The 60,673-nt window shown below is 46.9% G+C and overlaps 1 protein-coding gene across 1 annotated transcript; it reads right to left on the bottom strand.

Annotated features, from left to right (window-relative positions):
• Positions 1-243: 243 nt before the first annotated feature.
• LOC125127077 (cytochrome P450 3A29-like) lies at positions 244-40,451 on the bottom strand. The gene is made up of 13 exons (XM_047779605.1): positions 37,927-40,451; positions 33,873-33,966; positions 31,111-31,163; positions 28,013-28,112; positions 23,505-23,618; positions 23,170-23,258; positions 19,613-19,761; positions 13,180-13,307; positions 12,071-12,137; positions 6,998-7,158; positions 4,151-4,377; positions 870-1,032; positions 244-458 (listed from the first exon to the last, which is right to left on the bottom strand). Exons 1-13 carry the CDS (start codon positions 37,995-37,997, stop codon positions 363-365), a joined length of 1,512 nt encoding a protein of 503 aa, XP_047635561.1. The 5' UTR covers positions 37,998-40,451; the 3' UTR covers positions 244-362.
• Positions 40,452-60,673: the final 20,222 nt, after the last annotated feature.

The following is a 60,673-nucleotide window of genomic DNA, read 5'->3' as shown; positions in this document are numbered from 1 at the left end:
CACTACAATAATTCTTGCTTCCATTAATCTGTTGATAAAACTGTTAAGAAATTTTCATTCTGATCAGTGCTCAGGAGGAGGAGATGGTACTAAGTGGGGAGGCATGGAGACGGGCCTGTGAGAACCAGATAAGCTGAGTCTGCATATCTGGCCCTTACGAGTCCTCCTTCATATGACCCAGTATATAACACTCCACGTAGACATCAAGAAGCTAAATAAATGTGCAGAATCCACAGTCCTCCATCAAATGCACTAGATCAAGCTTATCTTTATTTCGAGTTCTTATCACAAAGGAAATCAAGGTCTCTGAAGCTCTGGGGTGCAGCTTCCTTGAGGAACCAAGCCCGAGTCATCAGGCAAAGTCAGGCTCCACTTACGGTCCCATCTCTGGGCACAGCCTTCAGAAGAATGGGTTTTTCTGGTTGTGTAAGTCCTTGAGGGCTTAGTTTCAGGGGCATCTGCAATAGTTAAACAAGCACAAGAGACTAATGAAACAGCCCACAAGGGAAGCAAAGAAGACAAGACAGACTATAGACGTTAATACTTTGTAACCAAAGAAATGCTACCTGTAGCATCATATATCTTTGGTTTTTCGTTTTAAAACATTGCTCAACTTCAATGGATTGCATACAACCATGTGGCACTAACTGCACTGACTCCAGACGACCATTATATGTGAGCCTTTATAAAGCCCCAGATTCACTCCTCTAGAGCTGATTGATCCTTAAAGACCCCAGATGGCTCCATAGAACAAATTATTTACCGAACAGATCCCATTCTTAACTACAGAGAGCGAGAGCCCTCGGTTTGAAAAAAAAAATTTAAATGCCCCATAAAACAATTGTAATGCAGAAAATGAACTGTCTGACCTGTGTTTCTTTACAAGGTTTGAAGGAGAAGTTCTGCAGGACTCTGACGAGAGCGAGTTTCATGTTCATGAGGGCAAACCTCATGCCAATGCAGTTGCGGGGTCCAATCCCAAAGGGCAGGTAAGTGTAAGGATTTATGGTGTCCTTGTTCTTCTTACTGAACCTGGTTGCGTAACAATACATGAAAACTAATTAATGCAACACAGAAACCTCAAGAGCTCCGAGTGTGAGGTGTTCACTCTTCAACCAGGTGCATGAGGGGTACGTCTGGGGGCTGGTCATTCATCCTGCGGTGGGTACGTTGCTGTGAGGAAGGGATGCTCCGGATCCTGCCCACCCCCCTCCCCCCGTGGGCGCTTTCAGCCGCACTGAGGGGATGCGATGCCTGCTGTTTAAAAGAAACGTTATCCTTAAACACTAAACGTACATTCGGGGTGGTGAGGTATTCATGCTCCGAAAGGCAGTTAGGAAACGAGGCTGACGGAAGGACAAGCAGGTCCCCGGCTCCGTGGGCACTTAGGTGGGTCACGGGCTCACGGAGGATGGAAGCAGGAAGGAAGCGTGCCAGGACTCAATGGTCATTTTTCCCTTGTCCTCCCTCTCCAACCCCTCCTCTGGTGTCCCTGCCTCTCATTCTCTCTTCTTTGCTCTCACTCCCACACACATAGGATACTTAGGTCAGAAGAATTACACGGGCACAGGACCCTGTGCTCCTCCAGCACCACTCCTGAACTCCGTATCCATCTGCTCCACGAGGCCATACATTCCCTGATGGTGAGGCCTGTGTTTTATTCAAACAGGGCTCCTCAATATTACAATAAGGAAAAAATGTGGATTGGGGGAAAATAATAATGGCACTGTGGTTTTGTATATTCAGAAGCGTCCCTGTTTTGGAGAACAGTCTGGATTATAAACAGAGGATGTGTCTTCACATACAAGGGGAATTAGTCTGAAAGGGTAGCATGGCATGGGGCAGCCACAGGTTGATGGCTGGTGGACAGGGAATAGGCATGTAAAGTTACATTAAACATGGTTCATACACGTGTGCCTAGAGAATACGCTTGTGTAGACATCAAAAACTCTCCATCGTGGGCTTTCTTTAGCATTGGGATTTCTCACCGCCTGGGCCAGGCCCTGACACAGGGAGACACGAACTCTCTGCTTGACGATGGAACAAATCAAAGACAAGTGCAGAGTGGTCTCTGGTTTTAGGTTCCTGAAGCTCCAGGAGGGGAAGCTGCTGAGCTTGAAGGTTCCCTGGCCCAGAAAGAGGACTTGGTTGACTCTTGACTTTGTCTTACATTTTTTAGGGGAGGGGGAGTGTTGGGGGTGGTGCTCGCCTGCGCACATGGAAGTTCCAAGCTAGGGGTCAAATCAGAGCTGTAGCTGCTGGCCTACACCACAGCCACAGCAACACCAGGTCCTTGACCCACTGAGTTAGGCCAGGGATCAAACCTGCACCCTCATGGATGCTAGTTGGTTGGTAACCTGCTGAGCCACAGTGGGAACTCCCTGACTTCCTCTTTCAATAAGCGCTACGTGTAGAGGTTATGTCAGCACCGGGGGCAGCATGGCCAACACGACAAAGTCCCCGCCATCAGGGAGCTTAGGGTCGGGGGCTGTAAAAGTCTAGGTCTCAGTTAGTACCCTAAAAAGCTGCCTCCAAATTTGCTCATGACACACAAAGGGGAAGCATCGACTGCTTCCAGAGTCCAAGCTGTGCCCAGGCCAGACCTCGGCTCTGAATTCCCCTGAATTCCATTGTGGTTCAGTGGTAACGAGCCCACTAGCCTCCATGAGGATATGGGTTCAATCCCTGGACTTGCTCAGTAGGTTAAGGATCTGGCATTGCTGTGGCTATGGCGTAGGCCAGCAGCTGCAGCTCTGATTCGACCCCTAGCCTGGGAACTTCCATATGCTGCAGGCGCAGCCTAAAAAGCAAAAATAATAATAATAATAATTAAAAATTAAAAAATAAATAGGGAGTTCCTGTCGTGGCTCAATGGTTAACAAAATCCAACTAGGAACCATGAGGTTGCTGGTTTAATACCTGGCCTCGCTCAGCAGCTTAAGGATCCAGCATTGACTCATGAGCTGTGGTGTAGGTTGCAGATGCAGCTCGGATCCCACGTTGCTGTGGCTCTGGTGTAGGCTGGCGGCTGCAGCTCCAATTAGACCCCTAGCCTGGGAACCTCCACGTGCCGCGGGTGCGGCCCTATAAAGACAAAAGACAAAAAATAAAATAAATAAATAAATAAATTCCTAGAAGCAGATGCTCGGCCCCTCCAAGGAGGACGTCTCAGACATCTGAGAGCAAGAGGACTTCTCTGCGGAAGGTCAGCAGAAGGAGCTGGCCCAGGGCTGCAGTCACAGAGAGTGCTGGGGCCTGGGTGCACCTCCGCCCTCAGTGAGGCTGCTTGAACCACAGGGATGAGGCCTCTCAATCCCCAACCTGCATCTCACAACAATGCTGGAGGAAATGGAAGCCAGGGATTAAAGAAATGGCATGTGGGATCACTGATGCGAATTCAAAGAACTAAAGAGAACAGACCAAAAAACTTAAAGGAAATAAAAGGCCTAAACACCTAACATGAGATAGTTGGTAAGTAAATTATATATGCAGAAATTATACATATATATATTTAAAAACACAGAATGTTGTTTATAGTTATAGTTGACTATTAAATACAGTAAGCGGTTTAAAAGCGAATTATATATAATGCCATTCTAAGTTTAAAAATCCATATATGCATAGAAAAACGTCCCTAAGGACATACACAGCATTATTAATGAGGGTCATCTTAAGGCACTGGGAATGAATGTGTCGAAAATTTGCTTTTTTCTAGTCTCCAGTTTGTAAAATTTTGTTCCATGATCATTCTTGGAATAAGAAAAGACTGCTAACAATAAAAAGATGGAAAACAAATAACAGTACATTCACACATAATAAGAGTCTCAAAGGCATTCCCGTCATGGCTCAGTGGTTAACAAACCCAATGAGCATCCACGAGGACACGGGTTCGATCCCTGCCCTCGCTCAGTGGGTTAAGGACCCAGCCTTGCCTTGAGCTGTGGTGCAGGTCACAGATGCGGCTCAGATCCGGCGTTGCTGTGGCTGTGCTGTGGGCCGGCAGCTACAGCTCCGATTCGACCCCTAGCCTGGGAACCTCCATAGGCGGCAGGGGTGGCCCTCGAAAGACAAACAAGCAAACAACAGAGTCCTCAGAATATGCTCTGAACAGCCCGGGTCACCGAGAGCCCCCTTCCCTGGGGTCTCGTACCTTTCAGGGCGGAACTCCTCAGGCTCCGGCCAGAGCTCTGGGTCTCTGTGAATCGAGAAAACCGGTACCATCATCACGGTCCCCTTGGGAACGAACACGCCACAGATTTCCACATCCCTCTTACAGACCCTCTCAAGCCGACTGGCAAGTGGAAATAATCTGAGAATTTCATTCACCACCATGTCAAGGTACTCCATCTGTGCCAGGGCATCGTAGCTGGGAAGGGCCTGGGAAGAAAGAAATCAGTGGCGATGAATGAACTTTCAACTCAGTGTCCGTAGTCCTACTGAAATGGTAGGTACTCCAGAGATAAACTGGTAAAGGGCCTGAGCATTTATAGACATTTAAATCTCTGTCCTTTGACCTCTCAATGTCCACTTGACATGCATGGAGTAGGTAAGACCGTGGGAGCCCCCTGGGACAGTCCCCTGAAAAGGATGTGAAACCCCTCACTATCATGTAATGTTTTTTCTTTCTCACGAGAAAAATGCGCAGTAGACTGTGACCTTTACTCTTCAGTGAAATAGGCCAAAGTCATTGCTTCCTTTCAAAGAGGGACAACAGGGGTTCCCCCGTGGCTCAGCGGCAATGAACCTGACTAGCATCCCTAAGGAGGTGAGTTCAATCCCTGGCCTCGCTCAGGGGGTTAAGTATCCAGGACTGCCATGAGCTGTGGTGTAGGTCGCAGACGCAGCTCGGATCAGCATTGCTGTGGCTCTGGTGTACCAGATGCTGCGGCTGCTATTTGACCCCTAGGCTGGGAACCTCCATATGCCACACATGCGGCCCTAAAAAGGAAAAGAAAAAAGAAAAAGGAGGTACAACTCATCTGTACCAAGGAAAGAGAGTGTAGAAAAGGGCACGTCTGCTATACAGTATCAAAGTTTTTGGTGAAGAAATCCCGTTTGCTAATTCTTTTGATTACACCTATAAAATTTAGGGAGAATCACTATGTTATATAAAAACTCTATAAATAATTTGGGGAGAAACTAGTTCCCTTCTAAATCAAATATGCACATGAAGGATAAGATGGGTGTAATCAGGAATGGGATTAAGTTCCCTGGAAAGTTCAAAGAGGATCAGAGCCCCTGCCACAGCCCCACCCTCTATGGCAGGAATGGACCCCTGTTGTTTCTTCAGGTTTGACTCTAAGGTCTGAAGGTCTAAACAGGCCACTCCAGGCCCAGAGGCCAGGTCTCCTCACCCCACCGAGAATTCCAGATTGGGCAGAGATCGGAGATGGTAAGGGTGATATGGAGCTGTCACATGGGGTTATAGTTCAGGGGTAATACTGTAGAGGGTGACAAGGCTCAGGAGCCAACACCCTGGCTCCCAGCTTGGCATCTCTTCACCACTAGGCACAGGCTGGTGCATGCAAGTGCTTCATCTCTCTGTAGCTCAGTTTTCTGAAATGCTGCATGGACATAATCAGAGTTGACCCTTCCGAGGGTTGTGTGGCAGAGACATTCACTGCTCCCCAATATCCATGTGGTCCCCTTACTTCCTACCCCACGTGAAGGTATGGGAAGCCAGCTTTGCCAGTGGGTTGTGAACTGAGGCAGTTATGTCAGTTCAGGGAACAAACACTTGAAAAGCCAGTGCTCGAGTTTCCTATTCCCCAGACAACAGGAAGACCTCATGTCCAGATAACGCAGCTCCAGGATGCTGGGCCCTCCTAGTCCGTTTCCCTGAGTAAATGTGTGGGGCAGAGCTTCCCACTCCCACCCTCCACTGACCATCTGTGCTGCACTTGGAGATGTGGGTTAGAAGTAAACCTTTGCTATGAGAGCTCTGAGATTTGGGGGGGTCATCTGTTCCTGAGGCATAACCTAACCCTCTTGCTGACTCTTGCTGACTAATGCAGAATCACTTGAAGATTAGACACATTCATAAATAGAAAGTATTTAGAACAGACATATAAAGTAAGGGGCAAATGTTAGCCATGAGTGTTGTTTGTCCTTTACATATTCTTATAAAATGGGGAAAACACAGTGATTTAGCTACTGGCTGTCTCTTAATGACTTTCCGCCCTGTTGCATCAAAAGGATCCCAGGACGGCATTTACCAGAGAGACAGATGGCCTCTGATTTTGGTAGGCCCTCTGCTGTAGCCTTACCTTGTATCTGGAGGACCCAGGACTCTGAAAGGTTACAGACTTGTCAACACCAGTCAGATCTTCTACTCATGTGCCCTCTTTCCTACCCTACACCCTTCCCTAGTCCAGTGTGCCCAGGGTGGTAGACGGAATGAAAGGCCCCGAATCCCCACCCCTTCCTACACCCTTTGTCATCTAACTTTGTGGTGCCTCCCATATGGACTGTGGGCTTGGCCAGGTGGCTTGCTTTGAACCAGTGGTATGCTGGCTCCGTGCAACCCTAGCAGAGTTTTGAAGGCACCTGTGTGATTGGGCTCCTTGCCCTTGTCATCTGCCGTTGCCCTGGGGAGCAGACATGTGGGGACCAAGAAACATGGGGACCAAGAAACCAGCTCAGCCAAGGCCAACACCCAGACCGAATCAAGTTCAGCCTTCTCGACAGGTTAATACGCAGACAATGGAGCCATAAATGCTTATTGTTAGATGCCACTGAGGATTTGTGCATTTTTCTTGGCATTATCCTAATAACTGATACAGCAAGACCAGCACTTTTTTCAAAGTGCTTCTGTTGCTGTGAGTAGCACACATGACCTCTGTTTTCCCCTTTGTTTTGTGCTCTTTAGATCCTCCTACATAGTGGAGGTAAAAGATTTGATGCTTACGCTTTTCACAAAACTCTCCTAAGAAGTGGGAAGGAGACGTTTGCGCATAGGATTTGCCATCCCCTCCCCTCTCCAGGTATCACCACTCACCTTGCTGGGGAAGGTCGCATCAATCTCCTCCTGCAGCTTTTGCTGGACGTCAGCGTGAGTGGCCAGCATATACGCCAGGAAGGAGAGAGAACTGCTAGTGGTCTCATAGCCGGCAAAAATGAAGATAATACTTTGGGCCACAAGTTCTTGATCAGACAGAGCTAGAAAGTAAAGACATTTGAGATAAAGCATGTTAATGTAAAAATCATGGTATAGAATGACGAGACAGTCAAATGCAACTCCCAAAGCCCTAGGGGGAAAACTGTAAACATAATTCGGAGTCAAAGTGGGAGTGTTTTTCAGTATCGCGTCTGCCTCGTAGAGCCAGATAGGATGGCGAATCCTGTGTAGAAATGTCTCCTTCACTCTTCCAGATCAAGAATTGTCTTAATCCAGTGTTTCTAAAATCTGTCCTATTAATGGCCCTCTGTTCCTGGTGATGCCACCTCCCCGACAACACAGCAGGGTAATTTCAAGACAAGTCAACAAATAACAAGTTCTGGGGAGGGTGTGGAGGAAAAGGTACCCTCCTCCACTGTTGGTGGGAATGTAAATTGGGACAACCATTGTTTCAGTATGGAAAACAGTATGGAGGTACCTCAGGAAACTAAATACAGAGTTACCATATGATCTAGCCGTTCCATTGTTGGACATAGATCCAGACAAGTCTTTCATCGAAAAAGATACATGCGCCCCTGTGTTCATAGCAGCACTATTGAAACAACCTAAATGTCCATCGACAGATGAATGGATTAAGAAGATGTGGTATATATACACAATGGAATACTACCCAGCCATAAAAAAGACAAACTAATGCCATGTGCAGCAACATGGTTGGATTCTCATACTAAGTGAAGTAAGCCAGAAAGAAAAAGACAAATACCATGTGAAACCACTTATTTGTGGAATCTAAAATAGGGAACAGACGATCTTATCTAAAAGTAACAAGCAAACAAAAACCAGAAACAGATCATGGCCAAGAAGAGCAAACTTGGGATTCCCGGGGTGGGGGGGGAGTGGAGGCAGTGGGATGGATGGGCATTTGGGGGGTTTGGGGGATGCAAACTGTTATTGTTGGAGACCATTGAAACTGCTGAACGATGCAGTAAACAAATTTGGCACACATGCAGAACAACCACTAAAAGATACCTTTATCGTTACCTGCACCTGATTTTGCTCATTAACCCATGTCACCATCCCTAATGAAAGGCATGTGGGCTACAACCTAGGTGCCTTTGTTCTGCAGAACAGAGTGCCTCCTGGTCCCCCACTTTCTAGATGTAAGAGTCTTGTGTGTTTTATTGTGCCGCGCCATCCCTCTTCCAGGATCTCCCGTTGCCCTGCAGCGCTGGACTCGGCATGTCATATTGGGAAGGGATGGGCAATGGGACCCTGCTGTTCAGCACAGGGAAATGTGTGTGAATGGGTCATTCTGTTGTACAACAGAACTTGACAAAACATTGTAAATCAACTAGACTTTACTAATGATAAAAAAAAAAAGACATAGCATTTCTAACATACATAGTGTTATCGTATGTCCCTTGGAAAACTGTAAAGGTACTTTAGCTACAGGTAAAATGGAGTAGCATTCCCTTCCAGAATCATTTAAACTGTTCCAGTTAAAGTATAGCTTGATGGTTTTTTTTGAGAGAGAGATTTGACAACACTAAGGCTATATTGTAGGGAAAATTGATCTTTTATCTAAACTTGTTTGCAGGAACAGAAAAGAACAGTATTGGGCAACAGAACATGGAAACGCTACATATCACAGGCTTCCAAGTACATGTCATTCAGGAAAAGGCAAAACTATGCAGACAGGGAAAAGTGGATGGTTGCAGGTGCGATAGGAAAGGGAAGAATGTGGAGCACAGAGAATTCTGAGGGCAGTGAAACTCTGCTGTGTGATATCATGGTGCTGACACATTTGCCAATATCCGGAGACTCCCAGAATGTACACCACCAAGAGTACACGCTAATGTGAACTATGGGCTTGCAGAGGTAATGATACGTCAAGAATAATAACGGCAAAGTTCGTTTAACTGTGAGTCCACTCCAGAGCATTTTGTTGATAGTGGGGGAGGCTGTGCTTATAGATGGCAGAGGGTAGGTGGGAACTCTATACTCTGTTCCATTTTGCTATGAACCTAAAACTGCTCCTAGATATGAAATCTAGAATGGATAAAGAAGTTTTAATATATACATATGCAAGTACATAGCTATATAATGGAATACTACTAAGCCATTAAAAAGAATGAAATGATGTCATTTGCAGCAAGATGGACGGACCTAGAGATTACCATACTAAGCAAAGCCAGAAAGACAAATGTCACTTACACATGGAATCTAAAATATGACACAAATGAACATATCGACAAGACAGAAACAGACTCACTGACATAGAGAACAGACTTGTAAGGGGGTTGAAGAGGGAAGGATGGGGAGTTTGGGATTAGCAATGCAAACCAGTATATAAAGGATGGATAAGCAACCAGGTCCTACTGTATAGCACAGGGAACTGTGAGCAATATCCTGTGATAAACCATAACAGAAAATATGAGTCACTCTGAGTCACTCTGCTGTACAGCACAAATTAACAGAACATTGTAAACCAACTATACTTCAATAAAAATTTTTACGATAAAATAAATAAAATCTATTTAAAATAAAAAAAATAATATTGGGATACAGATAAATTCTAGCTACTCAAAGTGTGGTCCATGGACCAGCAGCATCAGCGGCATCTGGGAGCTTGTTAGAAATGCAGAGTCTCACACCCCGACCTTGAACTAGGAACGTTCATGAGATGTGGTGATTTGTGTGCACAGCGTAGCCCGAGAAGCAAGGGCTATACTTTGAGAGGCATCAGGTAAAAGAAGACCTGGAGATCTAGTCTCCACATGGAGGCTCTCCATTCTGCCCAGAAGCTGCAGAGATTAACAAGCTAGAAGAGCCGTGATTGACCCTAGTATCATCAATCGTGTGAAAATAGCAAAAGTAAAAAGGTGTCCTTGGAAAGGCACTGGCCAGCATGTAATACAGCAAACTAGGGTCCAGGGAAGAGAATGAGCAATGCTTATTCGATCGTGGCCCGAATGTCATCTTCTCAATACCTGCCCTCTCTCTTGGCTCAGCAAAGAGCCCTGTGATTATAAACTCGTCTCTCTCTTTGTCTTCTCCCGAGAGACACCAAGCACGGGCAGGCTCTAATCTATGTGTTGGGACTGAATTAGGATCTTTGGAGACCTAGAGCACTCACTTGCCCCAGCTATGTAACTTGCAACGAAAACAATATAAAATGAGTGTAAGGAAGATCAACCGAGGTCTGATTTCCCAGTGAGGATCTCTGCGATGCCCTTGTGGGTAAATTCGACTATGAGGTTCTTTCCCCAGTGAGGGGAAACCCCCTAGACTCAAAGTTCAGAGCTATACTGTCTAATATGTGGCTATTTAAGTCGTAATTATTACTGATTACAATTAAACACAATGTAGCATTCCGTTTCCAGGGGCACTAGCCACATGTCAAGTGCTCGATGGCCACTTATACTGAGTGGTTATGGTATTGAACAGTACAGATATAGAATATTTCTTTATCATAGAAAGTTGTATTATATGATGTACTTAGAAAAATGATAGATAGATAGATAGATAAGATAGATAGATATAGATGGAAGTAGATGTACAAACGGTTAAAGATTTATTTCTAGTCTTCTGGAGTCAGCTTATCCCTGCTATCAAAAACCAATTTTTTAAGTAATAATTTTTACTTTTTCCATTAGAGCTGGTTTACAGTGTTCTGTCAATTTCTCCTGTACAGCAAAGTGACTCAGTCACATACACATACACATTCTTTTTCTCACATTATCCTCCATCATGTTCCATCAAAAGTGAGTAGATGTAGTTCCCTGTGCTACACAGCAGGATCTCATTGCTTATCCGCTCCAAATACAACAGTTTGACTCTATTAACCCCGGACTCCCAGTCCCTCCCACTCCTTCCCCCTGCCCTTTGGCAACCGCAAGTCTGTTCTCCAAGCCCATGAGTTTCTTTTCTGTGGAAAGGTTCATTTGTGCTGTATATTGGATTCCAGATATGAGTGGTATCATATGGTATTTGTCTTTCTCTCTCTGACTTACTTCACCTAGTATGAGAGTCTCTAGTTCCATCCATGTTGCTGCATTATTTTGTTCTTTTTTATGGATGAGTAGTATTCAATGGGTATACATGCCACATCTTCTTATTCCATTCATCTGTCAATGGACATGTGGGTTGTTTCTATGTCTTGGATACTGTGAATAGTGCTGCAATGAACATACTAGGTGCATGTATCTTTTTCAAAATGAAGACTGACATAAGAAAGTAAATTAGTTACCCTTGAGATCAAAGTGACATAAATAAATGAACATATAAATAAATGCGGGAGAGTGGAGAGCTCTCCTTACAAAAGAACAGCAACTCATAAGTGAATGATGGGATTAAAAAGTCATCATGTTGCAACCATCACAGTAACAATGGTTTTAGTCAAAAACCGTCCATGATGATAAAACTACTAGGTGGCAATTTGAAGAGCAACTGATTATCCACAGTCAAAAAAAGCTTCTTCCACAAGATACTTATTAATGACAGGAAAAAGTTAAACTTGACAATGATTGAGCTGGTGAACACAACTTCACTAAATGTTTCAAGTTAAGGTCACCAACCCTGGGACTTGTGCCTCATGACATGATGAAGCCTTGATGCAAATTTCCAGGCAGAGGCTCTGACTCAGTGGGTCTGGAGGAGCCTGAGCGTCCACACTGGAAACAAGGGCCCCAGAGGCTCCGCTGTAGGGGATGCACAGACCAGGACTGGCTTCTGGGTCTGACCTCCTTGCTGCACTTGCCCTTCAAGCTCTGAACAAAGTTGCACCTGCCCACTTCTAGGAAGCACCTCAGGCTGCTGTTTCTCTCTGAACGTGTGACCTTCTTCAATGGGGCAGAAATGCTCATCTGCCTGGTAAAACTTCCTGCACATTTTCGGAACCACCCCTTCCTCTGGGCCTCCCCACAGGGGCCCCTCTGACCCCTCCGTGCTTACCTTTATGGGCGTCCGTTTCTTTGGAATTCTGGGAGTTAATCATCAGCTGAAGAAGGTCCACTCGGCGCTGGGAAACACACATTTCAATGACAGAAAGTTACTTGGAAGTCACAGATAAATCGGAAAGTTGGTATTTCTCCTCTTTCCTGAGAATATGGCCCTTTAAAGACTAGAAGTCTACGTGTACCGCTGAGTCCTCAGTGAACGCTGACACCACCTACAAATCCTGGAGAGCATGATGTGTTCCTGAGAGAAACCCAGCCATCACAGCCAACTGCTTTTCTGTCCTGGTTCTCTCGGAGCTTTGGCGTCTCTGGCTTTTGAAACTGTTTCTTTGTCTGATCCCTCTCCTGTTACACGCGTTTGCTCAGGAGGAAGTCCATGACTTCAATCCTTTTTTTCCCTCCAACTTTAATTCCTAAGGAAGGGCCTGCATAAATGATCCCCTGACCTTTGCAGAGTTCATCGGCAGCTTCTGTAGCAGCATCTTCAAGCTCCTGATCCTTCCAGATCTCTGCACAACCTCCAGGACCACCCTGGGTACCCAGCCCTGTACCCGCTGACCTGCAGGCATCCCTGTGCTGGTCTCCAGACCTCGCAAAGGCAAAGCTGGTTAACCAGCTTGCAGCCTCATCACCCAGAGATGACCCCTGCCACCCAGACTATGAGAGGCTCAAATGTACCATAGGCTACACCCCACAGGTGCCTCATGGGGCTTCCATTGGACCATCTGTGAGGTAGGAGGCTTGAAGTTGAAGTGGTTCTTTGCCAGTCTAATATGTGAGGAAATTATAATACCAGTAAAATCATTTTTAAACAGTAATTTTTATCTAACAATTTACTGAAAGGAAGTGGCAAGGTTTTGATCTCGACAACACTAATGGGCAGGCCTGCTGTTAAATTTAAACACTGCTCTCTGGCTCATTTTCTTTTCTTCCTCAGCCTCCACCTTCTTCATTTTTCCAAAATGTTATAACCATCCCTGCCTTAAACCCTTAGTTCTCTACCTATCCTGAAAAAAATGCAGAGCAGTGCACAAACCATATGTATACAGGCCAGTAAATTCTCAAAAAGCGAATGCTCTCACATAACCACCACCAGATTTTTACCATTTGTTGATCTTTGAGGCGACTTTCTTTCATCCTTTTTACAGACTGTGTGAAAAATTTCACACAACTTCTTGGAAACAAAGTGATGTCTAATACTTCAAAGAATGGGATGAGGAATGGAAATAATACTGTAGGGAAAGAGAGAAAAGGAAACCACAGTGAAAATGCAGAATTTACCTGGAGCAATTATTTTTTTTTTGTCTTTTTTTTTTTTTTTTGTCTTTTCTAGGGCCGCTCCCGTGGCATATGGAGGTTCCCAGGCTAGGGGTCGAATCGGAGCTGTAGCCACCGGCCTACGCCAGAGCCACAGCAACGCGGGATCCGAGCCGCGTCTGCAACCTACACCACAGCTCACGGCAACGCCGGATCGTTAACCCACTGAGCAAGGGCAGGGACCGAACCCGCAACCTCATGGTTCCTAGTCGGATTCGTTAACCACTGCGCCACGACGGGAACTCCTGGAGCAATTACATTTTGCTCTTCCAATCAAGAGGAAGTAAAACCACAAGGACACTCAGCCCGGAGCCATTGTTTCTGTGACCTTTTCTCGGACTTCCAAGCCAATGACTGAGCCAGACCAAGTCCATGTATAGGGGGCATCACTGTAGGAGTGAGATCAGTGGCCGCTTGAGCATCTTCAGAGTGACCAAAGGACAGGATGACAGTCTGGGACCTCGTAGCCCTCCGTCCATTGGACTAGAGTCTCTCTGATAAACCACACTATAGTCTGCTACTTAATTAATCATTCTGTTCCCAAAACACAACTGTCAGGAGAGAAATAATGTAGTGTATGTCTTTCCATCACAATGGATTAACTTCAAAATCAACGTAAAAAAAAAAAGTGGGAAACAGGAGTTCCCACTGTGGTACAATGGGATCGGCAGTATCTCTCCAGTATCTGGCTGGGACACATGTTCAACCCTTGGCCTGGCACGGTGGGTTAAGGATCTGATGTTGCCACAGCTGTGGTGGAGGTCACAAGTCCAGCTCAGATGCGATCTCTGGCCTAGGAACTCCATATGCCACGAGGCAGCCAAAAAACAAAGTGGGACACACACAAATATGTAGAAATTAAACAACACACTCCTAAGTGACCAATGAGTTGTACAGTGTATCAAAAATGCAACCAGGAATTACTTTGAGATAAAAAAGATGAAGATATACTTACCAAGACTAATGGAATATAGCAAAAGCAGTGCTCATAGAGAAATTTAAGGCTATAAATGTCTATCTTTAAAAAGAACAGGAGTTCCTGTCATGGCGCGGTGGAAACGAATCCAACTAGGAACCATGAGGTTGCGGGTTCGATCCCTGGCCTTGCTTAGTGGGTTAAGGATCCAGTGTTGCCGTGAGCTGTGGTGTAGGTCGCAGATGTGGCTCAGATCCCGAGTTGCTGTGGCTGTGGTGCAGGCCGGCAGCAACAGCTCTGATTAGACCCCTAGCCTGGGAACCTCATATGCCCCTAAAAAGACCAAAAAAAAAAAAAAAAAAGAACAAAGATTTCAAGATCTCAGATCATGACCCTAAACCATCCACCCTAACACACTGAAAAAAGAAGGGCAAACTAATCCTAAAGCTAGAAGACGGAAGAGAGCAATAAAGACAAGAACAGAAACCAATGTAATAAAGAAGAAAAACAGCAGAGGAAAATCGATGACACCAAAAGCTGACTCTTCAAAAAGAACTTTTTAGCTAGAATGATCAAGAAAAAGGAAAAAAGATTCAAGGGAGCTCCTGTTGTGGCTCAGCAAGTTAAGAACCAACTAGTATCCATGAAGATGCAGGTTTGATCCCTTACCTTGCTCAGTGAGTTAAGGATCTGGCATTGAGGCAGCGTAGGTTGCAGATGCAGCTCAGATCTGGCATTGCTGTGGCTGTGGTGTAGGCCAGAAGCTGCAGCTCCAACTGGATCTCTAGCCTCAGAACTTCCATATGCTGCAAATGCAGCCTGAAAAAAAAAGAAAGAAAGAAAAGATTCAAAATACAGCATCCGAAATTAAAGAGGGGGAGTTCCCATCATGGCTCAGTGGTTAATGAACCTTACTCGCAACCATGAGGTTGCAGGTTTGATCCCTGGCCTCGCTCAGTGGGTTAAGGATCCGGCGTTGCTGTGAGCTGTGGCAGCTCGGATCCCGTGTTGCTGTGGCTGTGATGTAGGCTGGCAGCTACAGCTCCGATTTGACCCCTAGCCTGGGAACCTCTATATGCCTCAGGTGTGGCCCTCAAAAGACAAAAGACAAAAATAAAATAAAATAAAAAGAAATTAAAGAGGGGAGATTACTGCCAACATTAAATATAAGAAGGACCATAAAGGGATATTATGAACAACATACACCAGTAAACTAGGTAACTTAGAGGGCATGGACAGAGTCCTGGAGATGAAGTACAGAAACTGACTTAAAAAGAAAGAAGCAATCTGAATAGACTTGTAAGAAGTACAAATGTGAGTTGGTAATCAAGAAACTGCCCACAATTTGACAAAGAAAAGTTCAGGCCCAGATGGTTTCAATGGTGAATACTACCAAATAACTGAAGAATAATGAATACCAATTTTTCACAAACGCATCCAAAAAATAAGAGATGACAGAACACTTTGAAAGTTGCTCTGTAAGGCCAGCGTTAATCTGATATGAAAACCAGACTAAGCTCAGACAGGAAAGGAAACCTAGAGACCAATGTATCTTATGACCATGGATGCACAAATCCTCATCAAAATACGAGTAAACTGAATCTGGTAACACATAAAAAGAGGTACACGCCAGATCCAAGTGGGGTTGATCCAGGGAATGCAAGGTTTTCAATACACCATGTCAATAGAGTAAGAAACAAAAAACACGTGGTCATATAAAAAGATGCGTAAAAAGCATCTGACAAAATCCAACACCCTCCAGTAATAAAAAGACTCAACACACAGGAACAGAAGGAAATTTGGTCAACCTGATACAGGGAACCTATGAAAAAAAGGATCAATGTACTTAATACTGAAAAACTGGATACTTATCTCTAAGATTAAGACAAGGAGGTCTCTCACCACTTCTCCTCAAAGCTGTATTAGATATTCCAAACCGAAGAATGAAGAAGATAAAATGTATCCGTATAGAAGATGAAGACATAAAACTATCTCCATCATCCAATAACGTGATCTTGTGTTTACAAAGTCCTAAGGAATCTGCTAAAAACCTACTTGAACTAACAAATTCAGCAGGTTTTCAGGATACAAGATTAATATACAAAATCAGTTGTAATTCTACACCCTGCAATAAATAATCCAAAAATGAATTTACGAATAACTCCACTGACAATTACATCGAAAAGAACACTTTAGAATAAAATTAACAAAGACACGCAAAACTGATACTCTGAAGTCTACAAAACTGTTAAGGATCTAAGCATACGAAACACATGCCATGCTCATCATTCAGAACACTTACGTTGTCACAAAGGCAAATCTACAGACATAATACATTCCCTGTCAGCATTCTGCCTGGCTTCTTTGTAGAAAATGACAATCTGAGTTTAAATTCATACGAAATTGCAAGGAGCCCAAAACAGACAAAATGTTCTTGAAAAAAAAAATAATAAAGTTATAGGACTCATACTTCCTGATTTCAAAATTCACCACAAAGCTACATGAATCAAGTCAATGTGATAGTGGCATAGGGATGGACATATATATCTATGGAATAGAATTTAGAATCCAGTGAGTTCCCTGGTGGCTCAGCAGCTTAAGGATCTAGCATTGTCACTGCTGTGACTCTGCTGACAGCTGTGGTGAGGGTTCAATCCCTGGCCCTTGGGCATAGCCAAAAAAAAATGGAGTCCATAAATAAAGACACATATCTACGGTTAACTGAATATTGAGAAGGTTTCCAAGACCTTTCAAGGGAGAAAAAACAGCCTTTTCAATGAACAGTGCTGGGGCAACTGGATAGCTACATGCAAAAAATGAAGTAGACTCTCACCTCACACCATATCAAAAAACAAACTCAAAACTGACCAAAGACCTGAACATAGGAGCTAAAACTATATAACTTAAGAGAAAGCCAAGGGATAAATCTTCACGACCTCAGATTTGGCAGTGGATTCTTAGATATGACACTAAAACGCAGGAATAAAAGGAAAAAAATGTAGAAATTGTACATAATCAAAATTTAAAATTTTGCACTCCAAAGCACACTATCAAGAAAGTGGAAAAAAATACCTACAGAAAGGGAAAAGACTTCAAATCGTTTATCAGGGAACTTTTTATCCAGAATATGTAAAGAATTCTGACCACTCAACATCCACAAAAACAGACAAACCAGCCAATTATAAATGAACAATGGATTGGAATAGACATTCACCAAAAGAAGATATTGAAATGGCCAACAAACATATAAAAGGTTTCTCAACATCACTAGCCACTTGGGAAATGCAGATCAAAATCACATACTATTCACAACCATTGCAATGGCCATAAGCAAAAAGATTTAAAAAAAAACAAACAAACTGTTGACCACATGTCTGCAAGAACTCGGAGAAATTGAAAACTTCAGACATTACTCCTGGGAATGTGAAACAGCGTAGCTACTGTGGGAAACAGACTGTCAGGTCCTTAGTGAGCTGAACACAGTTACTATATAACTCAGCGATTCCATCTCTGAGTATTTTTCCAAAGTACTCAGCAATTCCACCGAAAGAATTAAAAACAGGTCTTCCAACAAAAACTGGTATGTGAATGTTGATAACAGCATATTCATGATATGCAAACAGTGGAAAGAATGCAAATGTTTAACTTATCAATGGATAAACAAAATGCAGACTGTCCATATGATGGAGAATTATGTGGCCATACAAAGAAACGCATTACTGACATATGCTACAAATGAATGAATCTTGAAAATATCATGATAAATGAAAGAAGCCAGCCACAAAAGACCACATATTCTATGACTCCTTTTTTTTTTTTTTTTTGGTCTTTTTGCCTTTTCTAGGGCCACTCCCACGGCATATGGAGTTCCCAGGCTAGGGGTCTAATTGGAGCTGTAGCCACCGGCCTATGCCAAAGCCACAGCAATTCGGGATCTGAGCCAAGTCTGCAACCTACACCACAGCTCACAGCAACACCGGATCCTTAACCCACTGAGCAAGGCCAGGGATTGAACCCGCAACCTCATGGTTCCTAGTTGGATTCATTAACCACTGCACCACAACAGGAACTCCATCTATGACTCCATTTATAGAAAGTTTCCAGAATAGGCAAATCCATACTCAGAAAGTTGCTTGGGGCTAAGGGAGGGGGAGATATCAGTTAAAAGGTACAGGGTGTCTGAGGTGACAAAAATATTCTACAGTTAAATATGATGATAACAGCAAATATCATTGAGTGTACTAAAAACTTTCTTTGGTTTGATTAGTTATAATTGAGATTCCGTCCTGTAATAGTTAAGGTGTACAGCGCAAAGAGTTCACACACACATATACTGTGAAATGATTAAATCATAAGTTTAGTTAATATCTCTCATCTCGTACAGTCACCCAAAAAAAATTTTTCCTTCGGATGAGAACTTTTGGCATCTACTGTTAGCCACGTACAAATACATCACACAGCTGTGTTAACTCTAGTTGCACAGTATATCCCATCATGAGGACTTATTGAGGGAATAAGGGAAAGTCTGTACCTTTTGACCACTTTATCCAATTCCCCTACTGCCCAAGCCCTGCCTCTGGTAAACAAAGATCTGATCTCGTTTTTCCATGAGTTTGGGTTTCTTCTTCTTTTTTTTTTTTTTTAATGGCTGCACCTGCGGCATGTAGAAATTCCCAGGCTAGGAGTCAAATCGAAGCTGCAGCTACAGGCCTGCATCACAGCCACGGCAACATCAGATCTGAGCCACATCTGTTAAGCTACATGGCAGCTTGTGGCAACACGGGATCCTTAACCCACTGAGTGAGGCCAGGGATCAAAATCGCCTCCTCATGGACATTATGTTGGGTTCTTAACCCACTGAGCCACAACGGAAACTCCCCGGATTTCTTCTCTTGATTCAACATACAAGTAGTTCCTTTCTCTACCTGACTTATTTCACTTAGCCTAATACCCTCAACTAAGATCCAGCCACATTTTTGCAAATGGCAGGATTTCCTTCCTTTTCATGGCTGAATAATATTCCTGTGTCTGTTTGCGTACCACATTATCCCTATCCATTTATCCATCCAGAATACTTAGGTTTAAAAAACACTGAATTACACATTTTAAATGGGTGAATTGATGGTATGTGAATATAAGAAAAAAAGAAAGCTGGGAAAGAATAAATGCTGTGAAAGAGAAGGAAGGAAGGGAAGGAAGGAGGGAGAAGGAAAAGAAAGGAGAGAAAGAACAGGGGAGAGAAAGAAAGAGGGAGAGAAGGAAGGGAGGAGGGAGGAATAGTGAAAAAGATAGTAGGACACATACTTATTGAGAGAAGAAATGGATCGAGGAAATCAAATCTTAGGAGCTTCCTGGTATATTGTACAAAGGGGTCTCGTGGGTTGTTGAGGGAATCGATGTTCACTCCAAATGCTGTGCTAGTGATCACGTCCATGCTGTAGGCCCCAAAGATGCTGAGCAGAGAGAGAAAGACACGGGCAGTTAAAACCAGGACCACTTTACCATCCTTACCCAACAGTCATAACGAGAAGCTCATGTTAAATCAGATGCCCCGGCGAGACAGATACAGAGCTACACTCTGTTAGAACCATTGCTGGGTCATGGAAGAGTCTAAGTTCCTATCACACACACTCATGAGGTGTGTGCGAGGTGCCAGTGAGGCAGCTGGCCCTTTGCTGGGGTGGCATGGACACTAAAGCAAGTTAGACACACACCCCCGCCAGCTCACGGAGCTCAGTCGTAGAAGGATCAACACCGGTGGGCAATAATAGGTGTTTAAGCACCATGTCTGAGCAGGACAAAGGGTGTAAGAATTAACTTTTCCAGGGGTGGGGAGGCTCTTGCCACAGTTCCTGAGCTCAGAGCCGACTCCTCTTCTGCACATCACAGAAGAGCAGCTCTCTGCTCTGAGCTGCCGGGATCATCGTCCCTCCTTGTCTTACATCCCTGCGAAGGCTCCTGAAAGATCACCCTGCCCCACCTCCAGTGGTCTGTGCTTGCCCTGAGGGCACAGTCCTTTCTGTAAAACATAAGAGCTAAAAATGTTTCTAGTTGTTTAATAATAATAATAATAATAAATCACTCTAAATTTGACTTTGGGGATCCCATGGCTAAGGCACCATATGCCCCAAGTTTTCCCAGAACAGTCCCAGCTTACACCTGTTGCCTAATATTTTAAAAATCCCAGTATAGACAATAAATGCTACGGTCATCCTGCCCACAGCCTGTACAAGGTTTTTCCCTTTGGAGACCCACGGAAAGAGAAGTGATGGCAGGGTTGATAGTCCGCATCTGCACATACCCTCAGCAAGATTGTGAAGAGGTTTAAGTTGTTCCAAGTTCAATAGTACAACAGTCCTAGGCCACCAGTGAGCTCCAAGTGCCTTCCCCTGTCACATTTCATACGCTCAACAGTTTGGAACAGTCACATTTCTTCTTTCTAAGCTATGCATTTTTTATGGAAGTATAGCCGGTTTACAATATTACATTTGTTTCAGGTATATTACACGGTGATTTTAAATTTCTATAGATTATACTCCATGTGAAGTTATTATTAAATATTCACTATACTCCCTGTCCTATACAATCTATCCTTGTAGCATAATTATTTCATATGTTGTGGTTTGTACCTTTGAATCCCCTACCCCTGTCTTGCCCCCGCCTCCTTCTCTCTCCCCACTGTTAGTTCTCGACATCTGTGCGTCTGTTTCTATTTTGTCATATTCATTTCATTTCACTTTTAGGTTTCATTTATAAGCAATAACCTACAGCATTTGTCTTTCTCTGGCTCCTTTATTTCACTAAGCATAACACTCTCTAGGTCTAGCCACGTTGCTTCCATATCTTTCCTATTATGAATAATGCTGCTATAAATATTGGGGTGAATATATTTTTTCAAATTAGTGTTTTCTTTTTCATCAAATATATACTCAGTAGCAGAATTGCTGGATCATATGATAGTTCTCTGAGGAACCTCCATACTGGTTTCCACAGTGGCTGCACCAATTTACATTCCCACCAACCTTGTATGAGGGCTTCCTTTTTCCCCACGTCCTCGCCCAAGTTTATTATTTCTAAATGTTTGATGATAGTCGTTCTGACAGGTGTGAGGTGTTATCTCATTGTGGTTTTTATCTGCATGTCTCTGATGATTAGCAATGTTGCCCATTGGTATATCTTTCCTGGAAAAATGTCTGTTCAGGTCTTCTACCCATTTTAATGGGTTGATTTTTAGAGATTAATTGGATGAGATATGTATATATTTTGGATATTAACCCCTCATTTGTCATATGTTTGCAAATATTTTCTCCTATTCAGTAGGTTATCTTTTTATCTTGTCAATGGTTTCCTTTGCTATGCAAATTTTTTGTTGAATTAGGGCCTATTTGTTTATTTTTGCTCTTGTTTCCTTTACCTTGAAAGTCAAATCCAAAAACACACTGCTGTAATTTATGTCAAAGAGTGTTCTGCCTATTGTTTCTTCTCGGTCAGGTCTTTGATCTACTTTGAGTTTGTTTTTGTACATGGTGTGAGAAAATGTTTTAATTTCACTCTTTTACATGTAGCTGTCCAGCTTTCCCAGGACCACTTATTGGAGAGACCATCTTTTCTCCATTGTATATTCTTGCTTCCTTCATCATAGATTAACTGACTAAATGTGTGCATTTGTTTTCAGCCTCTCTATTCTATTCCATTGATTTGTGGGACTGTTTGGGGGCCAGTACTGTCTAAAATCAGGAACAAGACAAGGATACCCACTCTCACTTCTATTGAACATGGTACTGGAAGTCCTAAGGCCCAGGAATCAGATAGGAAAATAAAGAACAGATATCCAAATTGGAAGGGAATATGTAAAACTGTCTCTATTTGCAGATGATAGAAAACCCCAAAGACTCCACCAAAAAACTAATAGAATGAAATAAGTGAATTCAGTAAAGTGGCAGGTACATGATTAATATACAGAAATCTGTTGCTTTTCTATGTAATAGTGAGCTGTCATAAAAACAGAAAACAATCCCTTTTAAAATCACATCAAAAAAAGAATTAAATACCTAGGAATAAACTTAACCAAGGAAGTGAAAGACCTGTGAAAACTGTAAAACACTGATGAAGGAAACTAATGATGATTCCTAGAAATGGAAAGATATCCCATGTTCATGGATTGGAAGAATTAGTATTGTTAAAGCGTCCATATGACCCAAAGCAATCTATCAATTTACAGCAATCCCTATCAAAATACCCTCGACTATTTTCATAGAACTGGAACAAATAATCCTCAAATTTATATGGAACCATAAAAGATCATCATAGCCAAAGCAATCCAGAGAAAAAAGAACAAAGCTGGAGGTATCATGCTCCCTGAATTCAGACTGAACTATGTATTTCTGTCCTCCAGACCATCTAAGGTGACAATTAAGCAAGTAAGTTATTCCTGGCTTATGTACCCAGGAGAAAATGCTTTTTTTTATGAGAGTATAGTTGATTTACAGTATTGTGCCAATTTCTGCTATATAGCATAGTGACATAGTGACATTCTTATATATAAATGTGTGTGTGTGTTCTTACACTATCTTCCATCATGTTCTATCCCAAGAGATTGGATATAGTTCCCTGTGCTATATAATGGCATTTCCAGCAACTAGAGATTCTCATACTAAGTGAAGCAGAAGACACTTCCTGATTTTTTTTTTTTTTTCGTGAACCACCACTCAACCTGGGGTGGCCAGTTGGAGTTACAGCACCACACACCTACTTCTGTCTGGTCACCAGAGTAACTGGGAAGTGGGAAAATCTGGCTCCATGGCACGCAGCTGGAGGGTCTCAACAGAGCTCAGAACATCAGCAGCTTCACCTCTACTTACTCTTTCGTGTTGATGGACTTGCCTTTCTCTGCTTCCTTCCTCAGGTTCCTCACTAGCATATCTCCATACTGGGCAATGATGGGGAACATCTAGGCAAAAAAACAAACACCACCCAGAGTCAGATGCAGAGACTCAAGTCCTAGAAGGACCTGGCTTTCTAAGCATGGAGCGTTACATCAGTAAGTAACATAATGAACTTTATAATGTCACTTCTAGGAGGTAAAAATAAAAGGCCATTTTAGGAACACAAGCTCAGCAGACTCCTCCTTGGAAAGGGACTATGATTTTATTTTCTACCTTTATGTTTCTAATTGAAGGCCCTCTGCTTTGCTCACCTCCTTGAGCTTTCCACTGGTGAAGGTTGGAGACAGCAATGTTCGTACTCGCTTCCATTGCTCATCCTCAGCCACAGAGATGGCATTTTTCATAACTCCCACTGGACCCAAATTCTAGAGTCAAAGCAAAACACATTTTACCCTATGTAAGTTGTGGAGGTCTCAACAGCTGTGGAAAATTTATTAGGTGGGAACAAATTATTCAACAAATATTTAGTGACGGCCTACTTAGTAGCAGGCTCTATGCTACATGCTCAGTAAGTGTTTGTCCCAAATGCCTAGGTTCCTGTGAAGGTGGAAGGGACATCCAGCCACTTGATGTGGCTTCCAGTCTTCATATTCTGATATCCTTTTAAATAAAAATGTCTCATGTGGTAGAGAAACTGTTTTTCCAGGGGAATAGAAGGGAATAAGACCTAGTTCATCCTCCTGGACTGTGCACAGAAGAAAGGGATTGGTGACAGGTAGCCAGGTAGCCTTAGCAAATTGTATTTTGCCTCAGACTAATTCTGTCTTTATGTGTAGTTACAATCTGAGCAACTGGAAAAAGGAAAATGCTGACTGGGGCGGGGGGGAGCAATTAAAGCAGTAGTTAATACACAAAAAATTAGGAATCTATTTACTATTATGAAAAAATATTATGCAATGACATGGGAAACATGTTCCTGTATATTTTTCCCTCCGGGATAGAAGAAAAAGGGATAATTCTATCTCCCAGCTTGGGGCGGGCTTATCAAGCCAAGCTGTTTGAAAGTTTCCTCAATCTTTCAAAATTCCGTTTTGTGTTCAAATGGATTCATGATTAAACTCCCAAACTAGGAAAAGAAAAAAACTTCCTCAAGTTGATAAAGAGCATCTACAAAGAGACCTATAGCTAGGAGCTCCCACTGAGGCTCAGTGGAAATGAACCTGACTAGTATCCATAAGGATGCAAGTTGCATCCCTAGCCTTGATCAGTGGGTTAAGGATTCAGCATTGCTGTGAGCTGCAGTGTAGGTCGCAAACATGGCTGGGATCTGGTGTTGCTGTGGGGACACACACACAAAAGACCTACAGCTAATACCACCGTAATGATGAAAGACTAGTCGATGTCACCAAGATGGTGGAGTAGGAGACGCCAGGCTCTGCTGTCCTACAAAGAACAGCAACAAGACAGCTCACAACAAACGGAAATAGGTCTAGGAGACCTCATGAGACCACTTAAGAAGCTTCAGCACTGCAATGGAGCACACCTGAGAAGAACTCACACAGAGTTTAGGGAGAACAGTGTCATTTTATCCACATCACCCCATCCCCCAGGCCAGCACCCCTCAAGGCCAGGAGGGAACGCCACAGCCTGAGGCAGTTCCCCTTGCTGGAAATAAAGAATAAAAAAAGACAACAGGTTGAGTGACCAGTTTTCTCAGCCTTTTAGAACACTGCACAAATGACCCGCTTTGGCCTCGTTGCACTCAGAGACCAGCAGAACTGAGACATCTTGAGACAACTAGGACTAAAGGAGAAGGACGAGGCCCACCGGAGCCAACAATATGGCAGGACTGACCATGGAGAGAAGACCCCAGAGCCTTTGCTATTGGGGAGCCAAGTGCCAACATAGCTGTTGTGGACGCCCTGCAGATTTTGCTACTGAGAACCCCAGGATATTTTCCATGGCCCGAGTCCTACCCTGTGCCCTCCAATCCCACTGGAGCTGCCCAGCCAGGGCCACCCATGATGCCCAGGATCCACACCAGCAGCCAGTCCCAGGCTTTTTGGCTGGGCACGGGCAAAACACCATCCCAGGCCCCTACAGCTGCTCAGGCGCCCAAAGCCAGTCCTGACTCCGTCACTAGACTGCCATGCCACCTCTACCCATGGACATCTGCAGCCGCACACCTGAACACAGCCAGCCTCAATTCCATCACCAGCCCCCACTGCCAGGCATGTGCCCTCGGTGAGCCCCTGCAGCCACATGAAACACACCCACAGCCCAGGACTCGAAGCTACTTGTATGCCCACAGTTGGCGCAGACCCAGCCACTGGCCACACATCTCATGCTGGGAACATGCCTGCAGTCAGCAACCATGCATCAACCCATGCCTACCAACAACTCTGGCCACCACTTCTGCCTGTCATGGTCCCTCGACACAGGGCCTGGAAGTGCTGTTGAAGACCTCAACAGCCCTTGCAGCCGCCCTAGAACCTACAGTTGGTGGTGGTGGCCTGAGCCAACCATGCTCTCCTGGACCGGGAACCATCACACACCAACACGCTTGGCACCCTGCACCGCTAGACTCAGTGCTACAGCACACCTCCTGGTGCCCTAACCTGCAGTGAAGGTCTTCCTCACCAAAGTGAGTCCACGAAGCCTAGAAGGGGTGACAGCTTCTTCGGACACACAGACACTGCAAAGGATCAGGGGAACGTGGCCCTTTCAAAGGACCGCGGTAAAGGTCCAACATCTCACCCAAAGAAGTGGAGAGCCACAAACTGCCCGACAAAGTCGTGGAAAGCGTGGTTCTAAACATGCTCAGAGAACCCATCAACAATCTATCAAATGTTTTTTAAATTACGAAAACAAAATGAGAAGTCGGGATGGATAGATACACACGACTACGTATGGAATGGCTGAGGAACAAGGACCTAATGCAGAGCACGGGGACATCTACTCAATACTCCGTTGCGACCTACGTGAGAAAAGAATTTGAAAAGGAGCAGGTGTGTAACTGATTCCCATTGCTGTGGACTGGAAACTAACAAAATATTGTAAATTAACTATACGCCAAGGAAAATTAATTTTAAAAAAGATATTAAATATAAAAATTTGAAATTTTTTCAGACAAAATGGATTTTATTTTATTTTTGCATTATGTCCTTCACAGTTGGCCTTTTTTTTTTTTTGGTCTTTTTTTAGGGCAGCACCTGCAGCACGTGGAGGTTCCCAGCTAGAGGTCCAATCAGAGCTGCAATGGCGGGCCTACGCCAGAGCCACAGCCACTCAGGATCCGAGCTGCTGTCTGTGACCTACACTACAGCTCACGGCAATGCTGGATCCTTAACCCACTGAGCAAGGCCAGGGATCGAACCTGCTTCCTCATGAATATTAGTCGGGTTCGTTACTGCTGAGCCACACAATGGGAACTCCTTCTGTTGCAGGCATTGTATTCCTCATTTTGAAAAAGCAACAGAAGAAGTTCCCTTAAGGCCCAGTGGGTTAAGGATGTGGTAAGCTACAGCTCTGGCACAGATCACAGCTGTGGCGTGGGTTCAGTCCCTGGCCTGGGAACTTCCACATGCCCCAGGTGCAGCTAAAACAACAACAACAACAACAACAACAACAACAACAACAACAACAGAGTGCTATGATAACAGACTCAATCAGGTCAAAAAAGAATCTGTGACCTCAAAGACAAATTATTTGAAATTATCTAGTCAGAGGAGAAGGACAAAAAAATGAATGAAATGAGATGAAAAAAGCCAACAGGACTTATAGGATACCATCAAGTGAAGCAAGAGAAGAAAAGTCAAACTAGAGTTCCCTTGTGGTGCCTCTGGCACTGTCACTGCAGTGGCTTGGGTCACTGCTGTGATGCAGGTTTGATCCCTGGCCCAGGAACATCCACATGCAGCCAAAAAAAGAAAAGAAAAAGTCAAACTGATAGTAACAGAGACGGAGTAGAATTAGAACGGTGGCCATCAGAGGCTAGGGCAGGCGAGGGGAAGCGTTTTCAGACTTGACAACAAAGTCAAGCCCCATAAAAAGAAAAATTGATTAACTGGCTGATCCAAACTTTGAAAACAATGTTTGCTCTGCTAAACGCCCTGATAAGAGGGAAAAAAACACAAGCTACACATGGTGAGTGTAAAAGAACAGTAAGAAAGAGTCTTAAGAGAGATGGAATGGTTCTGTATTTCGATTGTGGCAACAGTGACACACATATACACAGACAATAAATTTTCATAGAGCAACATACACACACACCCCAATGAGCGCACATAAAACTGATGAAATCCAAATAAGCTCTGTGGGGAGTTCCTGTCGTGGCTCAGGAGTAACGAGCCTGACTAGTATCCATGAGGACACGGGTTTGATCCCTGGCCTCACTCAGTGGGTTAAAGATCCGGCATTGCTGTGAGCTGTGGTGTAGGTGACAGATGCGGCTCAGATCCCACTACGCTACGGCTGTGGGGCGGGCCAGCGGCTGCAGCTCTGATTCAACCCCTAGGACCTCCATATGCCATAGGTGCGACCCCAAAAAGAAAAAGACCACTGCTCTCATTCTTCAGGAGGGAGCTTGCTCTTCAGACAAATAACAAAATAAACAAATAAGCTCTGTGGATACTATCAACGTCAATTTTCTGCATTGGCACTGGACTCTATGCCAGCTATTACCATGGGGGATTGAGGGTACAGGACAGGGCACCTCCCTGTGTTCTCCTCTTTGAACAACACCCTGGAAATTTATACTAATCTCAAAATGGACATTTGATGAACAGATAAATTTTAAATCTCGAAAATGGAAACTCACCCGCCGATTTGTGAAAGCCGAGTAACATTCTTTCACAAGCACTGCTCTGATCATTTCTGGGTCTGCCATAGCCAGCACAGGCTGTCTACCGTCATAAAACCTGTTTGGTGGAAAAGAGCTGATGACATTTGATGATCCAGTTTCTGCAGCTGGAGCCACACCTGGACGTCCAGACCTTCCTCCTAACAGTTCATACTCCACTCTCCTACCATCAGCGTTAGAAATGCCATGAGAACATTGTTCCATCCAGGGGGTGTCATGTGGGTGTTTCCTATGCCATTCTCCGCTACTTTCAGAAACTTAATATATTTCATGATCAAAAAGGATGTTGGCTTAGTAAATAACGGAAGGAGGTAAATTACCTGAAAGTTACAAAATAATTGAAGAGAGGCCATCTACTCCGTCATTTGTGAAGATATAGCAAAAGCAGGACAAATGCATGTGGAAAATGTGGAATACGCCCCAAGTGAGAGCGGGAGTAGAAAAGATTGTTTTGCCCTGTTTTCTAAAAAATTGCTAACTAGTTTAAAATTGTTTAGGAAATATTTTAAGAAATAAGAAGATATCCTTGGCGGCATTAAGGTTAGAATAATTTGAAACAAAAGGAAAAGAGAATAAAATAAATCAGAGGAGTATGTATAATTCATTTTTAAAATATTTTCTCAGGAGTTCCCTTCGTGGCTCAGCGGTTAATGAACCTAACTAGGATCCATGAGGATACGGGTACAATCCCTGGCCTTGCTCAGTGGGTAAGGATCCGGCGTTGACATGAGCTGTGGTGTAGGTCGCAGACACAGCTCGGATCCCAAGTTGCTGTGGCTGTGGTGTCGGCTGGCAGCTGTAGCTCCGATGCGACCCCTAGCCTGGGAACTTCCATGTGCCTCGGGTGCAGCCCTAAAAAGCAATAAAATAAAATATTTTTTCTTTATTACTTACACGTATTCTTTTGCATGAGTTCCATGTGGGCCTCGGGCTCCATATAGGTGGCCTCCTGCAGCAGCAGGGAGGGCCCACATCTGACACTCGTACCACTCAAAGCTGACCCTTCATATGTGCTACGTCCCAACTGGCCTGATCTCCTGACTGTCAGGATGCCCCTTCATGGCAATGGGCCGCGGGCACAAGGTTGACTCTAAGTTAATTACACTGTCTTCTGCCGTTTTGTATCCCACCGTCCCTCATTCACAATCGCTAGAACACAGTGGAAGATTTCCTACAAGTCAACTGTTCTTTCTGTGACTTCACAGAGGAAGTCGCGATGGTTTCGTGATCACATATAAAAATGGATGAGAACCGCATATAAAAATGGCATTTATTGCTGCCAATCTCCAAAAACTATTCTAAAACTCAAAGCCTTTTTTTTTTTTTTTGGCTGCACCTATGGCATGCATACGTTCCCAGGGCAAGGATCAAACCCACTGGACTGCAGTGACCCAAATCACAGCAGTGACAATGCCAGATCGTTAACTGCTGGGCCACCAGAGAACTCCTACCAAACTCAGAGGCGTTAAATGACAGAAGCAGGGACAGAAGCGACTGAGGAGGCAGTTAATCTGCTCTCCATTTGATGGACCATATTTTTGAATGATTCCCTTCTTCCTCTCATGGTTTCTTTTTTTTTTTGTTTTTGTTTTTTTCAAAAACACCTGGGTGGAGAAGGGATCGTGGTCGGGGGTGGGGGGGGGGTATCACTTTACAGTCAAGATTAGATTTCAGCCACAGTTAAAATCCAGATCCCTGGGCCTCACCCCGGCTCCTCTAGATTCAGGGTGGCTGGGGCCAGGGCCCAAGTCTGCCTTGTTAACTAGCCCTCCCAGGTGGCTCTTATTTACATCCCAGAACAAGAACCGTTTTCTAAAGAGAGAACGGAATCCACCACGGAAAAAGTGACTCCACCCAGAGCTCACAAGAACTGAACGTTGAAGGGGCAGTTGGAGCTGGGCCAGTGGCGATCCAGTGCTGTGTGTCTTTCTACCCAATCACGTTACCCTTTGGGGACACTTGATTTCTCAAGACTTGATGCGAGAAAATAGAGAGGTAGGGCCTTCTTCCAAGTTGCCTTAAGCAAAGAAGGACTACGTTACACCTACTCCCTGTTATCCCCAAACCTCCAACAGCTCTGAAAGGGAAGAGTCAATCCCGGCCACCCTACAAGATCCTCAGGTCCATCGGCCCACCAGGAAACACTCTGTGCTAAAACTATCTCACATCCCTTCAAAGTCAAAGGGATAGATCAGATAAAGCAATAATTCTACACACGTCCACTGAATTCTTAACTAAAATGTAAAGTAAGCCAAACTCCGTGTTTGCAGAGAAAGTTTAAAAAAAAAAAAAAAGTTAAGCAGAAATGGTTTCTCCTTTGGTTTACCTGTATATACCCTGAGACTTTTCAAAAGGACATAATAAATCCAATAGTTAAATAAAGGTTTTGTGTTTGTTCATTTGTTGCTTTTTAGGGTCACACCTGCAGCATGTGGAACTTCCTAGCCTAGGGGTCAAATCAGAGCTGCAGTTGCCGGCCTGCACCACAGCCACACCAACACGAGATCCGAGCCACGTCTGCAACCTACACCACGGCTCGATGGCAAGGCCGGATCCTTAACCCACTGAGCGAGGCCAGGGACCAAATCCAGATCCTCATGGATCCCAGTTGGGTTTGCTTCTGCTGAGCCACAACAGGAACTCCTAAAGTTTTTTACTTTCAATTAAATGTGAATCTTGTGGGAAAGAGGGAATGACATGAATTTGTGAGCAAATATTAGAAGGGTCTAGAATTATGCATTTAATGAAATTACAGGTGCCCCAAGGAAGGAGAAATGGAGACAGGGGAACTAGGGAAACACTGGGCATGAAGTGATACAAGGAGTCTCTGGGCCTCCAAGTCTGGAGCAGAGTGCCAACCTGCAGCTCTGCAGGCCTGACTCAGACTGTGGACCTGGGCACCTGGTGACATCTGGGGTCCCTGGTGGAACAAGCCTCCCAAGCTTTACAATAGACAGTTTCATCCCCAGGAGCTCTGAGCTGAGAGTATCCTCCACCCAACAAAGGGGCGCTTCACCATAGCAAGTCCAAGCAATGGAGGGTTCCAGAATACTCACCCCCACATTTTCCCATACTTTTTAAAACATTTATTGTCAAAATTCCTCATGCCCTGCAAGGAGAAACAAAATGAGATTATTAATCCAAAGGCATTGAACTCTATCCCTAATTCACAAAACAGTGAATACCGGCAATTGGAGGGAAGCTCTTATTCACAGACGTCTTAGGGAAAAGGAGAGAAAACAGAGGAGATATTTGAAACGGATAGTTTAAAATCGCTCTTGCACAAATGAACCTTTCTACAGAAAAGATATAAACTCAAGGACCTGGAGAACAGACTTGTGGTTGTGAGAGGAAGGGGGAGGGAGTGGGATGGACTGGGAGTTTGGAGTTAGTAGATGCAAACTATTGCATTTGGAGTGGATAAGCAATGAGGTCCTGCTTTATAGCACGGGGAACGGTATTTAGTCACTTGGGATGGAACATGATGGAAAATAATGTGAGAAAAATTATATATATATATATATACATGCACACACATAGGAGTTCCCTCGTGGCTCAATGGTTAATGAATCTGACTAGGAACCATGAGGTTGTGGGTTTGATCCCTGGCCTTGCTCAGTGGGTTAAGGATTCAGTGTTGCCGTGAGCTGTGATGTAGGCTGCAGACGCGGCTCGGATCTCAAGTTGCTGTGGCTCTGGCCTAGGCCGGTGGCTACAGCTCCAATTAGACCCCTAGCCTGGGAACCTCCATATGCCACAGGAGCGGCCCTAGCAAAGATTAAAAAAAAAAAAAAAGTATATATATCTGAGTCACTTTGCTGTACAGCAGAAATTGACAATGATATAAATCAACTATAATAGAAAAAAATTAAAACCTAAAAAAAATTTTTTTTTCTTTTTGCCTTTTCTAGGGCTGCTTCCGGCAGCATATGGAGGTTCCCAGGCTAGGGGTCTAATCGGCATTGTAGCCACTGGCCTAAGCCAGAGCCACAGCAATGTGGGATCCAAGCCACGTCTGCTACCTACACCATAAGCTCACAGCAACGCTGAATCCTTAACCCACTGAGCAAGGCCAGGGATCGAACCCGCAACCTCATGGTTCCTAGCCAGATTCCTTAACCACTGAGCCAGGATGGGAACTCCTAAAAATACCTTTAATAAAATCACTCTTGAATTTTCTCGGAGTATGGTGGATACTAAAGACTTACCCTTGTCAGTGAATATTAAGTAAGTCCTTATCTTATCACATGCTTTTGCTGAGCATGTGTTGTCTCTAAAATCCCACAGTGCTCTGATCCTCCATGGACATGTAAGAAAACCGAAGCTGGGGAAAAGCAGGATTAGCCCCAACACTCTTTGAACTACTAATTAAGCAACCTTTTCATCATTGGCCATCTCTAGAGTTCTAGCAGAATTACGAATTAACTTTTAGTCTAGCAGATTTTAAAAGTCTAAGGCACATATACTGAGTGAGAAACTGAGTGATGAATGGGTGACAAAGTGGACTTGATTTCTAGTTTTCCAGCTCAACACAGAAAAGATGGGGAGACGCCACAGCTCCACCAAGGACAGTGTGGATTAAAACACTTGCCCTGAATTGTCACTCCTGTAACTTAAAAAAAAAAAATCTTCCCATTGCTAAGTTTCTGCTGCGATATTTGATGGTTTAACTATACACATGAAGGTCCCAGAAATGTGGGGTCTTGGGGTGCATCTACTAAGATGTTCATCTGGGAAAGGGGACAAGTAGTACTTTTCAGTGGGAAAAAAAGTTCAGGGAGTTCTCAGGCAGTAATGACACAAGGAGGACCTCAGAGGGAGAATCAGGATCTGAGAAACAAGCCTCAAGACTGTAGGAAAGGAAATCCGAGCCAGAGAGCAGCCTGCACGCAAGGCTCTGCCCCTGGACATCTGGACATAGCTCATGACCTTCAGTTCGGGGGCCAGGCCCTGGGCGAGGCATCGGAGCTGGATTAACCACAAAGGCTCTGCCAAAATTCACAGTCCATGTGTCACCTAGTACATTCTGTTGAGTTAAATTTCTATCAATTTTGTCAAATTATTTCTTCCTAGTGATTCAGTATGATTCTGCCTTGTTAAAAAAAAAAAAAACTCATTTAGCGGCTAAATACATGAAGTAAGTAGACAACCCCCATTTTCGTTACACTCTCACACTCCTGCTCAAACTTACCCACGGGTCTCTCTTTTGAAGGCACAGCAGTAACGCAGAAAGCCCTTGTTCCATATCTCAAATCCCCAAAGATGTGATGGGTAGCAAGAGGCGGAGTAGAAGGTGGGAAAAACTGCAGGGGTCAGCAGGTCTTGAGCATGTGCAAGGTATGTGCAAATTACCCAAGAGTGAATATTTGGGCTGCCCTAGAAACTGAATCCTTCAAGCAATACAGGAGGAAGAAAAAAATAAGCACACCCGGAGCTCATGCTGTGACCCAGAAAGTCTGACTCTTGGGAACCACTGGATGAGCCGTGACCAGGCCCTCCCTTCATGCTTCTCTCCTAATAACAAGTCAGGTGGTGCCTTCCTGCGAATCTGCGTCTGGCAGAAAGAAGATCTTCCTCAGTGCTTACAAATTGGAACTTCAGGTCTTGGGCTGAGTTGGCCAGAGAGCTGGGCTGTCTGCCTGGGGCCCCTGACAGCTGACAATGGAGCCATGGGGTAAACGTGGCCATGTGCTAAGTGGGGCCTGTGATGCCCTTTCTAGAAACGGTGAAACCTCAGATCTTCCTCCTGGGATGGGGCAGTATTACCGTGGAACTCAGCTGGGACTGGCAACCATGAGACGCGAAAGACAACACACACCTTACGGTATTCTAGAACATTTCCAAAATAAGGCAGAGGTTTCGGCCCGGGAATCCCCAGGTTCTTAAAAAGTCCGTGGGAATAGGTCCCATATCTATAAAGCAAAAAAAGAAAACCGGGTCACAGGACTGTGGAATAGGGGCTGGGGTGACTCAGAACTTGCCACCGTCAAACTGGGGAGACGTGCGTAGGGGATAAATAATGACAGCAACTCCAAAAGCAATAACTACATTCACTCGTCATCTCCTTTCTCACCACCACTGCGAGACCCAAAAAGAATGATGATTAGCTAAAAGCAGCTGAAGTCTTCGTGACCCCAGTCCTAGAGTGAGTACTTGATACATGTTCCCAGTGTGAGTGCTCCTGAGAGGTTCAGGCTGTAATTCTTCCAAAAACGTCACTCTTATTTTTTAGGTTGACTTTTCCAATGAGATTGGGAAATTCTCATTCTAGGTACACAGGGGAAACTTTTTTTTTTTTCCTGTCCAGAACATAAGATTTTGGTTAACTGCATCCACTCAATAACTGAGAGTCTCCCGTGACATTGTTCTTACAGTTTGTTTGGAGACTTTTCTGCTTTTCCTTCCCTCTATGACCTGCCCTCCTTTTAGGATCTGATTCTTTCTAACTCTATCTTCTTAAGCAGGCCTTGGAGCAACCACAGGGTTCTTATCTGCAGAATGAAAACTGTGTTTAAGGCTTCTGCTGTCGCTGCAGAAATGTGAGCACCTTTCAGCTCCACCCGAGTCTCTGTCCTCAGGCAATTCGGTTGACGTGAGCTGCAGGGAAGGGTGAGTGCCCCTATGTTCCCTGAATGAAACTGTACAAAGGAACCCATGATTAAAGGAGCCATTTCTAGACGATTCCCCCTGCATGGCGTCTGGCCCTCTAACCCATGATATTCACCTGCTACGCACAGACCAGGCGCACTCATTTTTTTTTTCAACTTTATCAGTCATAAAGCAATTAGTGTACTGCCTCTGTTGTCACCTATCTCAAAAATCCATTAGGGCTGCTGCTTCCCACGACTCGAGGGCTTGCAGGTCATCCTGCATGTATTGTGGGTGCCATATCGCACAATTCGAGGTTCTGGATCTTTGCAAGCCTGCTCCCTCTGATGTTACTCAGAGATGAGAGTGGAGAAGAGAGGCTGAAGAAACCATTTCAGCCATGAAGCTGCTAATCCTCCAAGGCCAACTCTGTGGATGCCAATTAGGGCGGCACGGCTGAAAAGGATGCTCTGTATAAAGGCTCAATATCCCTACAGGTGATTTCAGCTAAAAGATATGCCCCCCCCCCCAAACTTCAGGTACTAGCCTGTGGATTCCGAAAGAAGCAGTGTTATGACGTAAAATGTTCCAGAATGCTGGATTAGGACCCTGGCTCTTCTTCTTTGGAGGTTAGTCTTTAAGGTAGTACAGGTTCAAATTTTCCATACGAAAAATACAGCAATCTTAAATGATAAAAGAAACCCCCAACATCACATGGAAGGACGGGTGTTGGAAGGGCCCACAGAAGAACCTTGGCCAACCGCAGCTGGGTGTCTCTGCCTTTCCTCCAGAACAGCTGGTGGAGGTGTGGGCATCAACTGACCAAAAAAGGGGGGAGGGAGGGGCTGGGCAATTTGCCAAGCAACTGAGCAAATGTAACAGAAAACCGGCCCCAAGGAAGGATCTGGTCTGATGTCTAAAGTCACATGGTTCCTTTCAAGGCCGAGGGTGGGCTGGGTGAATTCTTGGGTTCCTTTTCCAGCTTCCTATTTTTTGGTAGAGTAAAGCTGCTTTGAGTACAAAGAAAGGGCCCAACCATAAAGCCAATCATTCTTATTGTGTTTACACCGTGTCAACATCAGGAGAGCTTTGCCTGCAGCCACCGACTCTTGGCTGCACCAGTGGCTAAGGTGGTGTTTGCCTGCTGACACCATCTCGTTCCAGCCTCAGGGCCAGACCACACACAGTGTGACTTCGAGGACGTTGCCATCGTCAGGCTTCAAGCAGGTGAGATGCCAACCCTGCTGACCTGTGGGACCAGGTGAGATGAGCATCTCTGGGAGGTCTGCTCTGAGGAATGAGGAATATTCTCGCCTCCATCCTGACCCTCCCTGGACGCCTCCCCATCATCACTGGCCCCCAGGCACGCTTACTCACCTGCACTGAAGCCTAAAATAAACTGCTGGCAGGTATATTTTAATATATATATCATAGAAGTTTATACCTGTACAATAGATTCATATTCCAGACATTATCCTAAATGGTGAATTTATTTTTACATACCTTTGCATCTTCTGAACACACCCCTCTTTCATCATTCAGGGGAAAAAAAATGCTGGAGTTCCCGTCTGGCACAGCAGAAACGAATCTGACTAGGAACTACAAGGTTATGGGTTTGATCCCTGGCCTCGCTCAGTGGGCTAAGGGTCTGGCATTGCCGTGAGCTGTGGTGTAGGTCACAGACACAGCTCAGATCCTGTGTTGCTGTGGCTGTGGTGTAGGCTGGCAGCTGTAGCTCTGATTGGACCCCTAGCCTGGGAGCATCCATGTGCCATGGGTGCAGCCCTAAAAAGCAAAAAAAAAAAAAAAAAGGAGTTCCCGTCATGGCACAGTGGTTAACGAATTCGACTAGGAACCATGAGGTTGCAGGTTCGGTCCCTGCCCTTGCTCAGTGGGTTAACGATCCGGCGTTGCCATGAGCTGTGGTGTAGGTTGCAGATGCGGCTCGGATCCCGTGTTGCTGTGGCTCTGGCGTAGGCCGGTGGCTACAGCTCCGATTCAACCCCTAGCCTGGGAACCTCCATATGCCGCGGGAGCGGCCCAAGAAATAGCAACAACAACAACAACAACAAAAAGACAAAAGACAAAAAAAAAAAGATCTGGAAATACTGCTATCAACTTTTTAAATCTGGTACTAAATAGAATGAAATTAAACCATTAATTTTACACTGTCATCAAGGTTGCTGCAATGCCTTGAATTCTTAATATTTTTTTTCAAGGAAATACACGGTTGATATTAACCATGTCCATATCATCATGATTTCCTGTACTTGGTGACAGTGAAATTGAGGTCAAATGTGATTTGGAGGGGGTATGTCTACCCACTGGAACGTAAGTCCTCTCCTGACCAGCGCCATGGTACCAGGAATCCCACCATGGAAAGAGATTCTCCCGCTGGATGGTTTAGATTCATCCTGCCGCGCTGTACTTAAAGAGAAAAAACACTTTGAACCCACATTGGACTGGGGGGCTTGTGCTTTGCAGACTTAGCAGAGTTCATAGTACAGGGGAAATAAGTGTGTACACTGACGCTAACCCTTCCGGAGACGGAGGAAAAGGTGAGAGAAATGAATAGGACATCAAGGTTTCTGCCACGTCTCCCCAGAGCTAAAGCTTCCTCGTTCTGGAGCAGACATTCTGCACAGTGCAGGGCAGAGGGATTGAGTCTTAGAAAGAGAGTGCCATGGGAGGGCTGAGTGTGACGAGAGGGGCGAGTCGCCAGCCTTCCGCAAAGTCTGGGTGACCAGGCGCCTTATGTAAGCGACCCCCGGGAAAGGAGGGGAGGGAGCAGGAACCCACGAGTGACTTAGGGGCCAATCTTTCTACAGGTCTCTTGCAGCAGATACAGAAACCAGAGGCTGAAGGGAAACAAAACCCCAAGTTACTTCTTCCTGCTCAGGATCCCCAGGCGTGGGAAAGGCGGGGGGGGGGGTACCCCACGGCGCAGGGGCCAATTGTTTTCAATCTGCTTTACTGGATTCTGGTTGGTTAGTCTAGGTCCATGCAAACTGGAAGTCAATCAGAAGACCATCCCCAAGAGCAAATAACATCGCCAAACACTTCTAACTGCAGTAGCAGGAAGGGAGTGGAGGTGGCAGTGGTGTTACCCCTTCGACAGACCTGGCTGAGATCAGTGGGGACCCCTTTGTCTTTGTAGCACCCAAAGCTTCAGCAGCTACCCCTCCACTTGCCTAGATCTTCAAATGGCGAAGGGAAAGGGGAGCAGATTTGCTCTGTAACCAAGTCCAAGGTTACAGAGGAGATAAGCCTGGACAGCTACTCACAGATAGAGGAGCACCAGGCTGGTAGCCAGGAGAAGCCAGGTTTCCACAGAAAAGCTTGGGATCAGGTCCATGGCCACCGTCCTCTGGGGTTCCCTCCTCTGAGCGTCCCTTCAGCCGTGTGTGCTGCTCTTTGCCTCTGAGAGTGCGGAGGTCCCCTTGCTGCCCACTGGAGAGTCACTGGGGCTGGAGGTTTAAGCGCTGGGAAAGGAGGTGGGGCTGGAGCTGCAGCCAATGGAAGAGCCCCCTGTGCTCCACCTGCCAGAGGCCTCTCTGCCTCGAGAGTTGGCAAAACATCATGAACACGCCAGTTAGTCCTCCCCAGAGTTCATATTCTGTAGGAATTCAATAAACAACCAAATCAATATCATCAACGAGGTTACCGAAACTTAAATAAAGCCATTGACCTTAAATTTCCTCTAAACAGCCCTGTCTCCATGACTGACAGAAATAAAGTCCAAAATACCTGAAATCTTTCAGACGAGCTAGGTCTACAAATCTTTACCCCTGTGGTTCCCTCTGCCCAGCAATGCCCTTGTTACCCCCATAAGGTTCCTACTTATCCTTCAAATCCCAGCTCTGACAGAACCTTCTGAGTTGAGAGTCCTTCCTAACCAACCTCCTTGACCAGACAGAACCATTTCCTGCACTGGGTCTTCTGTCCCCTGCACACAAGTCCATTGCCTCCAGCACCACTGCTGGTTTCCTCACCTCCATCCCCTCACCAGATGGAGAGCTTGGGCACAGCCTGGGTATTAGTCACAGTTATTGCCCTGGTGCCCAGCACAGGGCTTTCTACAGAGTGGGCATCCAGAAAGGTTGGTGGACTTGTGTTGATGGGGTAAGTCCGCGGGGCCCCCTGCACATCCTTTTCTTACGGCTCTTTAGTGACCACGCCATCTTCCTGGGTTGTTCATACAACAAGAGGTCCTGGCTTGGCCTCGGCCACTTTCTCTACACAGTCAGGACGACCCATCAGGATTCTGTAGACAGGAGGCCCCTGAGGGAGAGGCAGGACGTGGGGGAGATGGTGGTGGCTGCACCAAGGGTAGCAATTCAGGCTGACCCCTCAGAGGGTCCTGCAATAGTTAGCAAGTTAGATTCTAGACCAAAAAATGGTCCCCTCTCCCTGGAAAAGTCGCAGTCCAAGATCAGTGAGTATAAGGAGACTGAAAAGAGGAAGGCAGCCCAGTGGCCAAGTGGACACCTCTCTCCTTATCCACTAGTGACATGGTTCATACAGCACACAGGACTCCAAAAGGAACACAGAAGGTTTTTCTACGGAGCAAAGGGGGGGCAGGGTCAGAGCAGATGGCCTCCTGCTTTTTGGCAAGTGAGGAATTTTTTATTGGGTAACGAGGTGCTGATAAGGCAGAGGCCTATAGTAGCAGTTGGTGTCACCTGTGAGCCCCACCCCCACGCCGCTGAATTCCTGATGGGAGAGATATGAGGGTTAAACATTGAGAAATTACATCGGCTCATTATCAGCACCCTGAACCATGCCCTGTATCTTCCTGGCTGAGAAACCACGGATTATGTGGAAAACAAAACCTCAAAGGTTCTTAAAACTCACCAGAAATATAACACATTTAAGCTGTTTGTGTACCTTCTTCTCTCTTCACCTTTCTCACTTTCAGTCCTTCTGCAGAAAGCGATACTACTCTCCTGCTAACTCTTTCCCTCCCTCTGGCCTGAAAGTCCCCAGGGCTGCCCATCACTGGCTTGTGTGGGTGGATGGCTCATTGGTACCATGCAGTGAGTCCCGACTCTGTCACTTGCCCTCTTTGATTTTCTTGGGAGTGTGTCGTGCAGCATGAAATTTCTACCATCATCATTTGTCATCTCTTGGTTCAGACTTTCTCCAGGAGCTAAAAGCCATCGCTGTCCCTGATAAGGGAAAGGCATGAATACATCTGTTCATCTGTGCAGTGATTCAAGGCCAAGTGGGTGACCTGCAGGTGCAGGTCCTGTGCTGGCTGTAAGCCCTACAGTCCCCTCCCTTGGGAGCAGCCTCCCGTGGAGGGAGTGAGACACAGAGCCAAGCCCAGTGTGGGACACACCCCTGGAATCTCTGGGAAACGGAGCCCTACAGAGAAGTAATGAGGAGAGAAGGGGCTGCAAGGTTGAAAAACCCACAAAGACAGGGATAGGAAGCTAAAGATGATCCCCAGAAAAAGTAGGATACGAAGTCCTGGAATTTTGATGTTTCTGCCCCCTTTGGGTGCCTCCTCTGGGTACCTATAAACAGGGTTATGCTACTACCCCCAGTTTACAGAGGAGAAACTGAGGCTCAGTAAAGTGTAAGTGGCTTCCCAACAGCTGCTGATCAAAACGTGTTGTAAAGATGCTATTAGGGAGCATTGGTAAGTCTGCTGCTGTTCTGATACGCCAGCATTCAACATGTGCCATTTCACGAGAAAGGGTCACTTTGGGAAACAAGGCTGCACTAGCGAATGGGTTAAAATTCTGGTTTCTGGAGTTTCCTCAGCGGCCCAGCAGGTGAAGGAGCCTGCATTGTCACCACTGTGGCTCAGGTTGCAGCTGTGACACAGGCTTGATCCCTGGCCCTGGAATTTCTGCATGCCAGGGGTGCAGCGGAAAAAAAAAAAAAATCTGGTTTCTATCTCCATGGCTCCCCCTGCCCGGGACCTCCCGCCTGGATCTCCAGAACTACAGAGCCCATCTCATCTCAGCAAGAGCAAAGTCAGGTGCAGGTCATGAGGCTCCGGGTCTCGATGTGTAGAATCGACTTCACTACATTCCTGAGACGAACACAAAATACATCCAACACGCAAAGATTAGGGTGTCATCTGATAACTACTGACACCTTAATTCACTCAACGAAACCCACAGCCTTTCTTCTTCTTCTTCTTCTTGGAAACAAAACCCTCGTGGAAAGTATATGCTTTCATCATCCTTCAAAGCACGCGCTCGGCATCGATGACTTTCCCACGGAGCCTTATCAGCCTGCTCGCCACAGGGCAGGTCTAGTGAGTTGGAATCGAACCCAATGGCAACAGGGTGGGTGTCGCTTGGAACCAAAACGTAGCCAGGACCGTGTTCTAAGCAGCGTAAATGGCCCTGCTCTGCAAGGGGAAATAACAGAAGGCACGGGCTTTGCGCCCCTTCATTCCGCAGCTGGGAACATGGACCATGGAAAGTCTGGCATATCAGGACTGTGAAGGGGGCCGTGTGGGCCTGAGGGCACCCCCAGACCCCGTGTCTCTCATCTACTCTTTGGGGCGCTAATGGACGCATCATGTACCCAAGCTCTGCTCTAGATGCTTAGGCTGCAGGTACGACTACGGCCCAGGCATTAGTAGGGATAAAGATAGAGACAGACAAACAGGCAACTGTAGCACAGCCAAGGCAAACTAATTACACGGGTCTGAGAACACAGTGGAAAAGGTTCATCTTTCTCAGATAACACCTAGGGTGGCATTAGGCTCAGATATCCCTGTAGGGCAACAGGCTGCCAGGGACTCAGTCATGCAAGAGCCACCAGCAGGCTGCTATTCCTGTCTTTTTTTTTTAGGGCCGCACCTGCAGCCTATGGAAGTTCCCAGGCTAGGGGTCGAGTTGGAGCTACAGGTGCCGGCCTACACCACAGCCACGGTAATGCCAGATCTGAGCCGCATCTGTGACCTACACCACAGCTCACAGCAACACCGGATCCTTAACCCACTGAGCGAGGCCAAGGATCGAACCCTCATCCTCATGGATCCTAGTCGGGTTCGTTACCACTGAGCCATGATGGGAACTCCCTGTTCCTGTCTTTTTAGAGGTAGCTCCTCTTCTGGAAAGCCTGCTCTGACTTCCACTGACCAAGGGAACTGCTTAGGGTACAGGGAGGCAGTGTTGACCAGGAATGAGTTGTTAGATTCAAATTCCACGGGTCACTCTCAGGAGTGGGCAATGAAAGCAAGATTGTGTGTCTGGAAGTTCCTGTCGTGGCTCAGTGATTAGCAAATTCGACTAGGAACCATGAGGTTGCGGGTTCAATCCCTGGTCTTGCTCAGTGGGTTAAGGATCCCGCGTTGCCGTGAGCTGTGGTGTAGGTCACAGACGCGGCTCGGGTCTGGCGTTGCGGTGGCTCTGGCACCTGGCAGTTGGCAGCTGTAGCTCTGATTAGCCCCCTAGCCTGGGAACCTCCATATGCCATGGGTACGGCCCTCAAAATACAAAAGACCAAAAAAAAAAATTGTGTGTCTGGACCTCAGCTCTCAAGCCCCTATTCTCAGTAGGGCAAAATTTGATCCTTCCTTTTTAGGGTAACGAGGTAGTATCAAAATTTGGGTGGCCAGGCGCTGAGGTTGGAGGGGGGCGTCGTGAGGCAAGTGGCAGGTCTGTGGACATTGCCTCCTGGCCTTGGAGGAGGTGGCCTCTCGCCCCAGTGTCATTGTGTGTTGGCTGGGATCTATGCCCACTGCGTTCAGGCCATGTGCCAACCATGAATACACAAGAGTCAGATCCTGGCCCTTACAAGGCAAACGGGAGAGAGGCACTAAACGAATCGCCATACGAATAACTCCAGAGTTATGACTGGGGTGTGTGCTAGGAGATGAAAGACCCCTCCCTCCTTCCTGAGCTCCCATAGCACGGGTGCAGCTGACCTCCCTTTCTTTCCTTAAACTCTGTTCTCCTTGAAAGACATGAAGACAAGAGAATCAGCAGGATGGATGCGGTGGAATGTGTGACCCTGGGCATCCTGGGGTCTGTTTCCTCATCTGCCTGAGAGGGAAACTGACAAGAATTGACCTAAGACGACCATATCCCAACCACAGTCCCCTTCACTGCCTGTCTCTCTCCGCCCCTGCGTCCCTCCCTCCCTCCTTTATTCTCCTTCCCTTACAGGGCATTCAAGATCCCCAAGTCAGACTTCCCATCGTGGCTCAGCAGAAACAAATCTGACTAGCATCCATGAGGACTCGGGTTCGATCCCGGACCTCGCCCAGTGGGTTGGGGATCCGGCATAACCATGAGCTGTGGTGTAGGTCGCAGATGCGGCTAGGATCCATTGGCGGCTGCAGCTCCAATTAGACCCCTAGCCTGGGAACCTCCATATGCCGCAGGTGCAGCCCTAAAAAGACAAAAAAAAAAAAAATCCCCAAGTCCCCCAGCCCAATCAGAATCCAAGAGTTCCTGAGGCCAAGAAGGAATCAGGTAGCTCTGGGAGAAGACAACCACCTGTGTAGGTCCTGAGCGCTCGATTCTAGAGCGGTGTCTCTACTGGGACGGCACACACACACACACACACACACACACAGCAAGACCTGCCCTCAAGCAAGGAGACCTACTATTTCTCGTTGTGAGCACTTGGCACACATTAACTGATTCAACCCCCGCAACGACCCCACGAGATGAACAACAAACTGGGACACAGGATGGTTAGGGGACCCTCCAAGGACTCACCACCAGTCAGTCCCTAGCAGAGCTGGGATTCAAACTTAGATCATCTAGGTTTAGAGCCCCAAGTCTCAACGCTCACCGGGCCCATCCCTGCCCACGAATTTGTGGGGGGATTAGCACCAGAAGCCAGGTCTTCTGAGAGGGTTGTGGCCAGTGCTCTGACCCTAACACAGACGAGGCTAGCGCCCCCAGCGCACCTGTCAGTGAGGACCAAGGTGAGGCAAGGGGATGTTTTTCTGGCCCCCACATACCCCACCAGGCACAAGCCCCACCCCGTGCCCTGAAGCAGCCTTCCTCTTCAAAGGGAAGAGGAGGAGGGAGACTTCCTCACGGCCCCTCACTTTCTGCTCCAGCCCAGAGTCTCCCTTTCTTGATAAACTAACCGCTCACATCTCTCTCTACTGCACTGTATGCTTTCTAAAGGTCTCTCGTGTCTCTCTTAACTGATCCGCGTTCTGGGAGATGAGCCAGTGCTGGAATTACTTAATGCCCACTTTACAGGCAAGAAGACAGAAGCTCAGGGTGCTTGCTTCCCCAAGCAAGTAAGCCACGAAGGGAGGGCTTGGAGCTAGATCTTGTGATTCTAATGAAATCCTGCGAGTGATATGCTTGCTTGGATTCCAAGGGGCCTCCTGAAATAACTTGACAGATTGTGCCAGCCTCACATTTGATAAGCATTTCCGTCCACACCCTCCACTGTGCTTCCACGGTTGCTGTAAAGACTACAGAGCCATTTGTGGCCACCAAGAAAATAGGGGGGGGGGGAGCATATCCTTCTACCCATTACTGAATGTTATGTATTCATGAACTCGTGGTGTCAGCAGAGAAGGGATCTGAAAACAGTTCCCACATGTCACAGTCAGAATCATGTGGGTTTCCAAGAAAGCAGGAAATAGAAGGTAATGAAACCAAGGAGCGAAAGAGGAATCAGAGGACGGGAGGCAAATTTCAGAAGACCACAAGGAAGGGAATTAATGAAACAGGAGGAGTGAGACGAAGGAAAACGTGAGCATCACAGGTTATGTTGCAAAAGAGAGGCAGTGTTGGTGGCCCCTCCTCACTGTGGCAGGAACCTCCTGATGCGTTTGGCCTTGACCCTATGCTGGCCTCGCCTGGGCAATTTCCTACTCTGCCACCAGACAGGGCCTGGTGAAAGATGAGTCTTGGAACATGCCTCTGTTGCTCAAATCGCTCCAACCGCTCCCATCATCTACAGGGTTAAACCCAAAGGTCTCAGGAAAGCCACTCGAGACCCTCGTTGTACTTAAGCGACTCAAGTTGCTTCTAATCTTGGCTGTTGTAAATTATGCTGCAATGAGCATAGGGGTATACATTTTTTCAAATTATCCTCCTCATTTTCTTGGGATAAATGCCCAGAAGTAGACTTTGCTGGGTTGTGTGGTAGTTCTTAGTTTTTGGAGGTGTCTCCATGCTATTTGCTATTCTGGTTCTACCGGTTTACGTTCCCAGCAAGAGTGCAGGAGCATTCCCTTTTTCCATATCATCCCCAACATTCATTGGTTCTTACCTTTTTGATAGTAGTCATTTCGACACGTGTGACGTGGTAGCTCATTGTGGTTTTGACTTGCATTTCTCTGATGACTGGTGATGTTGAGCAACTGGTCATGGGTCTGTTGGCCATCTGTTTGTCTCTCTTTTTTATTTTCTAATTTTAAGGACCACAACTGCTGCATACAGAAGTTCCCAGGCTAGGGGTCAAATCAGAGTTGCAGCTGCTGGCCTACCACACAGCCATAGCAAGGCCAGATCTGAGCCGTGTCTGCAACCTACACCACAGCTTGTGGCAACGCCAGATCCTTAACCCACTGAGTGAGGACAGGGACTGAACCCCCAGCCTCATGGATCCTAGTCATTTTCGATATCACTGAGCCACAACAGGAATTCTCATATGTCTTTTTTTGAGAAGATACCTATTCAGGTCTTTGCTTTTTTTTTTTTGTCTTTTAGGGCCACACCTGTGGCATATGGAGGTTCCCAGACTAGGGGTCTAATTGGAGCTGTTGCCGCCAGCCTACAACAGAGCCACAGCAATGCCAAATCCAAGCCGCCTCTGCGACCTACACCACAGCTCATGGCAACGCCAGATCCTTAACCCACTGAGCGAGGCCAGGGATCGAACCCACATCCTCATGGTTCCTAGTCAGATTCGTTTCCACTGCACCACGACGGGAACTCCTGCCCATTTTTTAACTGGGTTATTTGTGTTTTTTAATGTTGACCTGGGGATATTATGCTAAGTGAAATAAACCAGACAGAGAAAGACAATACCATATGATTTCACTTATTCGTGGAGTCCAAAAAACAAAACAAAACAATAACAGAAACAGACTCATAGACACAGAGAACAAACTAGTGGCTGTCAGAGGGGAGGAGGGTCGAGGGACAGACAAAATAGGTGTAGGGGATTAAGAGGCACAAAATTTTAGATATAAAATAAATAAATCGAAGGGATGTAAAGTACACACAGGGAATAAAGTCAGTAATACTGGAACACCTGTGGTAACTGATGCTTTCCAGTCTTATCAAGGTGATGAAATCATAATATGAAACATGGAATCATTATGTTGGACACCTGAGACTAATACAGCACTGTATGGTTAAGCATAACTCAATTTTTTAAAATAATTTTAAAAATTAAATGGTTTTTTTTAAAATAAAAAAAGAAAAGACCCTTGTGCATCTGGCCCTCCCTGGCTTCTTCCGTCTCCCCAGGTCCACTTCCAGGATGAACACGATGTTTTAAGGAAGTGGGGTCATCTGCCCCTCCCCAAGCCCCCAGACGAGACACGTCTGTGTCTCCCTGTGTCTTCCACCTAGAATGGGCAGCATTCATTTTCCATCTGGCAAAATCCGAGGCTTCCTCTGGGAGTCAGCCAGGGCGTCCCTGCAGCCCTCGCCCAGGGCCTCCGCATGCAGGCGGTGGGATGCGTTGCCCTTGTGCTGGCTCACACGTCTCAGGTAGAAACACGTGGTGACCCTCAGACAGGGATGCTCATTACGGCCCATGTACGTGGGGAGCTTTAAAACATAGGCAGGCCTGGCTCCACCTGAATGTCTGAAATTTGTGGGGTGAAGTCTTTATTTTTTTTTATGTCTCTCGTCTTTTTTGTCTTTTTAGGGCCGCACCCACGGCATATGGAGGTTCCCAGGCTAGGGGTCCAATCGGAGGTGTGGCCGCCGGCCTATGCCAGAGGCACAGAAACATCAAATCCGAGCCGCATCTACAACCTACACCACAGCTCACGGCAACGCTGGATCCTTAACCCACTGAGCAAAGCCGGGGTGGAACCCAAGTCCTCGTGGATACTAGTCTGATTCGTTTCCGCTGAGCCGCAATGGAAACTCTGGGGTGAAGTCTTAAACTGAAGAAAATCAGGCCTTCTAATTTAGTTATTGCCAAGAATTGTTTTAAAAAATTAGTTGAAATACTAGACGCAAGAGGCTCGTTCCTAACAAAACACAATTGACTAGAACTAACCAAAGAATAAATAGAAAGCTAAATAGCGCAAAAACTCCTTTAAAAAATTAAATGGCAGTCAAAATCTTTCCACAAGAAAAACATTGCATCCAGCATATTCAGTAACCTTCAAGGAACAAGTATGTCTTAGCCTGTTTTCCTAAGAAAGGAGAGCCTGAGACACAGGCTTCTGTGATACTCTTTTATCGGGAATTTGCCCCCAGGGGAGCAAAAGTAGAGAAAAACAGAAACAAAGCATGAAAGGCAGGATCACCTACACCAGGTCCCTTAACCAACCTGGCCAATACTTGCTGTTAAAAGCAACCAACTGTTTGATCAACAGAGGTCATCTTCTGAGAGGCCATGTGACCACTGCGTCCAGGACAGCCCAGCCAAGGGAAAGAAAGAGGAAGAAGCTATCCGATGATTTCCTTCTCCCTTTGGGCCGAGGTTCCGCCAGCAGGGCAGTAATTCTCTAAAACTTCTCTATCATACATGATTTGCTAAGTTGACAGGCACAGGCAGGCTTCACCTACACCAATTAAGCTGGAATCCATGAAAAGCTGGTCCCTGAAGTTGGGGCTGGAACAGACACCAAGAAAGGTGCACTAGTTCTTGATGCTGTCTAACACATTATCCCAAAATAGAACAGCTGGAAACAATGAACATTTTTACAGCACAGTCCTTGGGTTAGGGGTCCAGGTGAGGCTTAGCTGGCACCTCTGGCTCAAGCTCTCTCAGGAGGTTACAGTGCTGCTGTCGGGCTGGGCTACATCCCATCCAAAATCTCACCTGGGGGAGGATCCACCGCCAAGTCCTCTTAGGTGGTTTGGCAGGATTCCCTTCCTCACAAGCTCGTGGGTTCTGTTCCCTGCTGGCTGTGGGCCAGGAGCCCCCCCCCCTCAGGTCTTTGCCACCTGGGTCTCTCTTCAGGGCAGCTCCCAGCATGGCAGCTGGCTTCCCTCAGAGTGAGTGGGCGAGAGAGGGCGCCCAAGGTAGAAGCCACAGGCTTTTATCACCTCATCTCAGAAGTGGCATCCCATCTCTTTTACCACATTCTATTCAGTAGAAGCAAGGCACCTGTCCAGCCTCACCAATGAGGGGGGTTACACAGGGGCATAACTGCCAGGAGGCAGCACCCTTGACAACCTTCTCAGAGGGTGTGACCATGGAGCTGAAGCCGAGATTCTGAAGCATCACATAAAAACAATCCAGATAACTGGAAAAGAAGGGGGCATACCCAGCTCATTCTATGAAGACAGTATCAACTTGATCCCAATCAGACAAAGGACAGGACCAGAAAGGAAGAGTGCAGGCCAGTCTCACTCATGGACTTCAACACGAAAGTCCTGAACAAAACAGAAGCAACCCAAACGCAGCAACAAGATCATCATGAGCAAGTCGGAGTTCACCCTGGAACTCAAGGGTAGTCAACAGAGAACAAACACAAATATCAATTGTCGGGTTAATTGATTAAAAGAGAAAAGCTATATCATCCCAACGCTTTCAGAAAAAGCATTTGATCATATTCAATGTATCATTTATGACATAAGACCTAATAGAAAAGAATTTCCTTAGTCTGATAAAAGCAACTACTAAAACCCCTAAGAAAACGTCATTCTTCCCATTATAAAAGCATCATCTGCTTATGCCGTTTTACTGTTTTACCATGTGTACAAATAACCTTTTCGAAATTCGTTAACGTCTTTAAAGAAAATCCCATCGATTGTGTTTTTGTTGTAAATGGAAAGAATATTATTACTTGTTTTCGTCAGAGGCCCAGCTTGTGGATCCCGGGATGAACAGTTTCAAATCACTGGATAAATTAAATACTTTTCTACCTCGTGCGGCTGTCTGAACTGACCAGCAAGGGTTCATTCAGCAGGTTCATTCAACGGAGATCAACTAAGTTCATAAGCTGAGTTCTTGGCCTTTAGAACATCGGCTCCTGTGTTAATCAGATGGAAAAAACAAACTTTACCCCCAGAAAATAAACACATGCTTATCATTTGCCCATGCAGTTCCAAGAAGTTCCTAAGGATACATGTCACATGGTGCCTGCCAAGCCCAGTGACCTCTTCCAGAGGCTCTGCCCTACCAAGTTCAGCCCAAGCCTGGACTCCCATACGAGATGCCCTTTTCAAATTGATCCGTTACCCGGGGTCACTGGGCCTCTCTGTCCGTCTGAATCGGTCTTCACTGTGCCCGGTGCTATGACACAACGAGGGGACAAAGCATGGACAAGTGTCATGAAGGGCTCTTTCCTGGGTGGGGTGCTCCATACAAGCAGACCCCTCCAAGGGCATCAGGAGGTTGGGAAAAGCAAGCCAAGTGGGACCTGGAGACACTGGGGGGACGGATGGGCTTCCCAGAGGAGGTGGCACTCGTGGCACCATGGACAGGGCAGGGTTGGCCAGAAGGAGAGAAGGACGCGGGGCATTGCGGGCTGCGAGAATGGCCCAGCTCCCCGTCCTTATCACTGCCGAGGATGCTTGCATATCTTGGTATCAAAGCACAGTGTCTCAATCAATCCAATTTTTATGATGGCTAATAAGGAAGTGGTCAGATTACAGGCCAAGCTAGGGAGCCTCTATCTCTAGGGCCAGCGTTCCGCCCGGGACGGGTCCGCCGGGGGCTGTTGCTCCACTGCGTTTCACAGGCACCGAAGGGGACCCGTGTTGCACTTGTCCAGGCACGTTCCTGGGATCTCAATTGTTTTGATGGAGGTAAAATTCACATGACATCAAATTAACAATTTTCAAGGGAACCACTCAGTGTCACTGAGCACACGCGCAACGGGGTGCCACCACCGTCTCCATCTGGTTCCAGAACAGTTCCCTTCACTCCTGTGCCCAGCAAGCAGTTTCTCCTCCTCACTCCCTCTCTCCAAGCTCCTGGCAGCCACCAGGGGGCCGTCTGTCTGAATGGACGGGCCCCTTCTGGATGTTTCATACCCATGGGGTCATATCACGTGCGGCCCTTTGTGTCTGGATTCCTTCATTTACGTGAACCAGCACCCCCATCTCTGAGGGCGGAGCAAGATGCTATTGTGTGGATACACACTGGTTTGCCTTGTTTCCACCTCTTGGCCACTGTGAAGAGCGCTGCTGTGCACCTGCGGGTACCTGGATGTGTTTGAGACACTGCGTTCCGTTCTCTTGGTATCTCCCGGCAGCGCAGCCGCTGGGTCATACGGTCATTCTATGCTTACCTACCTGAGGAGCTGCCCGACTCTTCTGCGCAGTGGCGGCAGCATTCCACCTCACCAGCAGTGGACAAGGGTTCCAATGCCTCCACAGCCTCATCAACACGTGTCGTCTTCCTTCTTCAAAAAAAAAAAAAATAGCCATTTTAGCCTCTGTGAAAGAATCGCATCTCTGGGACTCTGACGGTACACAACCACATTCGTTAAGAATCTATGGGGATTTTCCAGAAATAGAAGGTGACAAGAGCAAAGAGTGTGGTTGGAACCTGGACCAGGAGGCCCCTGAGCTCTCTATGGACTCCAGGCACACCTGTGTAGACCGCTGGCTAGTAAGGGTCCACAGGATGTGACTGATGCGTGGGCCCCATGTGAGTTATTTAAATCCTCTCAGCCTCAGGCACCTCATCTAGGCAATGAGTGTTAGCCTCAGGACCTTCCCTCCTAAAGGAGCCCAGACCAGACCACACTGGTCCAGGACCTGAGGGGCTTGGGGCCTGGATCTGCACTTCGCCCCCTGGTGGCTTTGATGGTGACCTTGCCCAGCCAGGTGCCTGACCCTCGGCAGGCCCTTGAGAAATGGTCACTCATCGTCAGTTCAACTAGTAGCTGAGAAGGACAAGAATTACAGAGTAGTCACAAATTATAGAATGCAGATATTGTTAGCAAGAGGAGGTGACATGAGTTCAAGTTTAGCTGAAAAACAAAAGGTTGGGAGTTTGCTGACTGTGAATTCTTTTTACCTTTTTCATCCTTATTGATCATGTTTAAAGGGCTCCTTTCACCACCTGCTGTATGTGGAGCCACGGAGTCCTTAGGGCTAGGACTTAATATCCTGGATCCTCGTTGGGGCTGGTGGTGTCTGTCCCGCTGTGTGAGCTCAGCGCCCTGAGCAGAATCTCCAGCTCCCCCCTCCCAACCCCTGCAGGACTTCAAAGCCTCCCTGGGTTGAAATCCCTCCCATTCTTTTCCTCCTGGCCTGGGGCAGCAATTGTTTCTAAAAACGTCTCCCAAATGAATACATGATTGTCAGAGAAAAGACAAATCCCAAAGGAACAAAACAAACAAACAAGAGCAAGGTATATTTAGAAAATTCAGCCAGGACTTCCGGGCAGGGCGAGGAAAATAAGGCGTTCCACTTGAGCACAAAATTGCCAAAAATCTGTGGTCAAGACAAATTATATTTTAATCTACAATATTTTTTAAAAATCAATACTAACGCCAAAAAAAAAATCTAGGACGAAAAAGATATCGACATTTTAAAGAAAGACAGAATCGGCAGTTTAGTTTTATTTACTCGCTGTGGTTCATCTAGTTAATGACCCTTCCGCTGCAGTGTTTAGGGGCCAAGTGTCATCCTGCACACACACTGAACTGAGTCAAAAACTGAAATGGGTGAACAGATAGCGGTGTGGGGAGGTGGAGATGAAGCAGATAAAGCACAATGCTCACTGTCTGATGCAGAAGGTGGCAGGTGGGGAGTTCCCGTCGTGGCTCAGTGGTTAAGGAATCCAACTAGCAACCATGAGGTTTCGGGTTCGATCCCTGGCCTTGCTCAGTGGGTTGGGGATCCGGCGTTGCCGTGAGCTGTGGTGTAGGTTGCAGATGCGGCTCGGATCCTGAGTTGCTGTGGCTCTGGCATAGGCCAGCGGCTACAGCTCCGATTCGACTCCTACCCTGGGAACCTCCATATGCCGTAGGAGTGGCCCAAGAAATGGCAAAAAGACAAAAAAAAAAAAAAAGATGGCAGGTGGGTGTTTATGGGTTTTTTTTTTTTTTCATCTTTCTGTTCATGTTCTTTTAAAAAAAAATTGTTAGAAAATTTTAGGAAGGAATAATAGGTGGTCTTTTTTAAGAGTTTCAATATCTTTCCCACTTTGCCCACTTCTTCCTCCCCACACACAGCCTGTCCTCGGATGTCGGCAATGACCACAGCTCCTGTCCTATCTCCTCTCAGATGGCAACCTTGACGCAGCTAAGCAGGATGCTCCTAAATCTGACCCCTCCCACAGTCCTGCACAGCCTGTGCCTCATCCAGGTGACAGGAGACACCCCAGGCGTGTTCCTGACACACCTCGTCAGACCGCACCTTGCCTCAGCCTGGATTCTTTGCAGGTCCCTGCACAGCCCACGCTACATCCCACCTCCCACCTTCGCTCAGGCTGCCCTGCCTGCTTATACTCTCCTGAATGTCTCCGCTTCTGCAAGAGTCCTCTCAGAGGAGTTCCCCTGGTGGCTCCGTGGGTTAAGGACCCAGCATTGTCACTGCAGCAACTTGGGTTGTTGCTATGGCACGGGTTCAATCCCTGGCCCTGGAACTTCCACAAGCTGCAGGTGCAGCCAAAAAAAAAAAAAAAATGATTCTTCTCTGTAGTTGGGAGTATTAGTGAGGGTGAAACACAATTGTTTCAAGTTAGACTTATTTCCCTCCCATGTTTGGCTGAATTGTGTTCCCCCAAAATTCATGTCCAGCAGCAATTTCAGAATCTGGCCCTATTTGGAAATCGGGCATTGCAGATGTAATTAGGTAATTAAGATGAGGTTATGCTGGGGTCCAGTGGGCCCTAACTCAATGCCTGGTGCCATTCATTATTTGAAGAGGAACGGAAGCAATAAGAAGATAGAGACGAAGTGACACTGGCACAAAACCAGGACACCACGGATTTCCAGCAACCGCGGCAATCCAGGAAGAGGCCTGGAGCACATTCTCCCTGAGAGCCCCCAGGAAGAACCAGCCCTTCTGACACCTTGATCCTCGGCCTCTAGCTTCCAGAACAGCCAGACAATATGTAGTTTCCACGGTCGTAAGTTGCCCAGCTTGCGGTACTTTACCGTGGCCACGTCCCCTATCCCGCAGAAGACTAGCGGCTGCTCTCTGCACATGTGGAACTGGACACTCTCTGGACTTGGAGAGCCCTGGCAGAGAGGCGACCAGGATGCATTTCTGAAAGCAGAAGGGACCAAGGGATTTCCATCACCCTCCACCTCCTGGGCAGAAGACCACGGAACTCCTCCGTGGGAAGCTGGACAGCCCAGCGGCTCTATAGATCCCGATATTTAGGGGCCCTCGAGCCAGACAGCTCTATGCCAAAGGCCACCACTGACAACTCCCACACATTCTCAAATACAAGCAGACAGGCAAGAGCTGCCCAGCATTTAAGGGAAGGATCAAAACAAACAAAAGGGAGCTCAAAGGAACGGAAGCAATGCAGGAGGAGGAAGGGAGCTTTGGAAAACAGTGACAGTGGCCCAAGGGCTGTGCTCTCTGCAAAATCAGAACAGTACAAAAAGGCACCCATAGAAGTAAAAATAAAAGATGTAGCGTTCCTGCTGTGCGGCACTGGGAACTTCATCTAGTCACTTACGATGGAGCATGGTAATGTGAGAAAAAAGAATCTATACATGCGTTACTGGGTCACCTTTGATGTACAGTAGGAAATTGACAGAACACTGTAAACCAGCTATAATAAAAAATAAATAAATAAAAATCACTATATATAAAAAAATAAAACAAAATAAATTTTAAAAAATGTAGCATTCCATTGAAAGGTATAAAGGAGAAGTTAGATAATTCATTCCAAAAGAAAAATAGGAATTCCTATCATGGCTCAGTGGTTAACCAACCCAACTAGTATCCATGAGGACACGGGTTTGACCCCTAGCCTCGCTCAGTGGGTTAAGGATCCGGTGTTGCCATGAGCCATGGTGTAGGTCACAGATGCAGCTCAGATCCCGCATTGCTGTGGCTGTGGTGTAGGCTGGCAGATACAACTCTGATTAGGCCCCTAGCCTGGAAACTTCCGCATGCTGCAGGTGTGGGCCTAAAAAGAAAAAGAAAAAAAAAAAACAACAAACAAAAGAAAAATAGAGACAAAAGATGGAAAATGTAAGAGAAAAGAAAAATAAAGAACCATCACAGGAGCTCCATCATCTGACCAATAGGGGTTTCAGAACAGAGAACAGCTGCCGGCCCGCACCACAGCCACAGCAAAGCAGAATCCGAGCTGCATCTGTGACCTACACCACAGCTCATGGCAACACCAGATCCTTAACCCACTGAGCGAGGCCAGGGATCAAACCCACATCTTTATGGATACTAGTCAGGTTCTTGACCCACTGAGCCTGCAGTTCAATTTTTTAAAGCAGGTCCATCTGTGAATTTAAAAAAATAATAATAAATTTTTAAAGCCCCCAGGTGAGGTGTCGCCTCCTCCCAAAGCCCTTTGGGACCAGCTGCTCTTTCTCTTGCTCCCAAAGCAGTGGGGCTGACCTCCTGCCGTACCGAATCGGTCTGCTCATGGGTCTGACATTTCCCCGCCACACTGGGAGTGTCTCATGCCCGACCCAGGGCGGTAAATCCAAACAAGACCAGACAAGAACCTGCTGACCTCCCAGGCATGTTTGAGGTTCAGATCCTCTTGATACCGGCTATTTGGAAATCCCCAAACACCATGAGGACACACGGTGCTCGTGGGTATGCACCAGGTGCTGCACAAACAGCCAGGAGGTGTCTTTGCAGAGGGCCTACCGTGTGCTCAGCCATGTGCTAGACCCGAAAAGGACACCAGTGAGACCAACCTTAGCCTCAAAGCTATTCCCGCCCTGTGGGTATTCCATTCCAGCCATGGGACTGATGCAGCACAGCTTAACAATTAAGGCCAGAGGTCTGGTTCCATCGGGTCTGAGAACCCTGCCAACCCGGGCCCTTCTCACCGGCACCCCGGTCCCTACCCCATCCTCTCTCCAGTCCTGGTGACAGGGCCCATTCACTGCAGCAGGTCCCCTTTGCTCTTCCTCTGACAGTCACCTACAGACCCGTGGGCTCTCTCCTAGAATCCTCTTACCTGGAATCGTGTCCCCTCCACATTTAGAGGTTGAGGTCCTAACCCCAGACCCTCAGAAGGTGACTGAGGTGGAAATGGGGCCTTTCAAGAGGTGACTAAGGCTTCATCAGGTCATACGGGTGAGTACTGACCCCGGTGACTGACAGCTTCCTAAGAAGAGAAGATCAGGACAGACAAGCACAAGGGGACACCGAGCGAAGACACAGGGAGAAGGCTGGCACTTGCAAGCCAATCAGAAGCCTCGAGAGGAACCAACCCTGCTGACACCTTGATCTTGGACTTGCAGCCTCCAGCGCTGTGAAAGGATAAATTTCTGTTCTTTAAGCTGCCCGGTCTTGTCATACAGCAGCCCTAGCAAACGAATACAGATCCCTTCTCCCTCCCTCTTGGGGGGACTTCGGGGCCCCTGCCACCCAACTTGGAGCAGAAGACACCTGGGGACAAGCAGGGGCCTGGGCTCTCTGCAGACCTCTCTCTGGAGGTCCCACTCCAGACACCTCGGTGCAGCCCGGGCTCACCCTGCACAGCAGCCTCCTCCCCCACCGAGACATCTCAAATGAGGGACCTCAACATCCCGCCGCCCCTTCAGCCAGAAGCACCCCCCTCCAGGGTGGAGGCCACAGGGCAGAGCCCGAGTGAAACCCACCCCCTGAGCCCAGAGGCCTGCGAGACCCACGTTCCTATTCCCGTAGGTTCTAACCCCCTCCCCATTCATCTTGACACCGTCTTGGAGGAGCAGGGAAAGGGTGACGAAATTGCCAAGAAAAGCCTCAAAGAGCTCGGCTCACCCAGCCGAGACTGTGAAGCTGCTGAACCAGCACACGAAGGCATGAAGCGGGCACCCCCGTGTCGAGCCTCTGGTTCAGCTGTTCTAGGCTTTCACCTGTCACAACAGAGCCCCAGAAGAGGTCAGATGTGTGTCCCCACCACCACCACCAACCAAAGGCAGGCTGGACTATACGGAACAGGCCAGAAGGAACGCTGCTGTGAGTGACCACAGGCTGCTCCTCCAGGACCCGAAGTTGCTCGCTCCCGCTCAGCCCCACCTTCAATCCATCCTCCGGTCCTGTCCCTTCTCCCACAGGACACATTTCCGGTGGGTCTGCTCTGAACCACCTCCACTGACCCATGCTTGCCCTCATCTTTCATCTGAACAGCTGGGCGGCTCCCAGGCAGCTCCCCGCCTCCCCGCCCCGTCCACGCGGTCCCTGCCGCAGAAACACGCCGGGATGCTCTCCTGCTAAAGACGCGCCCCTGGCTTCCCGCTGCAGTCAGTTAGAGTCCGACTCCCGCCGCTGGCTCCAGAGCTCCCTGCCCCCGCTCCAGCCCCATCTGTTCACTACCGGCCTCACTCAGGGCCCCAGACCCACGGTCTTCTGGCATCTCAGCCAAAGCCAAGTGCTTTCCTGCCTCCAGGCCTTGGCACTTGCCTTCTCTGCCACCTGGCATGCTCCTCCCCTGGCAGTTCGCGGGCCAGGCACCTAAACCATCACGTCTCAGCTCAAAACACCACGTCCTCCGAGACGCCTTTGTGACCCTCCGGGCGTCACTTGCCACCTCGGCACCGAGGGCATCTGCTTCTCGGCACACAGGGGATAACGTAACCGCTGAGTTTGTCGCCTGGTTGTCGTCTCTCTCCTCACTGGGACGTGAGCCCCTCCAGCGCAGGGCCCCCACCTGTCCAGCTTGCCCTCACATCGTCAACACGGCAGCAGCACGTGGCTTACCAGTTCGACAAATACGGAGACCTGAGCGTGACGGATGCCCGCGGATGGCCCTGCCAGCGCATTCCCTCTCTTCGCTCCGAGTGAGAGGGCTGCCCAGCTCTCCCCGAGGTTCCGTGTCTCTGCAGGAAATGCAACCATTTTTCCGCTGATGCCGCACCCATCACTCCCTTAGGAAGGCGGCTTAACAGACCCACCACTGGCAAAAGGGGTGATGGCAACACTGGGCTTGGACCAGTGAGGACACTCCCCGTGTCAACCTTGCCACTCGAGTGAAATTTCTGTTGTTGGAAGCCATGGCAGCCCCAGGGCGCTAAGACAAGTGCCATCCAAACCTGTAGTGGCAGAATGGGCCTCAGACAAGATGTGCTTCCACCGGGCATTTTCTGAACGTCCTGTAGGGCTAAGTCACTAGAAGAGCCCCAGCTCTTAAGGGAGAGACAGGCTCATCATCTCAGGAAGGGTCCACTCATGACCAAAGAGCACCAGATAACGGGGGAAACCACGGGTGAGGTCAGCAGCATGAGTCGCAGGTCATATTAGCAAAACAAGGAAGAAGGAAGGCAGAGGAAGGGAAAACCCGGGGCGGGTGGGTGGGGGAGCAGGAGCCTACGGGACATTCGAGAACGAAAGCCGGGCATTCCACAAGTGTTGCTCAAGCACCTGCTCTGGCCTAACAGCTTTGAGAACGGGCAGGTTAGAAAAACCATGGGAAAAACTGCCTTTCCTTATGAGAATGCAAAGTCTAGTTTTAAAAAAATATTAACAAATTAACTTGATTAATGGCAGCTTAAAGCTAGAAAAGTTATTAGAATTCAGTCCATTGTGATCCAGATTTCTTCATTCATCAAAAAGTGCTCTGGGAGTTCCCATCGTGGCTCAGTGGTAACAAACCCAACTAGTACCCATGAAGATGCGGGTTCGATCCCTGGCCTTGCTGTGGCTGTGGTGTAAGCCAGTAAGTAGCTGCAGCTCCAGTTTGACCCCTAGCCTGGGAACTTCCATCTGTCGTGGGTGCGGCCCTAAAAAGACCAAAAAAAAAAGTGTTCCTGGGGGTCATTTCTGCTGGGGCACAGTGGATTAATGACCCGGCTCACCTCTGTGGTGTTGCCAGCTTGATCCCCAGCCCGGCACTATGGGTTAAGGATCCAGCGCTGCTGCCACTGTGGCGTAGGTCACAGATGAGGCTCTGATTCGATTCTTGATCCAGGAACTTCCATATGCTGCAGGTGAGCCTGAAAAAGGGGGAAAAAAGTGTTCCTGGGATAGACCATGACGGAAAATAATATTTTTAAAAGAATATGTGTGTGTGTGTGTGCGTGTATGACTGAGTCACTGCTGTATAGCAGAAATTGGCACATTATAAATCAACTATACCTTTTTAAATTAAAAGTTAATTTACAACAATTATAGTTGATATAAAATGTTTCTTCAATTTCTGTTTGGAGCGAAGGGACCCAATCACACACAGTTCCCTGAGCTGGACAGTTGGACCCCATTGCCCATCCATTCCAAATAAATCAACTATACTTTAATGAAAAAAATCAAAAATAAAATATGCACGCAGGGTTTTTTTTAAGTGTCACTTATAGACCTATTCTTTGCCATTCTCTGCTCTTGGCATTTGACATACACACCATCAACAAAAACTGCACCCTCCAAGAAGCTGCCCTCTCGAGGGACGAGGGCGATGATACGCAAACAAGAAAACACGAGGCGTTCAGAAGAGCCATGACGACAACAGACCAAGGCAAAAATGAAAGGAAGAGGTGCAGGGCAGGCAAAAGTCTCTCTGAGGAGGTCAGATTGGTGCTGGGCCTTGGGTGACGAGACAGAGGTATGCAAGTACGTAGCGAAGGATCAACTCAGCAGACCTGAGCTGTGCAAACTCTGCATATTCCAAAGAAAGGTCTGATTCTGACCACCGCCAGGAAGGTAACTTTTAAGCCCTTGAAACAGGCTGCCAGTAAGAGTGTCTGTGTGACATGGGGTCCGTGGGCCACACCAGATGGTTGACGCTAACAGCCTGAACCATGGGAGGGATCTCAGGCCATGCCCCCTCAGTTTGACCTTTGGAGCGTCTGGAGACTGAAGAACTAAGGGCAGCCACATGCTTAGGTGACCAACCCTAAGGTAAGCCCTGGACAGCAAGGCTCAGGGGAGTGTCCCCTGTTGGCAACGCGTCACACAGGCTGTCACGCGTCATTGCTGGGAGAGCTAAGGACTGTCTGTACAACTCTACTGGGAGGGGAAAGCTGGACGTTTGGGTCCCATCTGCCTTTTACCTTTGCTGATTTTAATTTCTGTCCTTTTGCCGTAATAAACCACGACCACAAGAGTGAACGCTTTACTGAATTCTGTGAGTCCTTCCAGCAAACCACTGAACCCGGGTGTGGTCTTGAGAACCCCGGAAACAGGGAGGAACTGGAGGAAGAACATCCCAGGCAGAAAAGGACTGTTTGTGCGGAAACCCTGCCGTGGGAATGCACCTGAGACTGAGAACAACCAAGGATCTGCCCGAGGTCGTACACTGGGGTGGAGAACGGAACCCAGAGCCTAGGTCTGCTGACCCTGAGCCAGAGGTCTTCCCCTGAAGCGGCAGAAACGGTTAGAAATGGGACAGGCTTAGGAGTCAACACAGACACAGTTGCAAACCCTGGTTCTGCCCTTATTAGCTATGTGACCCTCAGGAATCTATCTGTTCAAACCTCTCTGAGCCTCAGCAGCCTTATTTCTAAAAGAGGCCATGCATCGTCCATGGCTCACGTGAACCCCCAGGTCCGTGATCGAGTTCTGTGTTAATTTCCCCCCAAACAAACCCTGAGATAAATATGTGAATGTACGTTGTTAATTTAGAGGATGATTCCAAGAAGCGTTTTCAGAGGATAAAGCAGTGGCTTACCCACGGCAGGTAGGAGCACGAATACGGTATAGTCAGACCTCGGAAAAATGGAGGGTTCAGCTCCTGACCCCTGCCACACCGTGCATACTGCCAGAAAGCAGGTCACGCAGATTTTTTGCGTTCCCAGTGTATGTAAGTTATGTTTACCCCATCCTGTGGTCTATCAAGGGTGCAAAAGCATAATGTCTAAAAGAACAAGGTCCATATCTTAACTTAAAAACAGGCCTTCCCGTTGTGGCCCAGGGGTAACAAACCCAACTAGTATCCCTGAGGACGCAGGTTCGATTCCCACCCCCAGCCTCAGTGGGTTAAAGGATCTGGTGTTCCCATGAGCTGGGGTGTACGTGGCAGGCACAGCTTGGATCTGTCGTTGGGGCTGTGGTATAGGCTGGCAGCTGCAGCTCCCATTCAACCCCTAGCCTGGGAACTTCCGTATGCCGCAGGTGTGGCTCTAAAAAGCAAAACTAAATAAATAGATAATAAAGACTTTATCACCAGAAAATGCTAGCCGTCATCTGAGCCTTCAGGAGGTCATGATCTTTTTGCTGGTGAAGGGTTTGAAATGTCGTGAGAATGACCAAAATGTGACACAGAGACATGAAGGGAGCAAACGCTGTTGGGAAAATGGTGCTGCTGATGGTCTTGCTCCGCACGGAGTTTCCATGAACTTTTCATTTGCTTAAAAAAAAAAAAATACAATATCTGCAAAGCACAATAAAGTGCAATAAAAGGAGGTGTGTCTGTGGGGTCATGAGCAGGAAACTGGATCTCCACCCTTCAGGGGACCTTCTGATCACCCATGTAGAATGTGCCTCAAAAGCGGTTCAGGGGAAGGGAAGCTGGGGCGTTTTCGCCTCCCTTCCACGTGGAGGATTTCTCCTTGAGGGCACTGACCGCCCAGCACTGCCTGCCTGTCCCTCGGCCAGCCAAGCCCATGCCAACTGGCAAAGAGCATCCCCAGTGCCTTAAGCACAGGAAGCCCCCAGCGGACAAGCTGTCTGCAGGGACACGGGACACCAGAAGTGTCCTCTCTACCACACGCATAACTGACCACTAGCTCTCCTTCTCCTTTCTCCTTTTGGCCGGGAGGACCTACCCTCAAAGTTCGCAGGAGAACACAATTAATGGATAATGGGTTGGACATCTTTTTTTTTTTTTTTTTAGGGCCACATCCATGACACATGGAAGTTC

Source organism: Phacochoerus africanus, chromosome 5 (genome assembly GCF_016906955.1).
Source record: "Phacochoerus africanus isolate WHEZ1 chromosome 5, ROS_Pafr_v1, whole genome shotgun sequence".
Classification (NCBI taxonomy): Eukaryota; Metazoa; Chordata; class Mammalia; order Artiodactyla; family Suidae; genus Phacochoerus; species Phacochoerus africanus.
Note: the sequence above shows the minus strand (reverse complement) of the source record. Positions and strands in the feature narration are given on the sequence as shown.

Excerpts from the sequence above, each read along its gene's own strand:
- LOC125127077 (XM_047779605.1), bottom strand. The coding sequence starts at position 37,997 with ATGGACCTGATCCCAAGCTTTTCTGTGGAAACCTGGCTTCTCCTGGCT. Across the intron at positions 28,113-31,110 it reads AAGTATGGGAAAATGTGGGG|GTTTTATGACGGTAGACAGC; the intron begins GTGAGTATTCTG and ends TCCACCAAACAG. Across the intron at positions 7,159-12,070 it reads AGAAACGGACGCCCATAAAG|CTCTGTCTGATCAAGAACTT; the intron begins GTAAGCACGGAG and ends TTTACTTTCTAG.